This window comes from Anoplopoma fimbria, chromosome 10 (assembly GCF_027596085.1).
Source record: "Anoplopoma fimbria isolate UVic2021 breed Golden Eagle Sablefish chromosome 10, Afim_UVic_2022, whole genome shotgun sequence".
In the NCBI taxonomy this organism is placed as follows: Eukaryota; Metazoa; Chordata; class Actinopteri; order Perciformes; family Anoplopomatidae; genus Anoplopoma; species Anoplopoma fimbria.
Genome location: NC_072458.1, coordinates 18198574 through 18270662, shown reverse-complemented (window position 1 = coordinate 18270662; position 72089 = coordinate 18198574). Strand labels below are relative to the sequence as shown.

The following is a 72089-nucleotide window of genomic DNA, read 5'->3' as shown; positions in this document are numbered from 1 at the left end:
TGTTTTACTCTCTATTTCCATGATTTCATCTCTAATACTGGGTCCATACAATCTGGATTTACAGTCTTCAGTTTTCGAAACTAGCATTACCACCTCGCGGTTGTATTTCTCCACCAACCAGTCATGTTGCAGTTTACATGTATGTCCAACACGTTTTTGGATTTTGCATAATTAGCGTATGAAGTCTTTAACCTTTGACCACTAAAGTTCAGATTCAACATTTAAAGAAATTCCCTGCAGGCGTTGCTGAAGTCAGTCAACCGTAAAAATACAATTTCTACAGAAAATATAATTTCTTCGGGAAATAATCAGGGGATCAGACCACGGATCAGTTATCTTTTTTCTTACTTAAAAAAACCCCAATTTTAATCCGATGTATCCTGAATACTGCTGAAGATCATACCCTCGTACCCATAGCAACCACTGTCATATACAGTATATATAGTGATGAAAGCAAAGTAGAGTGCTAACACAGTTCATATGTGAGCCTAGAAATAGAAGACATTTACACTCGGGGGAGAGAGAGAGATGGAGAGAGAGAGATGGAGATGGTGAGTGGGTGGAGGGGTATTTGCATAACAGCAACACATTAAATAAATGACAAACACTGAGCAAGAGTTTCTGAGTACATTTCCCTGTGTGGTGAGTCATCACATTTAAAATGCTGCAACTCAAAAGCAGGCTTCAACACCTCCAGTATCAGTCCTCCTGTTTAAACAGTGTGACCCCCCCCCCGACAGAGAGCCGTAGGGTTCACAGCTCCACATTACCTTATCGAGAGCCTCCCGCTCCAGCAGGTCCTGAACCGCCAGTAACCTGATGCTGGAAACAGAAAGAGAGGATGGCTTTAACATTTACATATTCACATTTTTAACATTTTTGCACTTTGCAACTGACTCAACATGCCAACTGTTTCACTGGCTGAGACGTGTGCGACTACCATTCAGCCAGAGTCAAATTTGCCTCCTTGTAATTATAAAGTTTCATCTGTGTTCTTGGCATTTTTGAGATACTGAGCTTAAAAGTTTTTGCGTACCAAATAGAAAAAATAATATTGGAAACAAGTATCTTTCATACAGTAAAATGACAGAAATCGTATCATATTTATAAATCATGTCATTTTCTGCTTTGAACTTTAAGGTTGTATCTTGAAAAACACCAATTATTTACTCATAATGTGTTTTAAAACATAAAGAGAGTGTCTACAAGTATGAGAAAGTTTAATTTAATGCTTCTATTACATTTTTACGACATTCATTTATTGTTTTAGGTATTTCACGATTTGGGAGAACGGGTTGGCAAGACGGCCCTTTAGTGTACTGAAATGACCAAGGGTTTGTTTTGTTTCTAATGTGTTCAATATAGAAGACTGAGTTAATTCCTCTTTTAAAAGATACATACTGTTGTTGTACAGCTATTTTGGTTAAACTGATGGTGAAAAATTCTAGTTTTGGGTTTGTGTATACTTTAATGAATTCATTTATAACTCATTGTATTACCTAAATATAACCTTTTTAACAAACTGTAACCCTATCCTACAGCCTTTAGTTACGACCAAAACAGAGAACCATAAAAAAATCACAATACCCAAATAAAACCATAAAACTCCACTGCTACATACTCTGATTCATAGATGGTTTCTAGGAAATGCAGAGCTTAAACACAGCAACGAGTTAGTCATCAAAGATGCAGGCTAGTATAAATAGCCATGCTTCCACCCCAATACAATGGAGTTGAATATAATTTCATCTGTGGTGCTCACAGCAATAAAAAGTTACAAAGTGACACAGTGTTGAACATATACAGTAGTGTTTCGTAATGCTAAAACCCGGACATGTATTCTATTATCATGCACACAGAGGAATACTGATACTGTTGACACAACAGATAGAAGTGGCACTGGGCAAACTGGATCCTCCACATGATCAAAGGTACATTTCCTTCGGACAGCTGAGTGACTCTCTCTGACTTATCGAGGTAGTTTAGATTGTGGTCCTAAATTTTATCTGTCAACGCATTATTGCCGTGTGAGGCCCTTTACAGCCCAGTAAACATTTATCTGTTTACTTTCTAAATGGTTTTCCAGAACAACAGTCCGCGCAATAAAGTCTAGAGTGTTTCTGAGAGGCTCCAGCGCTCTGTCTCCTGTCTTCATTTGGCTCCGACGAGGAACTGTTTAGCAATGCAATTTGCGACAGAGGTTGAGAAAGCAATCCCCGGTATTTCATTTGGATTTGCATCATTTTTTTTAACAAATGGCCATCTGCACATGAAGAAAGTCTTATAAAGGGAATCAAATAAGTTCCCAAAATCCTGCTAGTTGACACCCACAAGCTTCCAGAGCTCAATCTGAGCCGTTTATTATATTAGAGCAAGAGGAAAGAAAAAGTGCTGCTGGAGTTACACAAGGCATTATTCTAATGCACACTCTCACACAGCTCAGCCTGCAGAACCATATGCTAAACTGATTCTGTGTGCAACACAATGAAGCGAAGTCCGTGGCAATGCTTTGCACTCATTCACCTCTAACCTACTAATCCACACAGAAAATCACATTGCGTAACAGTCTTTTCTATTAGTGAAGTGCTGGCTGCTGCTGCCGGGCATTACCGGAGCTCTGTTTCCACTCCGGACTCACATTCACTTCTCTGAGTGACCAGCACGGGCATCATATGTAACGTAATCAGTCGGCAAATTGTGAGGAAGAACAGAGAGGCGTTATGACACAAATCCTCTACAAGGTTGCTCACTTCGTGCTGCAAAGGCTGTGAAGCTGTGAAGGACAAAGTGGGCCAAGAGGAGAGGACTTTCTGGACTTATTTAGACTGACCTCCATGCTGTTACGCTGCATTCAGGTCCCACAGGAAAGATGGCAGAGAGACCTCCCTACCGGAGAATATCATTCACCTTGTGTTGCAGGTTTTACAGAAAGTGGAGAGAACTTCTTAAGTGCAACATCCTATCATTTCACTTAATGTGCATCATCGTAGCCATAGAAATAAATTAGAAATAGAATAGAAATAGAGTAGGAGTAGAACAGACTATTCCTGTTCAAATCTACTAAGCAGGACGGTCAGAGTGGGGGACAGACAGGGGACACTTCAGTCAAATGATACATGCAACCGTTTCTTTTCTATGCACAAATCTAGAATAAAATTACTATTTGGTTATTATGGTTATTATGGTTCTGTTTGCATCCCATCACCACAAGCCTTCTCTGATTTTATGCGAGGTAAAAGTGAAACACCAAAGTATGATTTACAATTGTACAAGTACTTGTAAATTGTAAAAATAAATGTTATTTTGACTTTAACTTAAGGTTGTGGTGTAAATGTCTGTATGTAGGGCAGGAAACAAGTTAAAGTGAGGTGTGAGGAGAGAGTCTGAATATCATCAAGATGCATTTTAAACACTTCCGTTGACCTCAATGATACAAACAACTGGTGTGTGCTAATACACTCTTAATCCAGCTGATGTGTTATTAATGCATGCTGACAGAAAAACAGTAAGAATTGCATAGTACCAGGACTTGGAAGTGAGTTTACTAAATCTTAATCCTTAACACATTCACTTCCCTCATTCACTGTGACTGGAATTAGAATCAATTAAAGCAGCTGCTGATGCATATTCATCAGGCCGCAGCTGGTCCAGTAGGTGAAGGATAAAGAGGCATGGAGGTGAAAACGGATCTAGATGAGTGGAAAGCTCAGGCCCTATAACTATTGCACTAAAGCTGGACAGGCTGAGCCATAAATATCCTGTACAAGGTTATACTGATATGCAGGTGTACGGTTGGAAAGAGGATTTAATGCTTTAGTCTCGTGCAAAAGGAAATGTCCAACAGAACAACGTTTGTTTGAATTTCTTATAAATGCTAGCTTTTCTTACTTAATACACATGTGCTTTGTAAACTACTTTTAAATTCATATTTTCGAGCAGATCACACAACAAATCATAGAAAAAGATAAAAGCCTGCTGGTCTGGAAGCTGCATTGTACATTACATTACGAGAGTGTTTGACAACATACTGACAATTTTGCAAGTTTGACAGTGTTAGTAGGGCTAAAAATGTAAAGTTTGTAAATCATTCAGGGTTCATTATTTCAGAAGCATGAGTCTAGAAATTTAAAGTCTGGTGAGATCAGTGGATATCTTTTAGGATGGCGCTGCAAGTTATGCCGTTAATTGTGCAAAAAGAAAGAGTTGATCCACAGCATCGGGCTCGTGGTTGACCATCCTGCATTTGTTGGATTAATCCAAACTCCTACCTCCGATATGTCACACCACGTCACCATCTCTGATCGTTGCATCGTCACAAGGGTGCGTTTAATTTGTGGGTCCAACACAAAAAAAGGACCCTTATTGACTTTTCATTGACATTGTTTTCGTTCTGAAAACACAAACAAACAGAATTTGTCTCCATGCGCATGAAACCAATACATTTCACATCTAGCTATGATACTGGGCTGTAACAGCACAGCCTTCCATGTTTGTTTAGTTAAAGTTCATAACGCCGGCATAGAATACATTCAGATCAGATTATCTACAGTATCCAATAACTGGAATAAAAAAAAAAGCCAAAGCCATGAAATGCAAATGGTACATCTAATCTTTCTTTACATAACAATACCATTGAAACCCTATTTACAAATGGATCAATAACCCTTGTTTCAGTTTTTTTACTGCCTGCTCCACCCGACTGAACAGCCTCGCATTACATAACCCTGAGAGTCGGAGCAGAAACTCCTGTCGCCTCCGTAATCAGCGAGTCCACAGATCCTGTTTTCAGAACAAACAGGCCTGCAGTCACAGACAATACCTCTTTCCTCTACTGAAGGTGTGATCACTCTGCACAATGAGAGAAAGTCTCACAGAAACCCTGCTTCACTCCCGCTGGCTAAGATCCTGATCCTCCCGTTTTCACTGGCCAGGATTCAATCCAAGCACAACCTGAGTTGACCCGAACTTTAGCCATGTCATGAAGGGACGTGAAGGAAAATGCTGAGTCGGTGATGCAGCGAGTGCTTTTTATTGTACTTCCAGGCCTTTAGAGGCCAATAAAATGTGCTGTGTCTGTAGGAGATAGCCCTGATGCAAACAACACTTAAGAAAGTGTAAGTGCAAAAAAATTACTAACAAAGCTTGCAGAAACACTCTGTGACATCGAGCCTAATCCATCAGTGTCACCGTGACAACAGAGCCTGTCGTCGATGCAGTGAATCTCTGGGCCCCCGTATCTAGTGCTGCTGTGCAGACACAACACGAGCGTCCGCTTCAGTATTTGTCGGATAAAGGCAAATCTGAGGACAGACACGAGGTTGCATAAGAAGTGACGAGCAGCGGTGGTGACCTTGAACATAAGTAATGCCTCTAAGGATTTTCTAGCCTTGAATGAGGAGAGGGCTCCAAGCTGCAGCTCACCACACATCTAAAGAGCACATCGCCTGATGGGCTGCTGACTAAATCAACTTGCGAAAATGAACTCCTACAAGAAAAAGAATAGTATTACCATGAGCTAGGAGACTCAGACCCCTGTCCTATATCATTATTAGAACAATAAAGGTTTAACACTTAAGCACCCCATCAATTACAAGAATGACAACTGCATTCATTTACATTGGTTGCAAACGACAAACACGAACAGCTAAATGCGCTATCGACAAACATAGCATGAAAACAGACAGTAGAGAAGAGGATTATACTTTCTTTACTTTTTTTTCACCATGAAACTCATCCTTAGAGTCACTTCCAATCAAAAGAAGGAAGCTACAAAAACCTTTTCCGGGCCGCCTTTCAAGCCTACACAGGCTGAGCGTTGGATACTCTAAAGATTTGTTTTAGGTGGAATATTCCTTTAACGTAGCGGTGTGTAGGATTTAGTGACATCTAGTGGGGAAGTTGCAGATTGCATCCAACTGAACACCCCTCCACTCGTACTTCCCTTTCCAAGCTTGACGGAGAACTATGGTGGCCTTTATAGGTAACGTAAAAACACAAAAAGGCTCTGGCTAAAGTTTGGTTTGTTCGTTCTGGGGTACGGTAGAAACCTCTTCAAAGAGGACCTGCGCAAATGTAGATACGAAAAGCTTCATTTAATGTAATGGAAACCAGAAAATGGTTGAAAAAGGTTGATGATACACTAATAAAAACATAGTTATCAATATTTAATTCCCTTTCAACCAATAAATCCCCCCAAAACCCCAAACACTGTTCCTTTAAGGTTTACTATTCCAACCAAGAGTCGGTTTTTACATGAACCCATATTCTTCCTCACTCTCTCCAGTGCCTGCAAGGCAATGTATCTATTGTTTCAATCCCACTGATTAAAGTGGAGATGCATTCATCTTACTAGTGACGATAGCAAGTCAGTTTGATTTGCTGCTGCAGGACACAAACAAGCCCTAATCAGCTTCTTTTTTTTTTTTTAAGCAGAGGAAATGGGGTTGGGAGCACTGTATTGGCCCGAGTGACTCCTGGCTGGCAGGGCTTGCTGGGCAATGCCCCTAACTCACTGTCCACCCACAATAAAATGCTGCGCCAATGGAAATTTCCACATGAGCACCCAACACCCTGCGTCAGCTCAGCACAGCCCTCCTTTGCAGCACCCCATCCTCATTGACCTCAGCACCAACACAGGCCTCAATCTCACAGGATTCCAAGAGCAACTCACTAACTTCACTGAAAATGTGAACACCCAGCGTGTTCTCGTGCGGGTCTCTGATAGTTCTGTCGGCCTGCGAAGGGATTAAAAGAGAGTGCGACGCTGCTGCCAAACTCCTGTGCCTGCCTATCTCATAATCCCGGCCTAATATACCGACCACAGATGTTGGGTACATCCTCTCGACAGCTGCGCTGGGCTTGCGTACGACGCAGTCAACAGATTTGCAAGCAGAGTTGTGTACAGTCTCTTACTAAGCCTGGGAGTGGCTCTGCTGTGGGTGAAAATGCATTTCCGTGGTATCAAAGAATGAAATGCATTTTGTGTAGAGTAGTAGACAGTAGCAAGAAAAGCATCTACTTTATGACAAATAACATATGACCTGACCTAAGATGATTAGATCATCTTGTTTTGCAGACAGAAATAATGTCAATATGATTATCAAATTTATCAGCACTATCTAATAAAGCATAAAAGTTATCTGGGGGTTTATTGGCAATGCTTCTTTTCTCTCAAGCCTCTGAATAGGATGTCAGTGTCCAAGGGAGATGCAAAGTGTAGCCCTGTGATGGTTCATAGAGGGACCGAAGTCCCTTTAACGCATGCAGTTCATCCCTGAAATGTTTAGTGACATTATATATATTCAGGGAAACCTGTAACGCCAATTTCTCACCTCAAAGTCTGTCTCACGAGTTTAAAAATCAGAGAAAATCAGCCGGATCTTGCAGCGCTCTCATCCATCCATGGGCCCAAACAGCGAGCGCTCTTGCGTTTCCTTTAACCCCGCCTCCAAGCTCGGTCTTGGGCTCATTCACATGAACGGATGATTGATTTACCTAATAAAAATATCTGCTGATTTACAGACGTCTCTCTCCCATCATGTGACGGACTGATAGAATTAAATGCTGTGTGTAAATACGTCCATTCACAGATTCTATCTAAGCTTGTAGTTCTCAGTAGATAACTGATCATCTAAACAAGGAGCAGAAGCAGATCTGATTAGAGTAATGTGATTAACAAAAGAGCGACGACAGCAGCAGTCCATCTACACGCCTGTCACTCAAAGACCAGACATATCACCAGAGACTCATTATCATATAATTGGCTTTAGTGGCTCCAGTGTAAACACAGCAGCTATCAACTGTTAGCCACCGCCGCCAACAACATGAAGGAATGGTGTTAATATGAAATGTAAAAAAGGCAGGATGGTAGGATTATCAAAGCCTCATTGAACCTGGATTTCAGTCGATGTAATAGATTCTGCCGGGTGTTAATGTTCATGATTTGATAGCCTGAGTTCTGTCAAAATCATAACTGATCTGTCAGATACACATCTGATTATCGAGAAAGGAACTTAACCTAACCCCAAATAAACGCCGCTATGACACTTCTTTGGCTCACTCGATGAGGATGTAAATCTCTTTGTCTGGTGTCTCTTCCTTTTTTTCCACTCTGACCTTCAGCTAACTACAGCTAGCTTTTAGTAGCAACTCTCCACTTCACGTGTGATCTCAGCCATCCATCCCCCTATCACCATCAGCCCTGTCAGCAAGGTCAAGGGTCGACTACAGACACAGCAGCACTGAAAACAAACAGCTGTGACTTGACATTGTGAAGTAAAAAGAAAAAAACAACCTTGAGTAACCTTATGTTCAGCTTGTTGAGGTCAGGAAAATGACGCTGACCTAAGCAGATTTCCCCTTGACGCATGTTTCAGTGACGACAAATCAGCTGTGTTCACAGTAGCGAGAGGGAACTTGACATTTTCATTTTTGTGTTGTCACAAGGCTTCAAGCTTTTTTTTGTAAATTACATAATCAAATCTTTCCAGGAGCTTCATTTTAACAATTTAACATGTTTGATCTCATATTATTGATTACTCACTGCAATTCATTTTTCTTACTTTCCAAATAACTAGTGAACATGCACAGGCTTTGCAAAAACGACTTTGAAATTGTTTTACAGAAATGATTTCAGATGCTTGTCTCTGAGTTCGACTGAGAGTAGAGACAGATTTTTTTTCCCCCCCCTGCAATAGCTGTTGTGTCAAACAGCGGAGGCGGCTTGTTGGCAACCAACAACACAATCAGAGGTTCAGACAGAAAGCGCAGCAAATTTTCGACCAAGCAGTCAGTGTACCAACTGAACAGACATTAGCCTGTAAAGCTAGTGACATATGCGCCGACTCTGTCTGTTTTCATTCAGCCTGTTTCTCTTATCTCTTTCTCTTTCCCTCTCCTCTCTGTGTTTATGAAGCAGATTCATAAAGCTGCAGGATGAATGGGAATACTTAGCTCACTAATTAAAATAAATATTTACTGCGCTGTGGTGGAACTATTTATTGATGAGGAAATCATTGATCCAATCGCCCAGTCCTTCAGTGCTGGGATGCTTTAACCAGTTGTAGATAACAGTCAGGGAGCCTTTATCCTCTGTACTGACTCACTGGTACCAAACCTGGCAACCTCACTGCACCAAGAATTTGGAATTTGGGAGACTTTGATGCGGCTGCGGGTTCCAGCACATACAACCACAAAATTGTTATTTTAATTTGTACAGATATGACAAACAAGATACAACATGTTAACAAGATATTTTGGTAAAGGTATGAGAGAGGAATGCTCGCTTGCCTTTAGTCTTTATGCTAAGCTAAGCTAAGCTAAGCTAACCATGTCCTGACTCGGTAGTTAACACTAAAAAATAGATCTTCTCATCTGACTCTTGAAGGAAGGAAATACATTTTCCCAAAATTATGAACTATTCCTTTAACAAAGCCATCGTGTCAGTAAACTGCACGCTGAATGCTCACGTTTACCGGCCTCGCTGGCCCACCATAAAGGAAATAAAAGAGATGACAGAATATCTACTGTCTAGGGAGCCAAGTGTTCTTCGGACAAATCTCTTCCTCAATGCCTTCCCGTAACTCAATTTAATATATTTTAATACTTCCTGTGTGTGGTAAGGTAGGTGGGATGCTAAACTGGATGAATATAAGCTGTCACAGCGTGCGGACGTTCTCTCTTGCAGCCCTGCTCTACAATTTGGACGGAGAGGATGGATGGTATTTGTTGCATAAAATTCTTGCTTCATGCAGCTTGGAAGACACATTAGACACCACGTGAAGGTTTCAAAACTGAGACAGACAAGTGATTCTCTGTGACACAAGATAAAGAACCACATCCACAGTCCAGAAACAGAAATGTCCTCCTACATGCTGTCACGTAGACAGGGACGATCCCTGGAGCTGATTTGACAGCAACACAGCTTTTCACCACAGTAGCCACATTGGCTCTGAATCAAGTGAGTCCCTGTCAGCTCACATCTTCACCTTAATCCATATTAGCTCCTGCTGTTAAGAGCTTGTGGCGGCTCTTTCACTTCCCTTCAGCCCGGTGTGTGTGTGTGTGTGAGCCTGACTGAAGGCTTGCTGATTACTAACATCGGCGGGGCTGTGGTGCGGCTGAGCGCAGTTCGCTGCGTAACCTTTGGTAAGCGGGAGTTCATTGAACTCTAGTAGCTCTCCGCTTGTGCCTGGAGGCGAGCCATGAAGTGTGTGTACACTCAGCCTGGATCTTGTGATTGCTCACGCAGCGAATCCGAGCACTGCGCAAACACACCGAAATCTCCTTTACAGCCTCCTCCTCCTCCTCCTCCTCCTCAATAACAATGATCCCTACAATATCACCGTCAGGGCTGCAGCCCATGGCTTGGAAACACAGGAAGTAGGAGGCATCAGTGAGGGAAGTGGTGGAGATTTACAAAGAGGATGGGTGGGTTTGTGGGAAGATGGAAGTGGAAGGAGACGTGGAGGAGGATCTAAGATGGTGCCAAAGGTAACTAGACAGTTCTTATGAAGAAAAAACAACACACAACACACACTCCTTGGTCAAACGGATGAGTCATGTGAGGCTCCAGACTTTACCGAGTTTGCACTGGGTGTGGTGAAGTTTATAGACGGCTTAATAAACATGGATGATTGCAATCTTCTAAAATGAGAGCAATCATACCACACCTTCCTTTCATGTAAATTGAACATTTTCTTTGGCTATCATTTTATGGTGTTCAGTCTATAGCTGGCCAGACGTGAGTGGCCTCTGTCTTCAGTGTAAAAACTGGTTTAATACTCATTGTTTCACCAATTGAATTAAGTTTAAATAAGATTAATAATTTAACTGACAGAGTGTTTACCCCCACAATACATGTTATCAGCAGGTCAAAAGTCAAAAACATGTTGTTTCTATTTAGCTTTCTAGTTGCATCGCTCTCTACACAACAGGTTTGTTGTAGTTTTCAGAGGTTAAGTTAAACCAAACTTATTTACTACTACTACTTATTTTGACCTAGACAATGATCTATTCTTTCCTAACCCTAATAAAGCAGTATTAGTCCCTTAACCTAAATTGTTTCCATGGTGGAAGCTCGTAAATTAACACGGTGAGGTTTTAAGAGGTTGTGGTCATTTCTTGAAGGCTATTACTCTGAGACAGCATTGCATCACACAGAAAGAAGTATTTGGGTGGAATGAAACAAGCGTCCTAGACCAGCGGTCATGAAACTGCAGTCTCCTCTGTTGCAGGAACATAATATTGACAAAGGCATGAAGGCCTGTGCTTCAAAGAAAGTGCGTGTTGACTTGTCAAAAAGCATGTGAGCATTTTTTGTAATTCTCAAAAAACAAATGACGCGTCAATCATGTCCACTAATGTGGAGGTGTGGAAGCAGGCAGGGCTCTTTTTTCGTTTCCCCCACACCATCACGTCCATCACATGGACAACCAAGTGCAACACTGTGAATGCAATTTGAGAGCAGATTGTCTGGTCTGCAATATCTCCAAAGAATGATAATAAAAACAGGCCGAAGAGCATCGAGATAATCCCGTAGTTCTGGTGGCGCTTCAACAGAAGGGATGTATGGTGAGGCAGCGTTTGAGAACAGCAAGAATGTCGTAATCACACAACGGACCGGTTACTTGTAGCTACCTAGCTCATTTGCTGCCTGTCTGGGATTTAATTACATGTTGCAGAATGAGTTCATCTCCAGAATCACCTTGCAGAACATGACCAATAATTATGATCTTAGATCCAGCACCATGTACTTCAATACTATCAGATTTTAGAGTTATTTGGCACAGATTTCTAGTCTTAAATTTGAAATCGCAATAAGGTTTACGTGGTGTCTTAAACATTTGAATTAATGACGAACAGATGAACAGAGGCAGATGATTTGGAAAAAGTCTTTAGTCACCACAGGAGGATACCGCACAGCTCCACGGCCTTCAACTGGCAACCCGACAGTGAGGTTGAGAAAGTCTGGTCACACCCTCCCTCAAGAGGTGCGTATTGATAACAAAGAATAATCGAAGAACATGGCGATCATGTGAGCAGTCATGTGCACAGAACAAAATAAATATATTGTGTGTCATATCATGCTGAGCATTCTCAGGCCTGAGCGAATAGAGCTTTTGGACGAGGTGAGCCAAGGTGACGGCTCGTTGTCAAGCAAACACAGGTGGAATCACACTGAAGTAATCTCATTATTCATTGACTGCTCTCCGGGTTTGTCAGGGCAGATTAACCCGGATTCACAGAGGCCTATTTTCCCGCTATCTGCATAAATGTGGCACTTTGGGAATACGAACACGGTCAACTGAAGGGGTCCTCGACAGATCGTGGTGCTCTCGAGAGGTGTTAATTATTCATTTTCTTCACAAGTGAGATTTTGTCCAACAAATGCTGTGAATCACAGAACCAAAGATGTTGCATCCAACCCAAAGCTTGTCCATATTTTAATGCTTTGATGGCGTTGGACTGTTGCCTTCTGGAGAGCTTGAAATACAAATTTGTTCTATAATATCATTGTGCCAAGTTTTTCTTGCTGTGAGTGTATTTGATTAAGTTAGACTGGCTTTATACACGGCCGCAGACTTTAATCTTGTCACGCAGATGGTTTTATCAAATTGAATATGTATCTATATTGTGTGTGTGTGTGTGTGTGTGTTTGTACAGCTTTCTTTTCTTTTCTTTCTTCCAAAAACTTTAATTTAGTTGTTTTTTTTTTATTTTTTAATATATTTTATCTTTTAAATACACTGCAAGGTAAATGTTTTGCCAAATAAACCTGTTGGTGGGTCACTTGCTAAAAATGTGTTTTTGTGTGTTCATCTGTCATTTGTGTGTGTGTGTGTGTGTGTGTGTGTGTGTGTGTGTGTGTGTGTGTGTGTGTGTGTGTGTGTGTGTGTGTGTGTGTGTGTGTGTGTGTGTGTGTGTGTGTGCGCGTGTGTGTGTGTACCCTGTCATGAGCGAGTTCTCATCAGGTACAGTACACACAAAGACAAACCAACCAGTACTGGTACATGCTGCAATGAAACTATCTGCTCACATGTTTTCTAAGTGTCAGATAGTTTGAGGTAATTAAATTAAACGCACCTTTATATGGTAGCAGGAACCCGGGAGCACAATATAAACTAATAAGGGTCTTAAAACTAAACACAGGCGCCACAAGATGAGGTAATAATACAGGACGTTTAGGTTATGTTGTACTTTAGTGGCGTTACATCCTCAACAAATTAGCAATTAATCAACTTAACAAAAACAACTGACAAGCAGTGAACATTTTGGGGAATCTGATGTTTCCAAAAACTATAGTAAAAAAGGCACAGCATATTTTGTGACAAAAGTGGCCCTATTAGAGATAAGCACAAAATGTTATGCAAGACTTTAAAAGACCTAAAAAAGACCAAGCTTGGCCTCACTTCTGACATCTGGGACTATGATTATTGATTATTGAATTAACACTCAAGCTTTAGATGGTCATGACTGAGTGCAGGTACAAGCACAGGATGTTTTGACTCACTTATTCTCCAGCAGGGTCATGCACACCACCTCCTTGACCCCCGGGTTGTTGGCCTTGTCGCAGGAGCAGCCCTGCAGGCTCCAGGTGGCCAGACGCACCACGGGCTTCCCTTCCCTCAGGCCCGATGGAGGCTCCACGTCGGGCCTCACAGAGATGATCTGGGTCGGTCCTCCTGGCGGGAGGTCCAGGTCGTCGCTCCTGAGACTGAACGAGGTCGGGCTCGGGTGGGACTTGGTGGTGCAGGTGAGCCCTCCGTTGGTGTTGGTGGACGGCGCCCTGGAGCGCTCCACGAACACCTGGAAGCGGATTTTGTCCAGCAGGGAGCTGTTGATGTGGTTGACCCTCACCAGGTCCTCGATGCTCCTGAACGGGCCATGATCAGCCCTGTAGGCCACTATGTTCTTGGAGATCTTCTCAGTGATGCCTCGGATGCTCATGAGCTGCGCCGGGGTGGCGGTGTTGATGTTCATCCCGGTGCAGGAGGACTGGTGATCCACATCTTTACGCAGCGACGACGGCGAGTGCTGGGACGAGCTGGTCCTACTGGAGACGCATATTTCCAGTTTGATCACCTCCAGTTTGGTGGCTCCGATCCCACTCACCAAAGCCAAGTCCTCCACCTTTTTAAACCCTCCTATACAGTCCCGGTACTCCACTATGTTCTGCGCAACAGTGCGGTTGACTCCCGGCAGAGTCATGAGCTCCTCCTCGGTGGCGGTGTTGATGTTGAGCCGCTCCTGGTTCACCAGGATGTGGCCGAAGTTGCAAGCGGCGCTGAACTTGCGTTTGCCGCAGCTGAAGTCCGTGGGGTCCCTGGGGATGGAGCGGTGGCAGCCCAGACTCCCACCCATGGTCACCGGGGCTCGGGTCGGGAGCTCACAGAGGGCCACGGCGGAGAGGGAACCGGCTGGAAAAGGCAACATTTACGCACAGAGATGTGGATCAACACACAGACATTCTTCCTTTTTCTATTAATCACACACTGCTTCATTAAACATTACGATAACCATACGCACCATAAAGCAGTAGTCTTCAGTCCCGGTTACATGAGACCCACCCTTGCTGTGAGTGTATTTGATTAAGTTAGACTGGTCGATATATTGTGTGTGTGTGTGTGTGTGTGTGTGTGTGTGTGTGTGTGTGTGTGTGTGTGTGTGTGTGTGTGTGTGTGTATTTGTACAGCTTTCTTTTCTTTTCTTTCTTCCAAAAACTTTAATTTAGTTGTTTTTTTTTTATTTTTTTTAATATATTTTATCTTTTAAATACACTGCAAGGTAAATGTTTTGCCAAATAAACCTGTTGGTGGGTCACTTGCTAAAAATGTGTTTTTGGACCCCTGCTGCCACCCTTCATCTGTCATTTGTGTGTGTGTGTGTGTGTGTGTGTGTGTGTGTGTGTGTGTGTGTGTGTGTGTGTGTGTGTGTGTGTGTGTGTGTGTGTGTGTGTGTGTGTGTGTGTGTACCCTGTCATGAGTTCTCATCAGGTACAGTACACACAAAGACATGCAAACCAACCAGTACCGGTACATGCTGCTCACATGTCTTCTAAAGTGTCAGATAGTTTGAGGTAATTAAATTAAACGCATTAATCACACACTGCTTCATTAAACATTACAATAACAATACGCACCATAAAGCAGTACTAGTCTTCAGTCCCGGTTACATGAGACCCACGCACACCGGCCGGTGAAACACCCTCCGTGCGGCTGAAGCCTGTCTGTGCCTGCGTCCTCGGATGGAGGAATGAGAGTTGGGTATGTAGGCTGCTGTGTACACTTTGCCCTCCGACAGACCGCTGGGTGACTGGCTACAGGTCGGCCCTTTGACGCACGCTGCTCTGACAGGAGACGCACATCAGTCCACACCTCTGGGGCCACCGTGCGTAAAGCCACACAGCGCCACACAGGCTCATACGGGAAGTCTTGGATTTAGACTTCAAAGTAAAGGTAGTTAAACTCAGTAGGAAGGTGAGGGAGGAGAATCAGTTAAGAAATATATATCTATGTTCACCTTTTGTATTAAATTACACATTACAGTGGGCAATAATAGTTAAAAAGTTAAAAATAGTTAAAATAGTTGTTTTTTTCTCTGTCTGTAAATATAATATTTCAGTTATTGTTGTTTTTTCTACTGTTTTTTTTATTGCTTTGTTACATTGTTGCATGAATTACATTGTTGCATGAATGTTTGTTAGTTAGAGTCTGATGGTGGCACCTTGCATGGTAGCCTGTCATCAGTGTGTGAATGGGTGAATGATATGTAATATACTACTGATTGTAAGTCGCTTTGGATAAAAGCATCTGCTAATGAATGATGTAATGTAATGTAATGTAATGTAATGCTTATTTATAATACTTGTTTTATTTTATTGTCTTCTTCTACTATGTCTCTTGTGTGCACTATACTCTACGCTGTTGTAAGCCTGCAAATTTCCCCGCTGCGGGACTAATAAAGGATTATCTTATCTTATCTTATCTTGTTGTATGGAATTCAATTGTTTTAGTCAATTATGGGAGCCAAAGATGGACACAGGACATAAATAAATATTAATTTATCAAATTAAATGTACATAATAATTAAAAACGTTTAAAAATTCCAATAGAAAAATGTTGGGAATTATTTAAAGATTATTTATTTTTGTCATTTTGTATTTAGGCCTGTTGAATGTTATTTATTTCCACATTTACGCATTTCTAAATTTAGATTTTGTCTCCAAATTCATTTCTACACTGACATTTTTTTCCCCCACACACTATGTATTTATTTATCTCCACATACACTAACTAATTTGTTTCTATACATTTAGTTTTATACTTGGATAAATACAATCATTATAATATTCCTAATTTACGTATGAATACATTTTGGTTACATTTCAATTAATAACTTTACGTATTATGTTTTCCTTCCAATAAAATGTATATTTGTATAATTTTGTTATTTTGGTTCACTGAGATCTTTAAAAAATAAATAAATAATGTTATTCAATCCAGCTTTTATTTTGAAATCAAACACTCTCTGCTACAGTCTTATGGTTTATTCTTCTAGCAGGAGGCGTGGCTCCAGGCATGACAACCAAATGTTTTCTGTTGCTGAGGAAGAGGAATTTATTAGACACACATGTTAATTTTTATAAAGCCTATAACTTAATTTAGGACCTTTGGTTAATAATTGATCATTCAATATTGATTCCCTGTCTTCTGATGTAGCAACACAAAGCTCTCCAGGATAACAAGGCTTAAAAAATATTCATCAACTGCATTTAACAAAAAAAAGTATCAAACGAATGTCAGTTTGCTTAGCAGTGTTTCTAAAAGCCTTTCACACTAAATATTAAGTGTTCTGAAGTGTTATTATATTATAGTCTACAGGAAGTTCTCCGTTCCAATGAGATAGGACTGACGGATGAGTTTCAACATGCAGTTTCTCCACAATCTGTTTGTGGTGGAGGTTAGGCAGAAAGGAATTCCTGCTAATATGTGGTGTGTATAAACTATATCTCAGATTTATTTTCTTGGATTAATGGCTTGTTAAGAACTTTCAAGAATGTTGTTTTATAATAAATACAGATGTTTATCATAATCTGAAGTGAATGCGGCAGAAGAAGGTAGGACTTTTATGCAGCAAAGGGGTCAAAGCATCCAGTGGCCTCCATCAATGGAAGGATGTAATTATCGCTGTGGCTCCTCCTGCTCTGATCCGGCCTGATTGAATTAGCATAGCATTATACTTTCAGATAAGACGCATGCTCTTGTTCCATTCTTTATAAACAGACCATGTGATTATCCATTGATCTTATACTTTCTCTCTTCTGTAAGGGGGTCGAAAAACTCGTCATTCATAAGACAAAATTAATCTTTTCCTGTGGTCACAAATCCAATGGCTTTAAATGTATTCTCTCCAAATGGAAATAAGAAACATGGTCACAATGGGACAGTTATAAATGCACCCAGAGGGATTTAGAGAGTTCATGGGGTGGGTTCAAATGGTTCTTTGGAGGGTTTCAGGTTTCTGTAAGAGTATTTTAGGCCCAGCAAGAAGATTGAAAGAGTTCCATGGGTTCTTGAAACAGTTCCACAAGTTCCTAAACGGGTTTAAGGGGTCCTTGAAATCACTGGGATACTTGATGGGAGTCCTGTGGGATCTTATATGGAGCTCCCTAGGGTTCTTCAATGGTTCTTGAGGAGATCCAACAATGAGTGGTTTTGGGAGAAAATTTAAAAGGAGTTCTAGGAATTATTACTGAGGGGTTGCCAGGGGTTTTAATATCCCAAATATTAAAGGGTAACTGAAGGAGGTCCCGTGTTTTTGTTTGGTTCTGCAGTTTCTTGAGGACTTTAAGCGTTCTTGAAAGCATTCCATATGTTCTAAAAGGGTTCCAGGGGTTCTTGAGGGGGTTTCATGGTAACGTGTGAAGACCTCAGGAGTAACTGAAGGAAAAGGAGCCCAGAGAGGTCTTGATGGAGGTCAAAGGGATTTTAAACAATTTAGAGGTTCTACAGTGGGTCCATGAGCTCTTGGGGGGTTCCAGCTTGGTTTTGGAAGGTACTAAAGGACTTCACAGTGTCTTAGAGGGAGAGTATTAAAAGGGGTTCTAATGATTCTTGTGGGGGTCTAAGGAGTTAATATTAGGGTTACATGAGTTCTTGAAAAGATTAGAGGAGGACGATAGGGGTTCCTACAGGGATCCTTGAGGTGCCTCTTAGGGTTCTTAGTGTGTTTGCGCTGGGGTCGTAAACATTTTTTTCTGAGTCCTAAGGGCTCTGACGCATTAGGTAAATATCCAGCGGTTGTTGATACACTCATGTGAGTTCTTGAGAGTTTCCAAGAAATCCAAACCCAAAAGAGGACTAGAGGTAGTTCTATTTGACAACTAGCTTTTTCCACAGCGAGAGAAAGTCTGATCATCATTTTGACCTAAGGTTTCATGGTGAGCATGCAACTTCTCCACGGACAGTTGTGTATGAAAATGATATCAAACAGATGCAAATTCCGTCACAAGGCTCTGTTTACTTTGTCAAATGGGTCTAATGTGCATTTAGTAACCACTGACATGGATCTCTGGCACGCAAGGATCCTGTGGATGTGAAAGGATTAGCCTTTGTTCACATCACAGCTACACCTTCAGCCCCATTGCATAAATACTGGACAGTGCAACCTCTGCTTGACCCTAAAGCTCTTATGCAACATGGATAAGGCAGACGATTGCAAGCACAGATAAAAAATTTTTAAAAAGGAAAGAGAGTACTGGAAATCTACCTTATGATGTAATATCATGCATGCAGCAGGACTTATATGTTTTAAAGAAGATATTTAATGTTCCATGATATTCTATATTGTAACGAGAGGCTTTTACACTCTAACTAAAAGTGATATAATTGTATTGTAACATAAAAATGGTAAAAACTATTATTTTCATACAAGTATAAAAGGTTTAAATATTGGTGGGAAATGCTGTAAAAAAAAAAAAGTATCTGCATTGTTTTGTTATTATTCTCCTGTTCCTCTTGCTGTTTCCTTACTTCCTGAATAACATGCTTTCTCTGGAGTGGATAAAAAAACATATTCAGACAGCGAGAGTGTTGTCGGCCTCAGTGGCACAGTTCCTACAGTCTTATCATTTTGCCCAGAGCTGCAGCTAACCCAGAAGCACTGCAGCTTTTTAGTGAACCAGGTCAATGTCATAGCAGCAATTAGAACCGAACAAGAACCGACTCCGGTCCACCTGATAAAGGGGAGAATTTGGCAGCGATTTGTGGAGGCAAGTCCCAATGATCGAACAGGGAGGTATGCGACGTTCTCCACTCCACAGAACATAGAGATCATTGTAATGCAATCAGAGCTGGCCCCTATCTAATTTTTTTTCGGGGCCCCTTTAGGCAGAATGAGATAAGTGACCGGTTCTCGTCTTGTTTGTATGGGCTGACACATGAGGTTTCAGTGAGCACCTCTGTAATTGGCTGAAAGTGTCTTCACCTGGGTGAACCGAGGGCACAGCGGGCCAATCGGAGAGATGAGGTGGCTGAAGAGGACATGAGAGACCGTGGCGTGATGCTGCAGTACAGTACACTGTGTGTGTGTGTGTGTGTGTGTGTGTGTGTGTGTGTGTGTGTGTGTGTGTGTGTGTGTGTGTGTGTGTGTGTGTGTGTTGTGTGTTTCGCAAAACAGCTGGGAGTCCAAAGGGTCCAGCTTTTGTTTGAATAAGTCGGAGGCAGAGACAATTTAAGGTGACATCAATAAATGAAACCATCAATTTTTTTATTCTTAAATAAAATTCTGTTGGCCATGTTTAATACGGATATGATGCAGGTTTATTGATGACTGTGTTGTTGATCTGATCCATATATTGGCTTTCTGTGGGTGAGACCTCGCTAAATGGGCACAAAACTGATCATCTGTTTGCTTAAGTTAGGAATTAAACCTGGACACAAGCCGTTTCCTAGCAACACAGTTCCTGCGAAATAGGTTTCAGCAGGGATTTTTCCATCCATACAATGACAACATACTGGGGGGGGGGTAAAAGCTAATAACTCAAATCTTTTCACGAGAATGGAAAGATACTGATGATAAGCAATATCAATCACTCTTTAATGAGGTTTTGTATGGTGACATTTAAGATATTATGCAATTATTTTGGTTTTGTCCTCGCTAATCATCCCTTCGATCGTTGAAATACGACCTGAACGCCAGTTGGCACAACACTATGTTGGTGTTAGAGTAGTGTGGCTCATTTGGAGAAGAGCAGAAACAGTACTGCAGTGTGTGTGTGTGTGTGTGTGTGTGTGTGTGTGTGTGTGTGTGTGTGTGTGTGTGTGTGTGTCAGTAAAGAGGTTAAGTTTATCATTGGCGGTATCAAGTGAATGTTCAGTAGTTTTCAGTTTGTTCACTAATAAATGCTGCAGCTCTGGAAGACCAACAGAAGTTTGCAGTGTCTTTTCCCGACCCGTTAAGTAGAGAGACGCAGGGGGCATAGAGGCGACACTGGGCAGAAGCTTGCATGCAATGCACCCTGGTATATGTAGGCAGTGCCTGCACAGCTTCGAGAGCAGGAGAACTCAGCTTTCTGGATCAGTACAGCACGCACTGAGGAATGTATTACTCAGGTGGACTACATTTACAATCAAAGCCGAGTTGGCAGCCACATAAAAAGTGCAATGTTTTCCCTTTGAATTCCAGGAAATTCTTAAGGAGACCCCTGAAAGTACTTAAATCCGCTTCAACACCACCTTTGACCCCCTTAATGACCTCAGGATGAACTCAAGGAGCCCCTTTAAAGGATCCAGGTACCCTTTTTACCCTCACAAGGTCCACCTCAATATCTCTTAAAGTGCAAGGACCCTCGCAATAGGCCTCCCCTTAACAATCCATTAAATTATCCAAATAAAACAAGCTTACTTTGCACTAAATTCTTCAGTGTCATCAGTGCCAGGTTGGCAGCTATCACCTCAGGGACTGAGGTGCACTGTGCTCCTGATAAAGTCTAATCTGACTTGTTTCTGCAGAATGGCAGAAGATCGTTCTAGTAGGTGAGAGGCTATGACAACACAACCCGAGGGTAAACCCTTTACTAAGGGCAAATTAGGGTTTTATGTACATTAAGAGGAAAAACAGCCTGGTCATGGTTAGAGTCCAGAAGGACATCGATAAGGCTGATCAAAGGCTTGGAAAGTCCCCAAACTTATCAGCTGGAGGCAGGTCAGTACTGTGTCATGCTGCCACCTGCTGGACAGTGTTGGAAAAAAATATCGTTGGGCTGATTTTGTTAACATTTGAAAGAGTTTTGAATGATTTAATATTCATTCTGTTCACTGAATCATAATATTGACTTATTCATTTTGAGAAAAATATGATTGACATGAGTTGTTTGCAATCATTGTTGGGGATAAAGAAGGACCAACATTTTCTTCTGCTGCTGTAATCCTGGAAATGTTCCCGCTGTTGGACTAATAAAGGATTATCTTATTTGATCTCATCTTTTCTTTAGTTCATCATCATTTCTAACTGCACTCTTTGTGTGTTGCATAGCCTATTGATCTAACATTATATATTTGGTTATTTGACACAGATATGTAGATTTGTATGCTTATGATGTGTTCTCTATTGTGGATTTATTAGTTTACAGTTTACATAGATGTCTGGCAAGGTCATGATTCGGGCTTGAAACTGACTAATCTGATTTAGTAAAACTGCTGCTGGACATCATTAAAAAATGCTGAACTCGATATTCAGAGCATTAATATAGCAGCAAACAACTATTTGCTATGTAAAGATAAAGAGGAGTAATGTCTACCTGTTCTGACCTCAACAACTTCTAACAGCTTTGGGATGAACTGGAACGCTGACTGGGAACCAGACTTTATCGCCTGACATCAGTGTGGGACATCACTATTGGCTGAATGGGGACAAATCTATGCAGCGCATCAGCTGGAAAGCCTGAAACCAGAGCAGTGAAGGCTGTTACGTAGTGGAGAGCAAGGTAGTTCTCCAATCAGAGGGTCGGTGGTTCGATACCCGGCTTCGGCAGTCGATGTGTCCTTGGGCAAGACACTTAACCCCAAGTTGCTCCCGAAGGCTTGCCATCGGTGTGGACTGGATGTTGCATGAATGTTAGTTAGAGTCTGATGGTGGCACCTTGCATGGTAGCCTGTCATCAGTGTGTGAATGGGTGAATGATATGTAATATACTACTGATTGTAAGTCGCTTTGGATAAAAGCGTCTGCTAAATGACTGTAATGTAAATGTAATGTAATAGCAGAACATTAGTGCCCATTGGTTAATAATATCACTTGGGTGTAATATTTAGGTTTCCATAAACCTGTAATGTATATTTAAAAAAAAAATGTTTAGCCAAGTGAATCTGTTTTTTTTCCCCATCACAGTTTTATTATGTGACTTTTTACAATAAAAACAAGACATTACAAAATACAGATGCAGTACACAAACGGTGCTATATGTGGTGTAAAGAAAGCCAGCTTGGTTCAGTTGTTTAGTTGACCGCTGTTTGTTCTGAAGCATCTCAGCTCCAGCTTTCCCCATCCACGGACATCCAACGCAAGCTTTCCATAATCCCGCCCCTGGAGAGATTTCATTCTGTTCGTAAATTACTTTTAAAATAGAATCTGCACAAGAAGTTCAAATAAATTCACGTTAAAGCACTTCGAGAGCAGTTTCTAGACGTTGTTACACTCAGCATGAGTGAAGTCAGGAATATATGTTTGGTTTCCAAAAGCGAGGCTGGAAAACAACGGAAACAAAAATGAACAAAATGTCTATACCAGGCTCATACAAAATGGAAAAAAAACTAAAAAAGTAAGAACATGTTACACACAGTTGAAGTTAAACACTGCAGTTCATGGTTATACAATTTACAAAACAGGAGATGGAAGAGCATACCGCTTGGGAGGATACCTAAATATGTGAACTGAAGATACAAATATATATAAAAAACAGTGCCTGAGGTGAGCCTCAGCCTGACGCTGTCTGCCAAGGTGCAGGAAGTGAAAGGCCGACCTCTTTTGTTTTGGTTTTTGGCATTTAAAAAGATGCAGCACAGATCAGTGCAGCATCGAACATTCCCAAAGTAGAAGAAGAAAAGAGGAAAGAAAGACTGAACTTTGTCGTGTTTGTCGTTAAGGAAGAACACCAGTTGTTTTTAGATTGTGAGATTATAACAGTTCTTTAAAAGGAGGAACTCGAGGACGAGGAGAGAACGATTGTTGAAGCTCAGAGTCCAGACAACACTGCCCCCTGGCTTTCACATGGTTATTACACAGTAATATGGTCAAACAGCGGATGTAGTTGATTGACAGATGCTCTGACAATCAAGGCTGGTAGGTTGGCAAAAAAAAAAATCAGAAAGGTCCTCCAGAGTTATTAAAATATCTTCTTCTTTTTGTTCTTTTCCAAGGTCCTGTTAAAAAAAAAAAAAAAAAAAAAAAAAAAAGGACAAAAGATCAGTCAAACACACAACAGTCTAAAAATACAATGTTCATCTTTCATTTAAAAACACCTTTGGGGATGAGTCAGTCATTAATAAGCATCTATTGCTTCCCAAATCAGATTCTGACACAGTCAATTAATAACTGGGCGTTCAAGTCCCTGATACAGCATCTTTTAAATCCTCCAAAAGCCTCTTTTAGGAAAGAAAAGAGGCTTTTGGAGGAGGTACATTCTGGAGGAGGACTCTGATTTGACTCCTACTTGTTGAAGTGCTCTGTAGAGCGTTTTGCTGCATAGTCATACATTCATCCATGCAGTTTAAATGAATGAAACCTGTAAATAGACAGTGGACATCCTGCCCACCACACAACAATGTACAGAAACACTGCTTTACATGCTAACAGAAGTTTTAATTGTGTAAATGATTGTTTCTTTACAAACTAGATCAAAAATGTCAGTTCTTAAAATTTACATTTTGAGCCGTTTTCTGGTTCTTGATGCACAGCTGGTCGTTAAGGTAATAGTAAGCTGTGTTCTTACTGGAGTTAAACTTAAGAGACATCTTCAGTCTACGGTTTGGTTTAGCCAATATGACCTTTATATTCACTTCCTTTCAACCATTATTGATCTTCATGTGTGAAGGTGTGTTTACCTGGAGGCGTCTAGTTTCTGCTGCTCCAGGATCCTCTGCTGGGCCTCCCAGCTGCCCTTCTCCTCCTCGTAATGGCGACGTTTCTCCTCCAGTTCTCTGTGCTGGGCCTCCAGGTTCTTTTTCATTTGCTCATGACGCCTCTGGAGCTGCAGGGACACGGACGGACAGTCAAGAGGTTAACCAAGCATGAACAAAAAGGAAAACAAACTAATAAAACATACAAACAAAGAATGATTATTTTTACCTCAGCCTCAGAGTCTCGGAGCTTCTGCAGCTTCTCTTTGACCTTCATCTCAAACACTTGTTCCATTTCTTGCTCCATCTTCTTCATCTTGGACACGTGGTCCCGTCGCTCCTCCTCCATCTGGGCTAGAGGACTCCTGGAGACACAAGCCAGTCATCAAACAGACAGCACACAGTGACAGGTGGATGGACACACAGCTGTGGCATCCCAGCTGGACATTGTGACCCATCCTCCCCACTCATGAAGGCCTGTTCTGATTGCAGAGTGATGAACAGTAAAGAGGAAGAATCAGGGAAGGAGGAGAAGGCCGGCTTGCTTACCTCGTTTGTTTATGTAAAACTTATCTAATATGTCAATAGAGGCTAGTGAAAGTATCTTTTTCAATGACTAAACATGCATAAAAATACACACAGTCTTTTGCCCTTATTCCGAAAAAGACAATATTCCTAAACTGTTCACACGGCTAATTAAATGAAAATTCCACTAATATTCCCATTTACATACAGCCACATATAATCTGATTAATGTTAAATGCCCCCGTTAGGTTTTTCCTTTGGTAACACCCTTTAAATACCTTAAGTCTTAAGTATTTCATAATGTTTAAAAGTAGGCGTGTTTCTCCTTAAGACCAGAAATATGGGCTTTTATCTTTTGGGAATTAATCTCTACCACAACCTTATAAGAGGTCATGAGTGGCAAAATGTATACATATCCAAAGGATGCTCCTAAAGCCTGAATATTATCGGCATATCATAGTTTCTATGTTTGCATATAAATGTTAGCATTAAGTTCAAAGCCAATGTGCCTTTTTTCTAGAGGGTTAACTCCATTGATGGCCCTGATTGATTGTGGTGAACTTCCAAAATCTGGATAATAGTGAATATCCTCATTAGTGACTTGAAAAAGCTGTCTTGCTTAGTATTGAGTAGAGAAGTGAAAAATAAAGCCTGATTAAAAAAAATACATGAATTATTATGTTAGAAAGAACAGACAAATTATGCTTTATTATTTTTGCAGGGGAACCCAAGGATTTAGGATTACCTTGTTTAAGATTGTTTGATTGAGTGTTTTTCACTAACAAGGATGTTAACTTAATAAAAGATGTGTGTCCTTCATGTGATGAAATAAAAATATTGTTTCTTAAAATGTAAGAGAGTGATTCTAGGACGTTTTAAGAATATTTTCATTGGGATAATATTGTGTAATTGGAATAATTTTTGCCGAGATAATCATGACATGAAATTTTCTACGTCGTCCCATTCCTACCTTCGCTCATAATTACCTGAAGATTAATTTGCCATTGGTTGTTAAATCAGATATTAGTTGCACAGTAAATTCTTCAACATTGGTCAATTAGAAGTGAGTAAGGAAACGGCAAAGCAAGAAGACAAGCCAGATGACTGATGCTTCAGAGCATGACAACGATTGGATATATTAGATGTCATGTAGAAGTTTATAAGGTCTTACTGTTTCATTCAAATAGAGGGAAGCATTTCAAAGCGGAGCAGGAAATCAGGGGAAAATGTAAGATCGGTCAGAGAGAGAAATGCAAATGCATTCTTTGGAGAGTTTATGAAGAAGTCCGGTAACACTTACATGCCGTCAGTCGTCTCAGGTCTAAAAACAAACAGATGCACAGACACTTAGCATGCTGCAGTGAACCATGCATTAGCTTGTGAGTGTGTGCTGGTGGTTACTGACAGCTGCAGCCGGTGGATTAGGAGTCAGACGGTGCTTCAGTTAGTACAGTCAAACCAAACACAACTGATATACTGGTGGACAGTTAGTGGGGGGTGGGGGGTTAGTGCTGGCTTGTTCGGGCCAGGAATGGGTTTAAAGGTTTTGCCTGCTTCAGTGACAGCTTGCCAACTTTAATCCGTAGGTCAGTCGCTGCAGACTTTGACCTCAGAACTGTAGTTTCCTCCATGTTTACACTGTAAATGAGCTGCTCAGAGCGTCCCGATAGAACCAGCAGCCAAAATCAGCAACGTTATCCCATTAGTTCACACCATTAAATGTGCCTTTTCAGTGAAACCAAACACCACAGTTCTGGTGCATACTGTGCGGATGGACTTACTTGGTTAGCTGTCCCTTGTTCTTGTTGTTGTCCACTCCGTTGTAGGTGACCGCAGCGAGTTTCCTGCTACGGTAGTTTTCGTAGTGGACGTTGTTTGTCACATCCTTCAGGTCCTGCATGTGGGTCCTGGAAAACAACAAGAAAAGGGAAGTAAATAAGCAGAAGTACTCTAACTAGAAGAAGCAGATAACTCTCTTTTTTTATAGCAATGCTTTTGCTTAAATATGTTTAATAATTGTACTATGCTGAACTCCTTAATAACTGTATTGGAAATTGCACAACTTAAACTGTATCTCCATCAAACTTGCATAGTTGAAGGTAAGTTTTCTGAAAGTATAACTAAAGAAGAACACCCTAATTCTAGCAAGGTGCTGGCTCGTAGTTAGACTCATGATGTAGACTTTTTTCTTTTTTTTTTAACAACTAAGGGCATAAGGTCACTGATTCTTAGCATTGACTGTCCTGTGCTGAAGATGTTTTTGCTCACCTGATGAGCATGTTCCGGAGGATTGTAAAGTCACAGTGCTCTCCGTTCTCCACTGTAAGAAAAGACAGACAGAGTTGAGATTATTACACGGACAAAGGTCCAATGGGGTAACAAATACAGCAGTCTGATGAAAATACAAACCAACTATTTTTAGGTAAACCTTTAAATCAAAGTTACAGTTGCTCTTTACACAGGAACAGCGTACAATCACATATATTGATACTTGTTTGGAAGAGCCCCAAAATGACGATGAATTAACTTAAACATTACATTATCATGGCATATGAGAAAATCATTAAATATAAATACATAAAGGTTAGAAATCAATAAGTTGTTTTATTGCCAATTAAGCCTATTCAGACATTTCAAATCAAATATATCCGCATACAAGGGTTCGTATGATATCTTACAAAAAGTTACTCCTCATTTTTCGTCTGTTTTCCTACGAAAGTCCAACAACACATTTAATTTCCCCTCGATAAATTCAGACTTTTCAAAGTAATAATTGACATGGATTATATCGATAATAATAATAAAAAATAAAAGAAGATAATGTGGCAAGAGTGTCTCGAAAAACACTTAAAATATGGCAAAAAAGGCAGCATGCAAAATATCAAGCTAAAAAGGCATGGATATAAATAATTGACAAAATGAGAATATAAAGAAAACTAATTGGAACCATGCGTAATGTGGATACTGTGCCTCATGGTGGGGATAATAAATTCTAAAGTTATTTAAATTAAGCATGCAAAGAAATATTACACTTAATACTTTCCCCGAGCTCCAATTAGTTGGTAATAATAATTATATAAAGTCGTAATTTATAATTTAAATTACTAAAACAAAACTTATTTTATTCTCCCATTTTATATTTTTACAAGCCCATTCTAGTTAGTCTTCCTATTTTGGTCTCAACACACATTAAATAATGTATCTATTCCCTTATTTTTCCCATGCAACATTACTTCATATCTTCTTGTTTCCACGCTCTTCATGCTTAAGGTTTTTATTTATTTGACTATCAGGATTATTTATTGATGTGTCCCGTTATATCTTTTACTCACGGATATCCTTTTACTGCCTTTTGTTGGTTTACAAGGCTAATTTGTCTCAAGACTTGATCAGGCTTTTCAGGGCCTTGTAGTTGCACTAACACAGATGGCTGTAGTACCAGAAACCATCAGCAGGTGGCATCACACATGCAGCCGTTTGTGTCCCTCCTACAGTAAAACTAACCACAGTCCTCTGGGGTTTCTCTGGACTGCTGCGGTGGAGTGACTTGCATAGCTTCTCAGGGACCTTGCCCTCTTTCTCTCTCTCTCTCTCTCTCTCCCCCACCCTCTCAAAAACATTTTTGGTATTCCAAAACTCCCTCCCCGTGGACGGCATCACTGGCGGCAAACCAGTTTCATAGTAGCACTCCTACATGTCATCCACTAGGCTGTACTGTACTGAGACGACAACAATGTCCCCCTCGTCTGCCTCTGATCCACTACAGCTACAGTAGATACCCCTGTGACATTCACACTGCGGCTGTGTGTACTCATCACTTCAAACTGAAGATGTAGTCATGCTTCATAAGTCTCACCACAATGTGACAGCTACTTCCTGTGTCAGGTCAAGCAGGACTCTCATATCCTGTGCTAAAGAGGAAAAAGAACATCTAGACTCCCCACTGGTGGGAAAAAAACATTTTCTTTTCATATAATACACCGATGAAGATTGAGAGTGATAAAGTTTGTTTGAACACTTTTCCACAGAAAGGGGTCGCCCACAGAGGGGCTAAATAAATCCGCTATTTTGGTTCTTAATCGGAAGGAAGTCGTCAGAAAATTAAATTGCAGAGACAGTTTTCTTCTTTTGAGAATACAGGAAGGTATGCAGACAATTTTGTAAATTTTATCTTTAAAACGTAGATAAAATAAATGTAAAGTTTCTCCTCCTTTAACATCATGTTAAATATTATTAATAATTATTCAACCTATTTAATATGTAGCAATTTAAAAAATAATAATTTTAACCTCTTTTTATTGCAATTCTCTTGTCTTTTTTTTATTCATATGAAGCTTAAACAAATGCAAAAACATGCTAACAAAAATATTTGTTAGAACAAAATATATATATATTTTATATATATATGATTTGGTCCAGCGCTCCTGTGTGTGTGTGTGTGTGTGTGTGTGTGTGTGTGTGTGTGTGTGTGTGTGTGTGTGTGTATACTGGAATGAGATCAAAAAGGAGCGTATGGATTGTGTTACCACTTTGCAAACCACCTAAACATAATGGCTCCATAATGGAATGGAAATATTGGTGAGTTTCCATTTACGTGCGAGAGAGAAAGGAAGAAACTCCACTTAGTTGATCAATTTATAGGTTGGGATCAGTTGACCTTCGACCTCTCACCTTCAGCCACACCCCAGGGGTACTGCCTCCCGCGCACTCGCTTTCCATTGACCTCGATAATGGTGTTGCTGCCGACTACGGCCAAGGGTAAACGATCCTGCATGAGAGGAGGGAGGAGGCACAACTGTTGCATAGCTCACGCACAATGACTAAAAATACACTGCAGGCTGCACGCTTACACGCACAGACACAAAGTGTGTATGACATAAAAGAAAATACGCTGCATTTAAAACAGTTCAATGCAACTTTAAGACACACGCAGTTCTATTTAAAGATTCACGGAGGGGTTTCTTTAGAAGAACATACCTTGATTCTCCTGACTATCTTCATCTCCTCCTCGTCATCCGTCTCTGGGAACTCGTAGATTTTGATTTTGTGCTCCTGGATTTCTTTCATGATCTGCACACAGCGGAGAGGAAACAGAGAGAGGCCGTGTGAAATGGAAAAACAGTGATGGTTGAGCGAGCTGTATGTGGGACAAACAGGCCGAGAAACATCAATAGTCACACTGGAGGTTTGTCAATACGCACACGAGGAGGAACCTACCTGTTTTAAATAGCACACAAAACACATGAACACTACATAACATGTACACAGAAAGTGACAGTGTATGAATAAAGTGTGATGTACACTTGCACCGTTTCCTGAAACTACTGGTGAGTATTCACCAGTAGTGGTAAAGAGTGACTTGTACTTCCTGTATTCTGTTTATGGGGCTTGTGATGTATAATTATAGAATTTATTATTATTATAATATAATTATTATTTTATTAATTATAAAATACATAAACAGGACTTGTTGGGGGGTTAAAAACCCCAAATGTCTACATTGACAACAAACTTAATTTAGCCACAAACAATAACATTTCAAAAAGATATACATTCAGTCAGAAGTGACACACACACACACACCTGTTTCTTGAACTGTTGACACTCTTCTGGGGTCATTGTGTCGGCTTTGGCGATGAGGGGGATGATGTTCACCTTTTCATGTAACCTTTTCATGAATTCAATATCGAGGGGCTTCAGTCTGAGGAAGGAGCAAAAAGAAAAGAGACATTTTAATGGTTAGAGGGTCACTGAAGCTGCAGGGCTGGGTGAAGTACACATACAGGTCTGAAGGTCATGTTTCAGGGCCTGGCTGACGTCAAACTGCACATCTGGATTTACCAGACAGCATCGTAAATCTGAGCGTTGGACTCAACGGCTGTAACAAATGTTTGTTTTTTTAGATTCAAATTCTTATTGAAGTTTTCAAATGAAGCTTTAAATGTCTGTCTGTATTTTTTTTTTAATGGCATCACTCTTAAAAAATGTAAACAAAAGAAGTTGTGTTATTGTGCTTATATAAAAATGTAATTAATGGCGATGAGATCTGGAGCCAGATCTGTCCGGCAGAAAATTTAATATTATTTAGTGCGTTTAAAAATGTCATGACTCTACAGATCCCATGATCAGTGAGATCCCTGCAGCACCTACCCGTGTCCAGACGGAGCGATGAAGTACAGGCAGCACTGCACTCTGCTGTCGGGCATCTGCCGTCTGTTGACCCGGGACTCTGCGTTGAGGTAATCCTCGAACTTACTGTCGATGTAATCGATGACTGGCTGCCAGCTGAGGACAACACATCATTCACATCAATGTCAGGTACAGTGATACAGTTATGGTTACTTAAATTAGCCAATCACAGACGGCTGAGCTCACCAGTTACTGTTGTCGACTGCGTCACCGAAGCCGGGGGTGTCAACGATGGTGAGCAGGAGCTGCACTCCTCCTTCCTTTACCAGAACCTTAGACTGTTCAACCTGCAGAGACCAAGAATGTCGACACAAAACAGTCAAGAGTTTTGCATATAACTACAAAATTATTGTATAATTCTGGTGTGCAAACCAGATGGTCGATTACTTTTTATTTACCCGTTTACAATACTTAATTATTTCACAATAAAGTCAAATCCTATGAGTTCTTTAAACCCATTTATCTCCAACCTCGATTTCTTGGTGGCAAAAAAAGAAAGCAAAGAACAGTTTCACATGTTGGCAGCCTGATGGCAACATGAGTTTTTAAATCTAACCACTGCACACAGCATTCTGCAGCCTATGATACTTCATGCCAAATACTAGTTCATATGTTGCTCATCTTCACATTAATTCCTGTTTGCAGAGACGTTCATTTTCTACGAGCGACCAGAAACAACACGTTTGCACAGGCACGTCGTGTCTTCAATTATTATCGGACCGAAGGGACCTGAAGGTCAACAACTATAAAGTTTCTTGTTAGTAACATTAGCTCTGGGAGCCAACGTGATTTCCATCTGGGCATTAACTGGACTTTAACTCTTCCAAGTTACTCAAGCCATGAGTCATTTGATTTACAGGGACAGCATTAATACAATTACTGAATTCAGAAGGATGACGCTGATCCTGGAACAGTGGTAAACACGGCCCAGTCAGCAGACTTTTGGTTAAAAATGCCACTACCTTAGCAACTGGTGAACCACCAACAGGAACTGGTTAACTGGTGTGGCAGAACACACCATTTGGAGCATTTCTTGTTCAGCATTTGAAATAATTCATGTCTTCATAATTGTGTAAAACCAACCAACATACACATAATGGTTGATTCAGCTGTAAAAAATGATTTACTTAGTAAAGTCACACCAGTCAGTATCTCCTACATTTCTTTGCCATGGCTCTCACTAGTGACACGATTAAGAAGCGAAAATGTATGTGCTGAAATAAGGTTCAAAACATTTTAATTTGTGAAATAATGTTGAGGAATAATTGCAAAGACACCTTATGTTTTCCTGTGAAATTAACTTTGTGAGTTATAAAGATATAAAGAGTGTTGGACACTAAAGATGCAGTGTGGGGCGTCTTTTCAGGAAAATAATGTTTAGTTGGAAGTAAAAACTGCTCAAGCTCAACTGCTCAAGCTCTTGAAGATCAATGATCTTATATGAGAAATCATTAATGACAGTTTAATTTCTTGAAATGACTCTAAACACCCAATTTAAAGTACCTAAAATATCAAATATCGTTTCACAGGAAACATGACCATCGACCTCAGCTGGCTTGTTCTTTACTTATTTGATGTACTAAAACAAATGCACAGAGAAGAGACCCGAGAACAAAAACAGCCCTGCAAAACTATTAGCCACAGTGAACCTCAACTATTTTGCAACCACTAAGCACGCGATCCGTGCAGAGCATTGGACAGAGGGAAGCAGGGAAAGAAAAGACGAGATCTGCGGTTGATGATCTCGGTGAACAAAGCTGCCTCTGAACACATCAGGAGGGCCAGAAGGGCTTTGATCAGCGTGGGGTCAAGGCAGAGCTCGTGATCAGCAGATGAACTTTGATCTAAATTAGCAGATCCCAAACCAGATCACGTCTCATATCATAGACGCCGAGCTTTTTCACAGACTGCGAGTGGCCGATGAGAAAAACGCTCAGTGTGGCTGAGGTCAAGCAGAGACCACGCAGCAGTCAGCAAACAAACATTGACATTACGACGCTCCCTAAAATACATATGGCGCTATGTATAACCTTTGATTTCAGCTCAATCTGAACGTAGCTTCTCTTGAGCTAACGACTTGAGACACAAATGATGAGTGCTGCTGTAGTGGAGTTGTAGAATACTTGCCACATTTGGGTTTAACGGAGCTGCTACCTTACACTTAAGTAGCACCGCAGAATACCAGCGGTACGCTCAACCACTGGGGCTGGGCTGCACCATCACAACACCACATGGTGGTTACAGTGAAGCCAGGTTCTCACAACAAACCTCCTCAAACAGAGGAAAGTCAAAGAGCAAGTTGTACAAAAAGGAAACGGCTCTGATTCTTCTTTCTCCACCTCCATCCTTTCTAAACCTGGTTGGCTGCAGATTTGCGGTCCTTTTAGCGTTTGGTCCAAATGTTTTCCTTCACAATCCATCACGCAGACTATTACAGCATCCGAGCCCAGCTTTTATAGCGGACCCTTACCCCCTTGACCCCCCCATCCACAGTTTACCGGCAGCATCCGTCACGTACTGGAATCTGTCACAGTCTGGCTGTCTTTAACCTGACCTCTGACCTCTTGAGCTGCTACTGGGAGGCTTTGGCGACCCAGACAGACATTACTCAACAGACAATTAAACTTTTAAAAGACCTTCTGAATGCCATTCAACGATAAATATACATTATTTTAGTTACAAGCTAGGTTGAAAATGAAAGCTACTGCAAGAATCTAGATTGTTCTGGGTCTACATGGCTCATTAAGAAAAGAAGATTCTGTCAAGGAGATTTTTGCAATACCTTAATAACCACTTAGTTGTGAAAGAATGTCGTCACACTTGCATAATAGGTAGGTGAAACACTACTGTGTCTGAGATGATGATATGCAACAAGCTCCAAGTCAAAAGTGAAGGGCTGCTGAGTGGACAACATTGAAAAAAGCCTGCAGTGTCTCTTTTCTACAACATAACAGGATGAGTCATGGCGATTAACCCGACAGGCTGCCCACAGACACTGAGCTCATGGGGTAAAAGCAACAACCACACTAGGATACGTCATATCACACGAGGACCGTAAGGGTATGGGAAGACATACATCAGTACTGTGACTGCATCACAGGACTGCAGGCATATTTACATCTAAATTACTGTGACAGCGCAGTGGGAAAAACACACTACACATGACGGGATCTGGGTGCACTTATAGTCTAGACTCTCAGTCCTGTGACTATTTGCACCGTTTCTTATTCACTTGAACCCCAAGTTCAAGAATATATCGATTGAAAAAATGTGACATTTAACTACAAAGAGCATAAAAATCCCTAGGACTAAATATAAAAATACATTGGTTAATATCAAAATCTTCCTAAATACTGCATAAGTGGGTTTTAAGGGGAAATGTATTCTCAAGAAAGGTTGGTGAATAAATCCCAGTGTCATTACTACGGTAACGGTGAGGCTGAAACTACAATTCGTGGGAAAATCTATTAATCTTCATGAAGTAATACACAATGTTTGCTGAAAGTAAGAGAGTCCTTTATGTAAAACATTTACTTCATCAGATTATCTTGTTATTTTAATCTCTAAAATTCCCCCTGAGGAATTCTCTGTAATAAAAAAAAACAAAAAAACAGGGCATGTCTGTGCATTGGCGGGACAAGACTGAGCTCAGTGCCTAATGCAGTTTGTTGGCTAATCACCAAGTCCCTGCCCTTGTTTGCTCTCCAGCCTCATTGAGCCTTATTAACCAGGAACAACAGATTAATCCGCCCGGGTCCATCACCTCCAACAGTTAACACTCACTCTATCCATCCGCCTGGTCATGATGCTCTTTTTTTTCCGTTTAATAATGAATTTGACTCCATTACATACACACATCATTCCTTCTGGGTTTAATAGCATTCTTTGGCATGACTTTGGAAAAAAGAGAGTGGCCACAGTTATTTGAAATGTAATTAGTTTGTGGTTCCCAGAGAGAGAGAGAGGAAGAAGAGCGTGCTATTCTCCATATTTATCGTCTTGGTTCTTGCGAGTATAAACAACAGGCAATACAGATTTAACTTTGAGCATACATGTTAAACTGACTTCCTTTGGCACTGGAAACCTTGACGAAATCCTAAAGCATTCAGCCAACCGAAGCACACACCGACTTAATCTCATTTAAACTTTTAAGAAGAACCGAGGAGGAGTAATGGGCAGGTAAACAAATTGGAAGCAGCAGTGAGGCGAGAGCAGACAGAGCCCCTTAGTGTGTTGCCAGGGATTAGCAGGTTTAGAGCAAAGCAGTAGATCAAAGGGAACAGGTGAAGGGGAGATCCTCATCACACAGCTGATCTACTGTACACCAACCCACACTGAAGACTTGTAAATCCCTACTACAGGCAGAGGACCGGAGAGAGAAGCCTGCTGGAGCCCCTTCACACCAACAGTATCAACTTTCACTCTTCAAAAGGAAGCTCAAGGAAAGCTATGCGGCTCTGAGCTCTGTTTGAGGGAACTGCCAAACCCCTTATCCTTATGCAGAGTCAGAGAAGCAAAGGGCCACAAAGATTGAGGATTTTGGGGCATAAACCACATGCCTCACACATTCAGTATCGGTCCTGGTGGCGACTGCATTGTTGGCACGCCTGCCAGCTTCAATGTCTGTTGCTCGGTTTAACATTAATTCATCCTGAAGTGAGCTCATGAAATCGTTAACATTTGCTATTTTCTGGTAGGGAAAAAAGTCCTCCCAGGCAGTGATGTGTTTTACATTGTCAATTTTTTTTTGGGGGGGGCAGGACTGGAACACTAAATGTACAGATATCAAAAATACCTTTAGAATTAGGGATGTCACAAGAACTGATACTTCGGGTACCAAGTCAATAGCAAAATTTTAAAAAATATGAAGGTACAGGTTTTTTTACAGGACCGCAGGCGGGGGATCGGGGTTAGAGGTTAACAGATTTGCGTCGTCCCTGGACGAGAGGAAAATTTCTACATTGTGACCCAAAAAAAAGAATAAATCTGTGATGAAATGGGCAGGAGAAGAGCTAATAACGTTAGCTGTTAGCAGACGGTTGGCGGCACGGCCCTGCCTGGCAAAAATCAGTGGTTCCCAAAGTGGGGTCCGGGGACTCCCAGGGGCCCTAGAGGGGGTTCCAGGGGGCACAATGAAAAACAAAAATTGCTTCAATCAGGTTTGATTAGTTAATGGACTGCACTTATACATCGGTTTTCTACCTTAACAGAGAAAGAACTTTGCCTCTCATTCAGCCATTCACACACACTCTGCTAGACACCTAATGTCAGGACAAGGACACTTCAAAATGTGAACAGGAGGAGGAGCCGCCTGGGATCGAACCTCCAACCCTGTGATTAGTGGGCTCTACAGTGGATTGGCAACATAAGCAAACAACCTCCCAACTGTTATTATATATTGCTAAATCCTGATTGATGAACAGGAAATCAACAACTGTTACAGAAAATCTCTCATTACAAATAGCCAAGACAGCTGAGACTTTGGCAGACAAATCCATGTTCTTCTCTATCAGGAAGAAGCTGATTGAGAAACTTGGATTTCTGGGCTTTTAATGACTTTTTTTTATGTGCGCAATTAATCAAATTACCACATTTAACATGAATCGAAAGAAGCTGTTTTCACAGAAAAAGCTAAGATAAACCCACTGTACACAACCTGCCCAACACCAAACAGCACACAAAGTGACTAGTTGGTTAAAATGGTGGAGCATTTAGCAGCCAAGAGATATTTTTTTTCCCCCCCAGGGCTTGGAGAAGAACAAAAACGGAGCTAAAAGAGAGTGAATATTGCACTTACATTCAACTATAAGGGGTTGGTGAATCAAAGCGTTTCAGCTTGTGGTGACTCTTGTATGGGTCATTTGTATCAAGAGACAAATGTTAAGCTTCATCCAAAATGAATCTTTTAAAACACTATACCAATACTTTAGCCAGAGTATCACAAAATGGTGACACATCTTTCAGAGGAGCTCTATAACACACACATGGATCCAACTAGGCCCTTGTGATGTAATAATCAATCACTGGTGAGTCATGCTGCAGGCATGACTTTTGTCTATCGCAGACGTTGCATTTGCATTTATCATCTTCCAGTATGAACATACATCTATATAATAAAAATTCTTTAGGATTATGGTTTTAAATCCACCAATATATGAACAACTAGGAGATGCCGACTCTTCAGGAAAAAGAGACAACCCCCTTTTCTTTTAGCAATATGTTGAAATTGAAATGTATGTCAATAATATATCTTCCATCAATAATAGCAGTGACAAGACAAGAAACTATACAACAAATATTAAAGCAATTACTCAAATGCCACAGTTGAAAACGACACAACATAGTTGTACAATATAAAGATTTCTGCAGTCTGAAACAGATGCAGGCTGAAGCTACAGCTAATTATTCTTACCCTTTTTACAAAACACATTGCCTTTGACATGAAGAGCTCACATCAGTGTTTACACTCAAACCTTGTGGAGCAGAGAGAAGTAAATATATTGTGTTTACAGAGTTTGTGTCCAATCAAGTCTAGCCACTGGCCATCTACGCTAAACTCTATGCTGTCTATGTCTTTCCATTAAGCTGTTTACACATGACACACGCACTGCATTCCCTCACTCCGAATGTATACACATAGTATATACCAGCTGTCCCGATCACAGTATACTGTTTCAGGTCAATCAAAGTGCAAAAACTAAACATCCTCTAATACTTCCACTTGCATTTCACAGCACTTATCATTCCCATGATGCAGCCTGACTGAAGCACAACCTCATTCATTCAAATGTAGCAGAGAGAAGCACACACGCATTCAGAAACCATCAATCAATAAGGTAGCTTTCTTTTTCATAATCGCTTTACATTCATCTGTTTTTACTCCACAAAGTCCACGTGCTTCATCCAAACTCCGGTGCACAAAAAGAGCTTCTGTGGGGGCTCACAAGCAAAGCTTTGCCTTCTTTCTCTAAAAACACACACAGCCAGAACCAGTCTGGTCTGGTCTGGCCACAGTTCTGGTCCTATAACTGTACTATGTCATTTTCATATCGATAGAAATCCAGTTTTTAAATCATACAATTTGTTTTCATATCAGTAACACTGATTTTCAGCTTTCATTTGCACTAATCAATAATGCACCTTGGTTCAATAGGGTTCAAAAAAAAGAAAAAAAAAACAACGAAAATCATGAAATTCAAACAAAATATGTAATAGAGCCAAGAAATTAAATTCAGCTAATTATGATGGAATGCCATTTTTCACATATGCACAAAACTATTTGAGTATTTTTATTTATTTTTCTCCAGCTGTTTCATTTCAGAATGTGCTTTTTTTTTCAAAAGCACAGACTTTTTGACATTGCCTTGTTGCTGATACGAAGAATCAAAACATTGAAGAATATTAAGATGATTTTTTTTAAAAGTTTATTAGACTATTTAATCATTTCATGTTAAAGGACTGTTTTGTCTCCATTTATTTATTTATAAGATGATTGATTTCATAATGTCACATTTATATATTTATCTAATGTTGACTACTTCTTAGCATTTTGGCCATCCCTTTCTTTGTAAACATGGGCTTTTTGTGTTAGTGTTAACATCTTAATAATTCTGGGTTGTACATTTTTACCACGCGAGGTTATTTTCTTTTTGCTGTCAAAGGATTAGCTCGAGGAATTCCAGTGAGATGAAATCATCTTAAGTTTCACCAAATATTTTGAGTAATGTAATACATTTTCAAATAGGTAAACATTTAAAAAACAACTGAATATAGGGAAGTTTCACATTTCCCAATTTGAAATTACAACACATTTTAGCCTTTGGCAAACATAGTCTCTCCTTGTTGAAGCAGATAAACCGGTTTCACTGTCTAACACAAACACATGGGTGGCAACAGCTAAAGCATCAACTCATTCAGAAACTATTTAGTTGACGGCTGCAACGCAGAGAGACACTGAAAGAGTAAAAGGTGGTGTCAGGGTGAAGGTGGACTATCATGTTTCAATTAATGGACAAACCTTTGGCCCTTTGTGGGATTGAATTTCCATTAGTGGCTGAGTCATGTCAACAGAAAGGGTGAATCCTCAATGAACAAAGAAGAGTACCAATTTGTCAACTGAATTCACTGCAGTGTTAAAACCTAGAGATGAAAGGTGTGGACTGTTCCTGGGAAAAGAAAAAAAGGATTACCTGTACAGTTTTTTTAATTCTATGCGATGGACCCGGGTATTCAGGGGAGTACAGGTCTGTCAGAAAGAGTGAGTTGATCAGCGTCGACTTCCCCAGCCCAGATTCCCCTGAAAGACAAAGAGAGCCAGAGTGAGTGGGGGTGGGAGGGAACTCCAGAGATGCGTTTCACACCAGACTTGTTTTCTTATCCCCGATTTTGTCATGCAAGGCTGAGGCACAACATGACACAATCTCCAGATGTTTATCAGCTCCATTTCCTATGCAGTCATTCACCGTTAAACATTCTTTACATGTTTCAGATTCAAAACTTTTTTTTCAGCACAGGAAATGGCTCCTTTTTTCTTTTCTTTTTTTGAACAGGCAAGCGTTAACACAAGACGAAGGAAGAGACAGACAGGGTGGAAGTTCTGTCCTCCCAAATTCTTTTCCTGTCTGCATTTCAGGAATCTAATCAGAGAATCATGGGAAGGGAGGAGAGGGGAAGGAGGATTTCAAACCCCCACAGTCATCATGAATGTTCACTCTAACAAAAGGAGTAAAAACAGAAAACAAAAGCCCAGATACCATTGTACTCAAAGAGATCCTAGATACAAGAAGCAAAACAGACAACTGACAACTTCTTCCAACTCTATTAGTCTATAAAAAATGACTTTTAAATGTTTAATGGTGGCTACAAATCTTCTCATACAGGTCCGATCTTTAATGCTAATATAGGCTTTGATCATTTGAGTTACAGCTTAAAGTATCTTTAACATAGGTGACAGATCATTTACTTTCTTGAAGGAAATGTTGATTTTTTTTCCCACCTTATTTTCCATTTACTCATTCATATAAGCTACAAAAACATTTTACCCAAAAGCTCTATTACAAAGATTTATAAGACAAGGATTCTGAACCCTAAACAGAGCTTTACAGCAGCTTAAACTGTTCCTTCAACAACAAAACACAACATCTAGAGCCTCAGTTGGGTAGTGCTGGGTATCAACTCTCAATACTTTGTTATCATCATACGAACTGTGAATAGACCATGAAATGTCTGCCCAAATGTATAATGCTGTTTGCTTATTCTATGTTTATATCTCACAAAGTAAGATATCAAAAATGATTCCTTTAGTATTTGTATCAAACGTGTATTGTATCGCATCAGTATTTAATTTTTAGAATATAATCAGCCCTGCACTCTGGATGTATAGTTAAGTAAAATATACGTTTGGCTTTGGAAGTGATGCTAGCGATAGGTAGCTACTATAGGTAGGACGATAGTTAGCCAGGCATGCCAACTTTGGTAGCTGAGTTTAGAGCAAATAATCGGTCCAAAAATCTTGTGTTTTTGGTAGAGCCAAGACTTGAATAATTAATCAACAGAAGAAATAAATCTGGACGTATTGCGATGTCCTTTTTTAAGTAAATATGTCATTTGCTGGCTCCAGCATCTCAAATGTGATTACTTGCTGCCTTTTCCTGTTTCATATCACTTTAAATACAATATTATTGGGGTTGAAAACTTAGTCATACTAAACAAGCAATTTGACGAAGTCAACTTAAGACTCTGAAAAGTGAAAAAGTTTTTTGGAGCTGTAATAATCACAAAAAACTGTCTGCAAGAACCTAGTGGAGCGGACTGTTGTAATCCAATACCATCGGCAGTGTGGCTGTTAAGATTGGGGTGAGAGGAGGGTAACAAGGAGCTGCTGAACAAAAGCTTCAGTGTGTGAGAGGAGGCAGTCATACGGCGGCCCTGGCAACGCAGCCAAAAGAGCTGCTCCTGACCTTTAAAAGTGGTCGGGGCCAACGCGGGCCACTGCTGCCAACAACTCACCCACTCCACGCTTCATGAATAGGGGAGGACGGCGAGATGAAGAGAGTGCCACACAAAAGGATCCTTCACTAGACACGCTCTCAGGGTAATAAATATTTTCCTAAGAGGGCAGAGTCTCATTTATCTTGCAATCTCACCAGAAATGTTTCAGCAATGATAGATGGTCAGTGATGAAACATGCAGGATCGCTGTAAACATGTATTTGAGGCTAAAAAGGGAAAGGAGAACTCTTATGAGTTGAAGGCTGATGGGTACCAGGGGGGAGGTTGAGGTTCTTGTGAAAACTGTGGGAGAAATACATGCGATAAAAATGTCAGCTTGAATTAGAGAAGCAAGGAGCTGACAAGAACAGCAGGACAAAAAGGAGACACAGCGAGATCCAGGTTCAAGTCTCGGCCCCAGTGTGTGGAGAGGGAGGATGAGGAGCTCCGGTTACAAGAGAACCAGACTCATCAAACCCAGAGTTATGGTGGTGGTGGTGGTGGGTTTAGTGGAGATGCTGATCATGGTTGGTCAGAGCTGTGGCTTCTTGTTTTGATGGGATGGGGGTCATGATTCTGTCTCAAAAACCGAACCATTAAACAGAAATGTGATCGGATGATGATTGGCTTTGACTGGCGGAAAAATATTCGCCACCCCTGCTGCTCTGTGAGTCAGACTAAACCAATATTTGAAATTTGACCCTTTGCCCACAATTTAACGCTGGTTTATAATAACCGGCCTGAGGGAGAGAACTGAAAAATGTCATTAAAAAAGCAAAAAGCCAGATGTTCCATTGGAGAAAACAGAGTGAACTAAGTTCCTTGAGCCTTACATTTCGGGCATATCTTGTCCATTTCAGCAGTTTTTTTTCAAACTGTGGCTATTTGTTAATTTTGGTTTGTCAAATTTTAAAGTAGGGCAAGGAAATTTAAATAATACAGCATTAAATGATAAATACCTTAGTCTTGGCCTGATTTATGGGAGCAAATCTCATTTTATTTTGGAGATAAACATTGTAGCGTTCAAACATAATTTACTCATATTCAAAAAACAACAACATATGTGCTGTGATACAAATTGTAGGTTTACTGCCGTTTAGTTTGTACTTTGTGGCTTGCAGAATTATAGGATGTCACAGTGGCTTAGGGGAGAATATGCAAACCATCAGGTTAAATATCCCCAGAACTAAAAAATGATCTTGCAGAAAGATAAAGAGTTATGCTGCATAATAAGTGTGATTGTCCAGTGCGTTGTTCAAGAAAAAAAAAATGGTTAAATCAATTATTTCCCCCAGCTTGGACCGATCATTTAAACATTTGGGTGAAAGGAGGGTCTTCGGTTTCCCCTCCACTTTAGTTATTTCTGGCGTTTAACGTGATCTTCAACAGCGATGTGAAAACATAAGATTTCCAAAATGGAAATAATTGAAAAATGTGCCTTCAAAATCATAATTCAGCAATGAAACCTCAACCAGCTGTGGAGCGCCTCACTTGCTTTGCTAAATGCACCGTCAGCAAAATAGCGATCACACTGCTGGACAGCAGGAGAGGAAACGGTGCCAGACATTCAGGAGTAGGTCAGCTGACAGGGCGTGTATCGCTCTGCGCTCCTTTTCCATCAGTGTTTCCATTACAGTTGGGTTTTCCAGTGCAGTCACTTTGAGACAAGATGTCCATTGAAAAAAAAACTGTATAGCCTGCAAATCTATTATCCCGTGTTGTTCAGTGTACAATGACAAAATGCACTTCCGATTTCCATGTCTCGATTGTCAAAGTTTTTTTGTTTAATGGGTTTTGGTATGATGCTTTAAATAAGGTCTGCAGTTAACACATGCTATAGAGATTTTAACAGAGATATTTTGTTCTACAATATCAAAAATGTATCAGAATACAAGATGTCATCACGCCAACTAGATTATCTTGCTGATCAGAAGGTGTAAGTATCACAAACGTTTGTTTGCCACAGAGGGTTATATTGGGTTATACCAAAAGAAAAATCCCATTGGTTGATTTGTCGGGTGAAACAGTGAGATGCCAACTTCTGAGTTTGCCTACAAAAATACGTCATTCCTGCAGCACTCTATTAGGTTTTTGGACTTTTTTTAAAATTAAAATATGAATTTATGTTAGTTTTCTACAAATAACATAAGGACACAGCAAATTCATTCATGTAGTGTCGACCAATGGGCTGAATGGATGAGGGTTTCCTGCTACTACATGGTTTCATTCAAATCCGTCATACCATCATATTAGACAGGAATAAATAAAGAAGCCTCTCGCTGTCGTTACAGCCAGGCTTCCCGCCTGCAGAACCAGAGGAAGACCACTCTCACTGAGCCAGCCCGCCAAGCCGAGGCCCTCGCTCAGCAGCCAACACACTTCCTTTAAAGGAAATTTCCAGCAGCTGTGTAAACCATGGGGGTTTATTCAAAAGGCACTTAGCACTGCATACAAGAGGCTGGTGCAGGGAAAGCAGGAAACATTTTGCGCTTGTGAGAGGCCGCCCACGTTAGGTTAATTCATTTGATAGGGCTTCCAAGACACTGGGCTAATAATAAAGCAGGTAAAATGACCCAAAGTGCTCTGTTGGTCGGTGAAAGGGAAATTCTGAACGCTCAACATCATCCCCTTGAAAGCCTTCATCGTCTCTCCACCACTGTGTTTATGAACGGGACTTTCCCCATCAAAAGGGGCAGGAGAACAGTAAAAGTTTAACAAGTCTAGAGCGTTACAAAAGTGCTGCACATATATCTGCTGGCAAAGCCGTCAATTTCCTCCTGCTTGTGTCAGATTCTGTCTCTTCTTCCTAAAAGCCCCTGTTCTTGTTCATGCGAGGGGCAGTCTTTCCAAAAAAGGGGATAAAACAGAGCTCATTTCACTCTCTGTCAACCAAGACCAAACACAGCGAGCTCCGGCGGCAGTGGCTAACATCAAGGTCAGATCCTGCAAACGGGCAAATCACTGCCAAATATTGACTTTGACCAACAAATGGCTCTGGCCCACTTTCACCAGTCACGTGTAACATTAGCTACCATACCACTACATACACATTCCAAAACACATAGACTGGGTCATTAACAGGGTTCCCACCATGGCTCGGACATTTGTTTCCCCACTGCATTTCCCAAAAAGATAATGTGAATTCTGCTACTCTGCAACTTATTTATGCGACCTTATCTCATTTACCTTGATATGTTTAAATAATACGTCTGATTAACTCTACTCAAGGCGCTCTTAAAGAGCCATCGTCTTCAAATTTTCTATTTTTAACAATGGAGAACATTAAAAAATGTACATGCGTTTATGACATCAGAAAATACAAACGATGCTAGGGTTAAATGCCAGGATGCTGAATAATTTCTTTTGCAAAGAGGACTTTAAACAGCAATTACTTTATACATTAAGCATGTACACATTTACAGATTCCCTTTGTCAGACCTTTTACCCTGTAGTTTGTGATGTGATGGGTTGGCACTAAGTGTGTACTAGTTGTGTAAGTGGTAATAATAATAATAATAATTAAGCCTTTATTTGTCCCACAATGGGGAAATTCAGTTCTCTGCATTTGACCCATCCCGGAGGAGCAGTGGGCTGCAATGAAGCGCCCGGGGAGCAATTTTGGGGTTAGGTGTCTCGCTCAAGGACACCTCGGCATGTTGCCTGTAGAGGGGTTCGAACCACCGACCTTGTGGTTGCGGGTCAAGCGCTCTACCTCATGTGCCACAGCCGCCCAAACGCGTGGTAAACGCACATATTAAAAAACAGCCCCCAAAAAAAGGATTCATTCCTAGTGTGTTCATACTTTCCAGAGGGTGTGGGCAGCATGGTTTCTTACCCATTAATGTTAAATGTCCTTTTAATGCTGTAATGTGTAATAAGCACTAAAATAAAGTGAAAACAAGAAACCTCTTTGTAACATATATTTATATTCTCTTATTACACGACTGTCTCTCTCTGAAATATAGGTGTAGAAACTCCATCATATCTCATAAACTCCATAACCGGTGGGTTCCCCCCCGTCAGTAAATGTGTTTTGTAACACCTCAACCCCCCCAAATAATAATAAGTAGAAACACACACTATCTGACGCCTCATCTACTCCAGCATGACAAGCACTTGACTTTGCCAATTACATTGCTATTCTAATTATACGCTGCACACAAAATTGCCACATAACAGCCCCTTTCCTGAGAATGCACAGCGGGGGGGAACTCCATGACTACAACAACGGAGCCAGGAAGGAGAAGGAGGGTGATCTGGTTGCCATAGAGACGGGCTCTTTGGCCCAGGGGAGGCAGGTAGGCGCTGAAAGCAATGAACCCGGGGGAGCAGGATGTGACATCACGCAAGGCATTCAGAGCGAACTTCCTGCTCAGGTACCTCTGGGTAATGCGTAGCAGAGAGAGGAAGGGTGTTATGGGTGTGTCATCCCTCGAATCAGCTGTTCGGGCTTTGACTTTGGCCGCATGAATGGAATGACAGGAAGCCTCCTCCCTCCACACAATCCAAAAGACACACGCCCCACACACACACACACACGCATACATGAAGCAGCAGTATTGGGCTGCCTGTACTGCTGAATGGCGAGCATTTGTTTTAAATATGTTTCCCTGGACTCGTGTTTAACATGCAACTTATCCTCCTCAACCATCGCTAACGCGTTCGGGCAGCCAGCTGCTATCGCTTTCAGCTCTGACGTTTCTGTGAAACTCAATACTGCTCAACACATGAATATGTACAGTAGGGAAATACAAGTTCCAACACAGACACAGATTTACTGTATGTAGACGTATCAACATCGTTTAAGACCTTCACACTTGATTGAGCAAACAGAATGAGAAACCATAACCCTCCCAAGTGTTTGTTCATCATACAATTAATACACGATTGTGTCAAAGACCGAGGAGAAAAGAAAAGAAAACGTGCTACAAGAGAATGACTTACCCACAACCATGAGTGTGAACTCGAAACCTCTCTTCACAGATTTTCTGTAGACTTGGTTGGGTAGATTTGCAAAGCCCACGTAGCCCTCCAGGTTCTTCGGTAGCTGTGGACCAAAAAAATAAATAAACATAGTTGATCATTTACTCCAATGGTCACAAGATTATACTGGAAAATGAGCACAGATTGTGGTAGATTGTACCATTTGCTAGCTCAGATTTTTCTACCACACTTGCAAAACCACCTACTACTACTGTGATGCCACAAAAACAACATGAATACACCGCGCTTGCATAACCAGCGGATATCTTTTCAAGCAAGTAAAGACAGAACTAATCTAACTTTGAGTGGATGCACAAAAAAAACTAGTATTTATCTAATGGGGGTGTAACACATCTTTAAGCATGACATAAGGGATGGAGTTTGCCCAGTTTGGAAGACTGTGCGATGCGGTTGAAAGCTCCAGAATAATCTAGGAAGTGGACTTTGAGTTACCTTGTTTTGTTTTTTTCAAAGTACTGCTACTTTTTTTACTGAAGAGTGAACTTTTACGCTCTAATGGATAACAATACGCAACGGGTCACATTATCATTAGAGTATTATAAACTGGTTATGGCAGTGGTGCTCAATGGTAACAGTTGCTATAAAGTGTTTTTATATTAATTAATAGAAAAAAATGCAACCTCTAATATCAGTGTTGAACACCTTTTAATAATTATTATTATCAAATCACTTCTCAATGGTGACAGAAAAAAATATGCAAAAAAAAGCTACTTGATGACCAATACAATCTAATATGAGCTATTTTATAAATGTACACTCTATATAACCAAGAGGCAATGCAGGCTGATGATAGATAAATAGAGTACTCACAGCTGGGTTGAAGACAGGGTTCAAAGACAGGTCCACGAGGAGGCAGGAACAAAACCAGAGAGAACAGAAACAGAGAAAAAAAAATGAGTAAAATAACACAGCAATGATCTTTTAGACATCAACTTAGCTCATTGAGTTACTGTAGGAACAATGGAAACACTTAGAAAAGGCCTGGATATGCTTTTTGAAATAACATCAGACATAAAAAACACAAATGTATAATGAATCTGGAGAACGGGTCTGTCTTTATTTGCCAGTTAACGGACGTGAAACATCCAACAATACAGGACTTTTAATAAATATCATAGCAGAAACTATAGAGGCTCAGCCATGCAATGATATGTGGAGTCATTCTTCAATTTTTTGGGGGCTGTAAACAACTATTTTATACATTACTTTGCTATATTTTTAATGTAATTATAATATTAATAAACTTTTCTTGTAAAAACACTGGATTGTTTACCTCTTAGGGATGCTTCAAAGATATTAAAATGTGAAAGGGGACAATCATTCATTTGTATAGCAATTAGCAACCAGTAATAATGGATCACAACGAGATATTTCTAAGATTTAATGGCTAAAAAAAAAGTTGTTTATAGTCCAAAAGGTTTTCACAGTCTGATACTGTTGTCTCCCCCCTTATTGTGATGTTCATACTAAGAGCGACGGAGCAACAGGCTGCCGAGTATTTTATCCAGTTGGGATATGTTAGAAGCAAAGAGTTAAATCAGTAACAAATAGCGTATGTGTGAGGAATAATTTACAGGCGTTGAGCGGGGGAAGTTTTAAGTTTTGCATTCACCAGCTGGACATGCATTTCTCATGGTGGAAACCCTGAAAAACACAGTGTAGGAGTCTGATTTAAAGGCTTCAGTGAGAGAAAATCAATTAAACTGACATAACTGCTGTGCTATGGGTCAACACAGTCAGAGCTACAGTAGAGAGACTGTACAGTTTCAACAAGCTGTCATTTCCTGTGTGTTTATAGGAGCAGTCACCAGTTAAAGTGAGCGTTTAAGACAATGCAGCCTCCACTTGTCGCACTGTTCTCACTGCAACTACACACAAAAAAAGACATTTCTGACAGATTACTAATGGTTACATCGCTGGCCGCTCTCCCAACTGCTTCCTGTGTTGGAGACAGTTGACGAACAGCAGAGCAGTCAAACATTCGGTCTAAAACGATGTGCAAATGGCTGCAAACATAACCTCATCTCTAGAAATACCACGTGCACATGCTCGGTAGTGCACATAGATATCAGTTACCAGGTGCTATCCACAACTTTTGCAAATGGAAAAACAAAAAAAATAACGGTTCTGGTTGAGCTCTTGCTGTACCATGCATTAGAAAAACAAGGCTTTACTGTTTTACTTCCATCACAGAAACAAGAATTGAGGCAATTTATTTGCGGTAATTACAGTTGTTTAACATAAAAGCCAATTTAAAAAAAAAGATTCAGATTATATTGTCAAATGCGGAACAAGCTCCACACTCTAAAAAGAGCAGCAACATCTGTGTCTGCAGCTGAAGCTCCAAAGCAGAGTCAAGCGACAAATGAAATCACTGCAGGAAAACAACGCACCGGTAACTGAGAGCAAAAATGCATGGTGCATTTTTTGCTGTATTCTAAACTACCGGAAACAATGCAGCGAGTCTCCAGGAAGCTTGGGGTTACTAGGAGGTCCAACCAGCTCAGAGGCAGAGCTCCGAGCACCGTGAACGTGAATTCAACAGCAGAGAGAGGATACGGATGCTTTCTGTCAAACCACTTCCCACGACCTTAGGAGAGCTCAGACATTTGGTGCATCATCCCACAATATTATTCCTACAAAACTTCTCTGTTGATACTACTGGGCTCTGTTTTCACTGCCTTTTGAAAAAAGTCCCAAATTAGATTTTTTTGCCTCTCAATTGAGTTTAACAGAATATCCTAATAAAGTTTAAGCTTAGCTATATCCCCCCCCCCTTTTCAGCACAAAATGTTAAATGGGTATTTTAGTGTCATATTCTGATTCATAGTTTGCCACTTTGACTAGTTGTATGTCCCTTCTGTTCTTCTGTTCAACTGGCATATGACACATGGAAATATGATTAACTGGTGTTCTTTTGGCAGCTAAATTGCATATGACATATTCTTACTGACAATGATACGTCACTGCTTCTCATCAGCAGGAACTGTGTTAAACTGTTGGCTCGGTGACAGATGTGATGAATGTTACCTTTCTGGTAGCTGAACTAGTAGGACTAGTTGTGGCTAACAAATCAGCTCTGAGTGGAAAGAATAGAGAGTGTAGCCTTGGACAAAGCAATCTGTATGCTGAGAGGGATTATTAAAAATGTGTATTCAACGCAACAAGTATCTGCTGGTAGAGCAAGAGCCACAATCCTCGAAAGATTGATTTATGGCCGTAAAAGAAGAGTGAAACTATTAGTACTTTGGTGAAAAGTCAAAAAACAAGTGACAATTTGGACAATATTCAACAGTGATAAGTATTAGATCGTGACAAATATTGATTAAAACATTCACATTCACTGAGAGTTCAATCCTGCACTGTCCATGTTTCTGTCTCATGTGCTGCTTCACGGTAACTCAGTAGCATCAAACCCTGCACGCAATACGCATTCCCCAGGAGGTTAAATATGCAGGGCACATGTCAACTGAACAAATGTTTATCAGAATCTCACACACCTTGGGGCTATGGGGACCACACCACGACTGCATTAATTCAGCAATGTTTTATTATATCACAATTCAATAAAGAGGTTAAAAACAAATCTAAATTTGTATTTTAATAAGATAAGGCAAGCGGTCTGTATTTTACGTAATAAATAACACAACATGCAAGAAATAATCATCTTAATAACCATTTTATCATTGTTTAACTCATATAATAAGTTGATGAAATTATTCATATTATAATTTCTACAAATTCAAAAACACAGCCTTAAATAGATCTAATTTTGTGATTTCAAAGTCTTTGGTATAGACTCATATGTGAAGGCACGGCACCTGAGTCTAAATACAACTTTCTACCTATTTCAATACACAGATTGAAGCTGCCAGAAATGAATCGTCATTAATTTATTCTCTGCAAGAGAGCAAACAATGCAAATCTGGAACGTCATCCATATTCATAGAGAGAGATCACCAAATTTAGTCAAAGTAAGATTACAAAGCGTAACAAACAAACATCCAAAACAGATTTGTCTTTGCTGTGCATGCATCTTTTCTTTCTTTTTTTAAACATCGCTGTCAAGATGAGAACCGATTGAACTTAGATCTGCGGTGTGATTGCAGACACACAAACCTGCAAAAGGCCACGTACGAGCCTCTCACTGCGTATAGAGAAAGGATGACAACGTGTCCCTATTGATGCACCTAGAAAGAATTAGGCGAAACTATATTACACCATCACCAGAACAAACTTGGAGCAGACTCAAACACACACACACAGCTATGTCATCACAGACTTTCCACCTGGTATTTGCCTGCCACGCCATCTGACACTCTCTCTCGCTGTGTGTGTGTCTGGCTGAATGCCGGACCTGCCCATCTGTGCTATGTCACTGCCACTATACCTCTTCAAGAAGTACTACCCTGAGCCTTCCTCGTAGCACTTATTGCATTCGTATTAGTTGTTGCACTCACTGTATTCGTATCAGTTCGCTGCACTTATTGAATTCGTATTCGTTTACTGCACTTATCCTATTCGTAGTAGTTTGTAGCACTTATTATATTCGTATTAGTCTGTTGCAATTATTGTTTTCGTAGTAATTTGCCTCTGCACTATACTTTTGCTCTGGTTTATGCTCCTAGATGCTTGTTTAAGAAAGGAGATGCACTTATGACTTCTGGTGACTAGTAGTTCTCTTGAATACCTATGTTGAATACACTTCCTGTAAGTCGCTTTGGATAAAAGCGTCTGCTAAATGACTGTAATGTAATGCAAACAGCACAAACAATCTGCCACTTGGCTATGACTGCATGACACAAACTATTTTATTCCCATGCATGTACTTGTACTTGTGAATGGCAAGGTAAACTACTGTGTGGCTTTATTATCAGACTGCAATGTGCTTTACTTTGATTAAATATTGAATAAAACGACATTATGATCACCCAGAAAGTGCAAAATAAAGGATTACTCATGATCTAGTAATGCACGTGCCACCTGGGAGGATAACAGTGACCTTTGTGTCTTAATTCACCCCTTACAGTCTTGACATTTTTCAGATGTTTGTGGTGTTTTTTGTTTTTTATTGCAGCTGCAGAAAGCGTACACCTCCCTAGTAATGAGCAGGCTTCTTTATATAGCTACTGACGACAATGACAGAAACAGGAAATGCCAATCTAACATATAAAGAGGTTCAGAATGTAAGCTTTTTTTAAGAGAGAGAGCTCCCAGCAAAACCCCCATTCATAAATATGCAAATTTACTAGTTAACACTAACTAGTTAACGAGTTTCTCAGCAAAAAAACATAATTATAGACACTTTTCAGGTCTGCATATGTTGGAAATCACCATGCATCACTTTAATGTTACATATACAGAAATATTAATAAGATGTATGTATAATTTGACGTATTTTTATGATTTTAACAAGAAATTTAAGTTACACCATAACACAGCGTGGTGGCGGCGGCGACTAGTATAAAAACGGTTGAGGACGCTTGTTAGAGGGAGCGTTTTGTTTGAACTAACGTTTAGAACGTTCGCCACAGATTCAAAAAACAGCCGTTAAAGTCGGTTTAACTTCACACACACACACACAGACACACACACACATGAACTGAGAGGTCCAACGTACCCATTATCCCGCCGCTCCCGTCGGTCTCACCAACCATTGTTTCTCTGCCTGACATCGCTGCTATCAAACTCACTCAACTCTCTAACTAGAGTAGTAGTAGTAGTAGTTGGACCCAGAGCCGTTTAAAGAGAGTCACGTCATATCCGTCCTCACAGCAATGGCGGCTCATGGAGCGTCTTCCCGGAAGTGGGCGGCGTATCCTAGCAGCGCCGTTATAGAGTAGACTTTAAAAATATAAAACTTTTAAATAAATATATTGTATATTATCAATATAACTGATTTAAAAAAAAGAACATTCACATTAAAACATGTTATTGTATTTTTTTAATTATAAATTAATATATAAAAGTTTAAGTTTAAGATAAAGGTGTATGAATTTAAAATTCTTTAATATTGGATTTTTGTGCTTTTTTTTTTTTTTACATTAAAAGAGAGGATTAGTGAATCAGTGCAGTTGACGCGACTCTCTCTGTATATGGCTCTGGTTGCTAGTGGGATACGCACGTTATTGGACGTAACGGCATGTGCTTGACGTAAGAACGTTTAAGGAAAATGCGTAAGCTCCTCTCGGAGACTAAGGAGTGCGAAATCTCGCGAGATTTGCATAGAACCTTATTTAACAGTACATTAAAGGCCTAATACCATAGTAATAGTATTAACTAGGAAAACAACCAACTTCATTTAGGAATAAAGACCTCCAAATGTCTACACTTTTGCCTCTGATGATACTCTCTCTGTTTCTTGGGAAATAAGATAGTTAACGGGGCCATCTAGTGGATATTTACATTGGATACAATTTAATTTAGTAGTTAATCTGGTTCATTCTAATCACAGTGATTTGAGGAGTCATAAAGAAGGCCATCATTTTTTACATGTTGTTACATTAAAATGGGTTTTATGTAAATGGTTGGATTTAAGAGAGGTGATGGCAGTCTGATTATGGCTCTGCTCGGGAAGTGGAAAGGGTTTTCATATTCTCTACTGTTCTTCACTGTTTTTTTATTGTTTTTTTATTGCTCATTTGCTTATTTATAATACTTATTTTGATCTTGTGTTTTTTTATTAAATTTTATTTACTATGTCTCTTGTTTGCACTATCCTCTTTGCTGCTGTAATCCTGTAAATTTCCCCGCTGCGGGACTAATAAAGGATTATCTTAAATCTTAAATCTTAAATCTTAAATCTTAAATATCAACTCTCTGTGTGATTCCCTTTGTACAAAGAACCAACTGTGCAGAGCAGCTTTCTTGGATGAAAGCAAGACTTGATGCATTGTCCCACACCTGTGTACTTATTTCATATCTGGTTTTGGGAAATTACAAACGTTTTCAGAAAACAAAAACCTCCCAGTTCTGGTTTGGGAATTTTTGGACATCTCATTGACAAAAGAAATTTAAGCTTAGATGCGGACACCTAAAAAAAACACCTGAGGCTGACGGGAACTGAACCATTAATAATGGTAGTAGGTATCTTATTATGAACAAGTTGGACAAGTGAACCTGTTGGTGTTCAGAGGATAGAGTCATTCTTCTTTTGTGATTATGAATATCTGTTACACCTTCAAGTTCAAGTCATCTGAATAGGAACCGCAGGAATCTATATAGAGAAATTATTGTAACAAGGCATCTCAATACAAAACACAAAAACATACATTATAAATATAAAATGTAGAATATAATTAGAAATATTAACAATGTAGACATATAGTGCCTATGCAAAAAAAAAAAGGTAACTCAGATTAGCACAGTGTTTCATTCAGTTAATCTACAATGACAGTTTGTGAGGGAGAGTGTGTGCTAATGGATATCCATCAATCCCTTGTATAGTAGTTGAGATATTTCACTTTGGGCTAAATGTCAGAAACAAGGAGAGACAGGGTATACAGTGTGCTGCAAGGGATTCTGGGTGTTTGGTTTCTATGAAAGAGCAACGCAGACATGAACCTTCCTACGCATGGCAGCAGTAAAAAAAAATCAATGCTCAGAGCCTGAGCTGCTTCACCGAAGCTGCACATACGTCCACGACGACGACAACCTCTGGCTGAGAAATCAAATGAAATGGAGTGTGACAAAGAGGGAAGATGAGCATGTCGCATCCATTTATATGAAGCTGGCAGCTGATGTACACAAAGCTTTACATGCACCATCTGTGTCCTTTTCGTTGTTGTGTTGCTCTTCCAGATGCCGGAGCTGTTGAAGATGCTCAAAGACTGTAAATTATTTAATTACACTTAGACAAAACAGCAATTTTTAGTTTTTGCCTGATTAATTAATGGGAACATTTGCCTCCCTTTTGTTTATAGAGCATTTTATCTCCTACAAATAGACTTTTTTTTACAACAGATAAATATGGAATGTGTTCCCATAAAAATACTACAAAATACAGTGTGTTATTCATGATTCATTATTATTCATTATTCATGTTATTTTATGAAAATATGTATTATGTGTTTGACAAATACTTGTTCCCACCAATTGCTAATATAGTGTGTTCACATGTTTGATGTTACTTTAGTACTTCTTATCTATACTTTGTTCTATTGTATTGCCTTTTTTTTTTTTTTTTATTCTAATTTGAAATATCTTTTATTATTTGTGTTTTTGCTGGTTTCCAGCAGATTTTTCTTCATGACTTGGCCCCAGATTATATGTTACCTTCTCTTAATCAACCGGTCTGATTTCCATTTTTATTGGTCAATCAAAACAGGATCTTTATTATTACATCTCTGTGATGGTACTATAGAACTTGTCTATTGCATTGTAATGCATTTGATTTCACACTTACAACTAATAAAGTGGCTGCTAAGTCTATCATGCAAGATACATTATAAGTCCCTTTTCCTTCATTTTGGTCTTGCAGTTAATTAAAAAATGTTCACAGTTCACTTAATTCATTTTATTGCTTTATGTTTGGCTTTTGTAAATAACACAGTGATCGCTTATTTCAATAATATTTGCAAAACAATGCACTTAAAGTACTCCTTATGTGGCAGAATGCCCTTGTTATTGGATTTTTATGAGGTTGCTGATGCATTAATGTGTAAGCAGCATTTTAATGATGCTGTCTGAGAGGGAACTACTTAATATACTGTTGGGGAATTAATCTATGATATATGTGTGTGTTGAATTTTATTAGATGATCATATATTTTGTAGGTAAAATCTTCAAAGTAGCTTTTAACTACAGATAAATGAAGGGGTGTAAAGGTATAAGGCACAAATAAATCAAGGCACTCAAGTAAAGTGGAAGTACCTTTAAATTTGAGTTAAGTACAGTACTTGAGTAAATGCATTGTGTATGTCCTCAGGTGATGGCATGATGCACACACAAGGTGTCAGTGTGTGTAGCATAATAACAACGAGCCTGAGCCCGGTACGTTTTGTGAATAATGATGTCGTTATACAAGAAAACCCTCACCTCACGCTTGATTGTTTTGCCGAGACGCCCACAATCTGAGTGCCGAGGAATCACAATGAATGGAGATGTCTGGTGAATGGAACAACCCGCCATGATGGCGCCGCGTGAGACGAAATGACTGCACTTAACGAAGCCATCTGTGATCCAAATTGTCCCTTTTTCATGAATCTAATTTCAAATTTGAAGGGATGTAATTATTATACAGCGTGTGTGCACAATTCTCGTTTCATCATGGAGGTAATTTGCTTCCTCACGTGTTTGGGATCTCATTGGCTGAGATGGAAGGGCATCATGTACCTGGTTTCCTATTGTCAAATGACTCAACTTGTGCAAAAAAATGCTCTATTTATTTCCCCCTGGTAAATAATTTAGCAGTGGCAGAAAAACAAATAGCAACTTCCCCTCATCAGCGTTCATTAAACACAGTTTGTCTCCGTTCAGCGACAAACAAACTGTCCATCTGCCAACTCGGTGTGGGTTTGCTCACTGCTCATTTCATTCACTGTAGCTATTTACTGTCCTTTTTCGTAGCAGGGGGGGGTTACATATGCGCTCATACATGAGCAGCATGGGCACGCAGTGTAGTGTCGGCGTGTGGAAGAGAGATAATGACTGGAGCTGGTGGAGGAGCTGCCTGTCATCTCGAGCAGCAGCTCATTAGGAAAGGAGAAGAAAGGGGGCTCTTCCTCCTAAAGCAGACCAAGGAGAGCTGGAGGCCCTGCAGCAGCTCGACGGTCCTCTCACTTTAAATAATATTTAAATATACATAATCTCAAGAGAAAGGCAGCAGGACTTCATATTCAAGAAGTACTACCCTGAGCCTTCCTCGTAGCACTTATTGTATTTGTATTGTTGCAGTATTCGTATTAGTTGTTGCACTTATTGAATTCGTATTTGTTTACTGCACTTATCCTATTCGTAGTAGTTTGTAGCACTTATTGTATTCGTATATTCGTATTAGTCTGTTGCAATTATTGTTTTCGTAGTAATTTGCCTCTGCACTATACTTTTGCTCTGGTTTATGCTTTAAGATGCTTGTTTAAGAAAGGAGATGCACTTATGACTTCTGGTGACTAGTAGTTCTCTTGAATACCTATGTTGAATACACTTCCTGTAAGTTGCTTTGGATAAAAGCGTCTGCTGAATGACTGTAATGTAATGTAATGTAATGTAAATATTCCATTCATTTATTTGCCACACGGTCTGCAGGCCATGTTATGTTATTTATGCCAAAAGAAAAGGCTGAGAATTGAGTGCCTATTATTGTGAATCTTTCAGATAATTAATTTCATTTCTTTGGTTGATTTGATGCACATAAAAGTTCTAATTTGTCAAACAATGGCGAGCAGAGATGATGAGGGAATGGTCATAACATTTTTTGAAAATATCTAAAAAAGAAATTGCATCAGTGGATCACTGTGAGCTAAAGTTATACAATTCAGTTCAGGTAATATACTGTACAACAGTGAGTGCATTACAGTGCAATACCATGTTTCAGAGTTTTCCCACCATTAAACATCACTGTTAAATTATGCAAACAGGCTACAGGAGATCATTCATATATTTTCAATACATCATTGGTTTTAGTGCCCTATGCTAACAAATTAGCATCACTGAGCTTTAATCAAGGAAATCCCAAGTGTAACTAATAACATGAACAAATGCTCTGTTACATTAAGCTTTAGAATGAGCACACACAAGCAGAAATCATTAATGTTACGCTAACTCGGAAAGTTAGCATCACTGCTATGAGAAAAGTCTATTGGCCGTGCTCAGGTGGGAAGCCAGTGAGGGATTGCGTCTTTGTCAAACACTGATGTTTGTTTCTTTTGTTCAAGAAATGGTCCTTGCTGCCTTTTAGCTCCTGGTTTGTTTTCTGGCTGCTAGCATTAAAAAAATAAGCCGATCTGAACTAGAAACCCCGATCTCAGTGCTACGACAAACGTCAGAGTGAAACAGAGCCTTCATTTACTCCAGAGTTTGTCACCGGATGGCAGACAGAGATGCATAGTGAAAGCGAGGCTATAGGGAACCAATCTAAAGGCGGATCATTATCCTAAAGCCATTCCATTGTGCATCAACATTTCCTACATAATGATAAGTTGAAGCAAAAATGCATTTATTGCCCCTTTAATCTTACATTCCATACAGCCCGATTCCTACATGTGTGGATCATAGAGCGTGTGGTGTGAATACATTTGTTGCCGGCTCCTTCTTGCTCTCTCTTTGATGTTCCTGCGACTTTGACATAAAAGCCTCATTGTCGTCATTTATTTCCATCTGAGAAGTACGTTTCTGTTTCATCTCCCATCTACAGCAACACAAAGCCATGAGCCGTGTTAACCGCTGTTACAGTCACAACCTTTTTCCCATCGACATGGAGATTCAGTTCATCTTAAACTTACATAGAAAAGTATAGACACACAACAAAAACTCACAGGGTTTTCCTTGACTTACTACTACGCTATTCCAGAGTTCTTTAAGAAATAATGGAACACATCCATTATTCGGCAAGATTTATAGTCTTGTCTTCCTCCTCACTTTTATCTCCAGGCTGATTTCCTTCAGTGTGGGAAGTCCAATTACTGAAAAGTGAAAATTTTCAGCCCCCCGAGGTTGGAATTATACTTCTTTCACTAGATGTCACCATCAAGAGAAGTAAGCAAGAGCTACTGATTGGCTTCTCCATTTATCAGCCTCCACAAAGAACTTGGAAAATCACGTATGAACAGACGCAACGCCTGCATGTGGTGAATGTGTGTGTGTGTGTGTGTGTGTGTGTGTGTGAACAGCCTTTTCTCCTGTTTGTTCATATGTGATAACCAGAGCTCAGAGTTACCCCATCTGTTGTCACATGGTGTCGATTCCAACAGCAATGTGAGCAACGTTCTAGTGAGAGCGTTCATTCTTATTATGCTTGTTTTTCTTATTGTTGGAGGAAAGAATCAACCAAATGGGCGACACAGGCAGCAAGACACACAGACAGCTGAGAAGTACATGAGGAGAACATGGGATATGTATTGATTTGAAAGGAGTATGTGCTCTATTTACTGACTGAACGATTAGGAGGGAGTCGAGGTGGATAGTAGGAGAATGGAGGGAAGGAAAAATGAGAGGCAGCTTTGGCTAGAGGGAAGTAACAGTAGAGCACAGGTGGGAGAACAAGGTACAAATTATTTAACTTTCTCTAAGCTCCATTTTTATCATATATGTTGAGTTTCGCCTGCATATATTGACATATATAATAAATTATATCATACGTAATGTGAGAAGTGGCCATTTTTGTCACTGAAATTCATTAAAAAGTAAAAAGAAAACAACCTCCTACAACATACAGGTTTTGACTGAAACAAGCTCACTGTCACACTCTGCTGATTGGGTAGCCCTGAAAGCTCTCGGCTAACAAGCTTCCCAAGTTACATTCACAAATATCAAGCACAAGTAATTACCTCTGCAGGATTACGGAACAAAACTACTGGCCCAATTTTCATGGTGGAAGGGTGAAGCATGCACCAAGGAAGAACCCATTAAAGTGAATCACAGGGCCGATACTGGCATTATCTTTTTAACTAAAGGAAGCGGCCTTGGTGGAGGCCCGTCCTCTCCTGCTGCTTGGTTATCTGTGTTCTTCTGTTTGCATTCAGAGGTGTAGTCTAAAGTGTACAATGCATACTTTAGTCTAAATAACGCTGTGAAATGTTATGTTTAGTCAGAGATGGGAACCATGGATGTATAAAGAGATCTTTAGAAACACCGTTGGAGGCAGCGTCCTGCTCATTGGTGCATGTAGCAAAATAAAATGTGACTTCTGAGTAGAAGATTTCAGATGAAAATACCCGGATCTTCGGCTGATCGGTTTACTTTAACCCCACCTCCTAGTCCTCCATTCAGCCTTGTTCTTGGGCTCATTAACATGAACAGAAGAAGGAAAATAACTCTGGATTCAGCCATAACTGCATTCTGCAACTTTTAGGACCTAATGATTTAAAATTAGGGCTATTGAAGTGTTCGCAATGGAAAGTTAATTCATCTAAAAAAATGTATATATTTTGGGTTTTTTTATGTGATATACCCAGAAGTTGGTATTCCACCGCTTCACCAACATGTAAAATTTGCTTCAAAGTTCAGCGCTCTTGCTCTTTTCTTTATGGGAACAGGAAAGACCTCTTCAAGAATAATTCTAACTTCTAGGGTTGGAAAAGAAAACGGGATCACATGATCACAAATCTATCTTGTCAGGCTCCAAGTAAAGCCTAGTTTTATTTTTACTTCTGCCGATAAAAATGTTCTACATTTGTGAAGATAACCTTGCTGAACAAAAGGTGTAAGTATAATAAACTTTTGTTTGCCAAGTAGCTTATGTTCCGCAACAATCCAAAATCCAATGGAAACTGGCTGCAGATGGTAAATGTCACAACAACTGTAAAAACCGTGTCCTTCACAAAGTCCTGCTTGTATTTTTTATTTTGTTTATGCATTTGAGAGAAACTGAATTTTTTTCCATGACTCCTTTCACTCTCATAACTAAAGAAAAACAACCAGAGCTCAGCCGGTTCTGCTGAAAAAGGTGGGATTTCTTTGAAACCACCTACTCAATCCTACACGAGAGGAGGCGGCTACAGAGATTTTGTGAGATGGTAGCAAGTAAAAAAAAAAAAAAAAAAAAAACTGACTTTCAGGATAATAGAATGAGGTATCCAGTTTCCCACAAAGCACAACCTAAACAAAGAGGTCTTTAGTGGAAAGTCTGCTTTATAACTCGGTCCATGAATCAACTGGAGACTCACAGATAGAGAAAAACATCTTTAAAAGGCTTCAAAGATCCAGATTCTGAAACTTTGCTGCATATTTTCCAATTTTCTCCGTCCCCACTTATGTGCCTTCATTAGCTGTGTTTTTTGTTGTTGGGAGAAATGGAAAATGTTTGATCAGATTTCAATGCTGGAATGCCAAAGCTGTATTGGGTGTGTGGTGTTAGATTACTTTGATTACTGTGGAAACTTAAAAAAAGGAGCAAGAGTGCGTTTCTTCATTCTGACTCATCTGTGAGCACAAACACACACACGCAAGTTTTTATTCCTCAAGGGTCAGGAGGTGAATCATTCCCTGAATGGTGACATCCGCGGCCGCACATCCTGTGAACGTTCCCTCATTAATACAATACAGTAACATCGTGGATTTACACAAAATGTCTGTCTGCTGTCACGTTTCTGTCTGTCTGACTTGATTTTCTCCGTCGACACTCATCTACCTGCTTGCATGTCTTTTATTGTTGTTTAGCCCTGTCAGACTGAATTGACACTATTTTACATACTCTGCATGCTTTTTTTTAATGTTTTCTGCTTCTGACATATATGTTTTTAATGTATTACAATGCAACATAATCTTGTTTCTAATCCATGTTCTATCTAGAATAATTTTCCCTGATTTATTTACTTCGTATGTGTTGTTTAACGAGCCTCTGTGTGGCATGTCTTAATAATACTTAAGGGGTGTCCTGAATTAGTTAATACTTATATTAATATTCTCTCTTCTTCTATTGTTTCTGTAATCTTTGTAAAGGGTAAATAATGCGTAACTTTGTAATTTTGTTCCTATATCATGTTTTTAGGGTGACTTAGCACTCTGGTGTATTTGCAGAAATGTTTTATTAATGTGCACTGTCCCTACCAAATAAACCAATAAAATAAAAACAAAATGTTTTCCTTTGCAAAGTGCATCAAATTAATACAACAGCAGTGCTTTCAATTTATTTTTGTTTAACTTAATGAGGTTTCGCACTTCCCAGTTTACATGCAGCCTGCAGGGGAGCAGAGGAAACAAATGTTAAAGGAGTGAGAGATACAAGTGAGTGTCGACACTCATCAGGTGTGAAAGTGACTAAAAACAGATTGTCTTCACAGGAGCCGGCTCCTCCTCCGGGGTCAACCCACATGCTGTACAGCAAAAACAAGAACAAGAGCCGTGACCTCATATGCAGTGAGAACGCATGTTTGTAGTGTTAAAAACAACTACAGCAGCAGCGGAGGTAAAAGCAGAAGCATTGTGGGAGTCGTTTGTGGCCTCAACTCCTCAGACTTGACACAGATGTTTGAAGGCATCACCTGGATTTTACATAATGCTGACACTGACTGTAAGAGAAATATGTGTGTGTGAGAATTCTTTTTTTTGATAGACGTTAGGTATCCTATGTGCTCCTTAATGTTCAATTAGTGCTGTCATTATTGTTCAAAATACCAAAACTGACCATTCTAATAAAGCAGTATTTATTCTTTTCAATGGATGCTCACCAAAATTGGACTGGCATTGGATTTTTATTTATTATTTTTATTTTTGTAACAACCAGGTTAATGTGACAATTAAAGCTGCAGCAGTTGAAAATGTTATATCAACACACGATCAATTGATATGTATGTGTACTAACTTTTACTTCTTCAAAAATGTGTCCCAGCCATTCAAACAAATTAGGAAACTTTAAACACTGAAATAAAACCATTATCAGAATCAGTTTTTGAGGTTCGATTATCAGAATAAATATTCCAACCATGGATTCAAGTAAGACAGAGTAACAAGATTTTCCATCAGTTTGCTGCATAGTCTTTATAAGGGTGGTGTTGCATGTAGTGGTGTTACAGGCCACAGAAACTCACACATCCTGTGAAGCAGTCGTCCACCACAAGAGGAAAGTGGATGCCACTGACCTCCAGAGTCTGGAGGAGCTCCATCTTCAAAGTGCTGTCTGGGTTACTCTTATAAAGAAGCCTGCAGACCACACTGCCATCACTGCCTTCACCTCACTGCCATTATGTGTCAGCTATTGTGCCATTACAGAAAGTAGTTACAAGCCCTTTCTGAAGAAGGTTCTCACACATAACTATATGGACCTTCAGCATCAAAACTTCAGGTTGAATGACATTCTTATTTTCTGCTCTAATCTGGACAGGATCCTGACCGTTTCAAATCCACACGTGTTTCAATTTGAAGTTTACTGGTGACTTTCAGCCAAATGCGTCCGCGCTTGTTAGGTGTAAGTTACAAAAATGGTTGGCGAAGATTAGAAACACAGATGAGTGCATATTTAAAATTGACCAAAGTCTTTTATGAGGAAACCATCATGTTCTGTTGATGTTTTCCAAAAGCTGCCGTCACTACAAGCAACCATGGACGCTCTGTGGTTGTAACAAATAAACGTGTTAACTACCACAGGACTGATCAAAAATGTATGAGTGTGTAGCTCCAATTTTAAAGCTAAATAAACTCAAAACGCTTTTCTATATGTCATGATATCTGACCTTGTATTTGACTACAGATGATTCAGTTGTATGACTTAATGTTACATGCTGGGCTTCTCCAACACATTTGTGTACATTAGCTATCTGGCCACTAAGTATTGAGCCACGTCCTTATGTATTCTACCCACTCACTAATAACACACAGATCTGGAAAGTCAATTAGTTTGCATTCATGATCTTTAATGGTTAATGTCCTCGCATAGCTTGACAATGCATTGCCAAACTACGTGCACACTTACGTACGTCATTTATGTTTACAAACTGTAAAAGGGTCTGTGTTAAAGAAGTGATGAACCCACAGATTATTATCACTAACTCTGCAGTTCCCCTCAGGTATATGTGGCGTTTTGGCCTCTTTCAGCTTATTGTTTCGCAAAACTTAACAAACTGACTTCAAACTACCTTCCCTGCACCAAACAATAGACAGACATCATGGGCAGATACATTTGTCATCCCAATTAACAGCAGCAGATTAAAAGCACTTTTTTTTTTTTTTTTATCAAACTGCTTGTGTATTTTGTTATTCACACAAATGAGCGCATAGTTTTCTGGGATCCATCCTATATTTAGAAACCCCTTATGAAGGGATCATTGTCAGAGCTGAGTAATCTGTCCAGGGAGTAATGATTTGTGTGAGAAGAAAATTGCGTGCTTCATTACATCATCAACATATAAATATTTCCAGATGGTCCATATTGTCCCTTTGTGAGTCTCTCCTCTGAGCTCTGCTGAATTTATTACCGCCGACGGTGCAGAAAGGCAGACTGCAGCAGAGGCAATGAATTGATAATAATCATGTCAAAACACAATACTCTCAGACAAAACGCAGTCAGATGGAGGCAGCGCCGGCAGAGCCAGAAGCCATTCCGAAAAATCCAAGCAGCATATTTTCAATGTGGCGATGACGGTGTTCAAAGCTTTAAGACTCTTTTGAATGGGTCCACTGAATCAAGGCTGCCAGACCAAAAGCAATAAAAATCCCTCTGAATTCAGTACATCTATATCTGTTCTGTGATATTGGCAGCTTTTGGTGTGAATGTAGTAGAAAACATCAGGTCAATACTGTCATCTCTTGAGTTATTTCATTGTTTCAAGTGTATTTGCTTTTTCACCCTGAACATGTCCTGACTGTCCTCTTCAGAAAAACAACACAGCGGTCGGGATTGAGGTTTCATTTTTGGAATCCACTTAATAGATTTCTTCTAGCACTTTCAGCAACATCTCACCTTGGCCTTCATCATGCATTATATCATAACTATGTGCCTACTAGTGAGGGGAATAGTGCAACTAAGTACCTCTGATTAAGTAGTCTTTTTTATTATACATTTTGCATTTTGAGAGGCTTGTAATGTGCAAAGTTTCTCCAGTAATCACTGTAGCGTTATGACGGAAATAAACCTTCAGCAGAATCAGTCCAGTTTAATAAGATAAGATAATCTTTTATTAGTCCCGCAGCGGGGAAATATCTAAGACTAAATTATAATGTGCTATGGTACTTTAATGTTTGAAAAGCCTAGCTCTTCTGCAAATAAAAAATGATAATAAAGATCTTTAAAGAGTGTTGTAATTGTTGTTCGTAGTCATTTTGCAGCTCTTTGTTGTTATCTTGTGTCTCTTCGTAGTCAGTTGTGGTTGTCAGTGCGTCTTTGTAATGTTCTGCTTTTCTATGTGGTCGCTTTGTGTGTCTGTGTAGTCAATTGTTGTTATTTTGTTTGTCCTTGTAGTGGTTGTGCGTCACTTTATTGCCTTCTTTTGTCTCTTTGTAATCACCTTGTGTCTCTTTGTAGTTCTTTTGTGTGTCTCTTTGTGGTAATTTGTGTCTCTTGACCCTTAGGGCCCCTGACACCTCAGTCTGCGTAATATCATATAATTCAGAATGCTTTGCAATTGATAAGATGAAAATTGTGCGCATGAAAGTAAGTCATAACATGTGAGGTTTTAATAATATAAAATTTGTGAAAACTCTGATATTGTTACGGAAAAAGATTTCACATCAGCTTGCTACATAGTCTTTATAAGGGTGGTGTAGCAGGTGTTGCATGTAGTGGTGTTACAGGCCACAGACACTCACATCCTGTGAAGCAGTCGTCTACCACAGGAGGAAAGTGGATGCCACTGAGAGTCTGGAGGAGCTCCATCTTCAAAGTGCTGTCTGGGTTACTCTTATAAAGAAGCCTGCAGACCACACTGCCATCACTGCCTTCACCTCACTGCCATTATGTGTCAGCTATTGTGCCATTACAGAAAGTAGTAACCAGAAGGTTCTTACCCATAACTATATGGACCTTCAGCATCAAAACTGCAAGAATGACATCCTTATTTCATGGTCTAATCTGTGAATGCTTCATATTATTTGGTATATTCATTTATTTCTTTTGAATGCTTCACCTACTCTGTTAGGGGTAACATGCTTTGAATGCATTTGCTATCATTATATTTTATACTGCAATGTACCATGTCATGCACATATTATGTTGAATTGTATACTTTGTTGTTTCTTGTAGGTTTTATATTGTTTTATTTTATTAGTTCTGCACTTAAAATTCCTATGTGTCTCACTACAGTTGGAAAATACACAGACTCAGACTCATCCTGACTGTCTGGTTTTATTGACCATAGAGTCGAGATAAAATCAGCAGCAGAGTGTTTTTTCCCACCGAGCTGATGTTTCTTTGGAGGCTCATTCTGTGGAAACTACCCCATCTAGTTTGGCGGTGCATTCGCTTCTTTATTTGTGATTAAGACAGCATTAAAAGGAATATTGATCATGAACTTCAGCCGTAATAAATGAACTGACATCGGCTGTGAGGTAATTATCTTACAGGACATTCATAATCAGTCTCATTCTGTCAGTGGACAGTTTTGCCCCCTCTGTGAAATCACTGGAGGGCAGCTCATGTCATCCACCAAACTGATGGATGGAGGCTGAAACTGTTTATCATCACCTGACGGATGAAAGACCTCAACATCACATCACAGAGTCGGTGAGTCACAGTGGTTTAATATGCATCCTGTGCGTCTATATATACAGTTTATATGCAATACATTTAAACTTTGTACATCATTGACTCTCAACTTGATTTATGTTAAGCTATTACAATTTATCCTGAGTGGAACATTAATGTATGCTCCCAAATGAATGACAATACATCTTATAGTTGTTGAGACATTTCACACAAAATCTCAAGTGTCTTCTTTTTTTATTATTATTTATGGTAGTTTTATGTTTTATTTAGTTTATTCTTTTATTTACCAATTATACAAATGAATGTCACAGATAATTCAAACAATACAAAATGACACAACCATTAACAAAGAAAATGATTAAATAAATAAAAAACAATTGATACATTTTTTAAATAGAATAGAATAGAATGTAATAGCTAATCATTTGGGAAAGTGGGGGTGTCAGTCTCTACGGATCATAAACTCACTACCTTACAGTAGCAAGTGCATAGATGCGCATTAGTCTAACTACGTGCTTTGTTAAAATTTAAAACACCTAAAATTTGGTAACTATTCCATCTTTTATTTTAAGGACATGGTTGCCAAGAACCACACTGAGTAAAAAAAATCACAAAAATCAAAATCATGATGGGGCAAAAGTGGCTTCATCCTCTGGGGACCATGAATGTCTGTATAAAAGTTAAAGGCAATCCATGCAATAGTTATATTTAAATACAATAGTTATTTCATTCTGGGTTTCCTGACACAACATAGTTACAAATGTAATCCTTTATATTGTGACGGCCCATGCCTAATTTACAAGTGTATAAATACCTTTAATTAACCTTCATCCATTGTGTACTTTCTGTATTTGTCATGGCATATGAGCCGGGTTATGATGGTATTTATATTCTGTTGCATCCCTATGTTAAATCATGACTTATGGTAAGTGGCTTATATCTGATTAAGAATAAGACAATATAATAAAGAGGGCAACATCAGCCTCAGCAAACCAAAATTGTAATAAATGGCACTGACATTAAAGCTCTCTACAACTGTATTGCTACGTGTAGTCATTACACTCTGCCCCACACGTTTGTATGAATCACAAGAGTCAATCAGCGTGATTGAGATCGACTCTACATCTTGGTGACAGATCTGATTGATCAATGTTGGCTCACATGGCTGCCAAGAGCTAGAGCGCTCCTTTTATTCAATATTAATCTCTGCGTCGTTGCAGTGAAATTCAAAACACAGGGCCAGCTGCCTCAAAGCAAATGAATGGAAGTGATAGGATAAAAAAATAATGTAAATATGCATAAAAAAAAACGTGTTATAAAATGACATATTTTCTCTTTTGGAGGATAATAACATAAACTTCAAGAGTCCGTACATAGTCACGCTGTACTTTTTCTCAGTCTGTCTGAAAATGATTGATAATTAACTTTTTAATAACTGTCAGACAAAGCTTTAAAAGTCTACGTTAGGGTTTGCATGAGGATAAGCAAATCCCTGTGGACCAGCAGAAAATGACAAGTGAAATTATCAAGTTCCTGCCTCAGCTTCATACAAGATAATACTTTGAAGGGCTGTTAAGAAAGTATAGACGAGCATATTCGGTTTCCTCTGATGAGGCAAAAGAAAATGAAAACACAGGAGTGAAATTTCTCTTGAGAGTTGTATGGAAGCCTTTATCTTGTTGGCTGAGAATAGACGCTGATGTGTTTCATTTCAGAGGGAATTAAAGGTAAAGTAAGGACTAAATATTTTTTTCCTTTCATGAAAAACTGAATACCACAGAAGGTTAATTGTTCTGTACTTCCTGTTATATTCGGTTTCCTGTATAAGGTCACCATTTCTAACACCTGTCGACTGAATAAGTTTTGTTCAAATATTTCAGCTTTGATGATTCTACAACAGGGTGACTTCTACAAAACATTCATTTTTGATTTTATTTCATACTGAAGCTTTGTGTTTCAGACAGCCTTCAGGGAAACAAGACACATTGTATGAAGATGTTTTGTTTTCTCCCTCTTGGAGGGCATTTCAATTACAAGTCAGGTTGTTATATAAACTGTGTGATGTACACAGAGGCTCAAATATTTTTTTGTAAAACATAATTTTCTTACATACGATTTAATGATATTGTAACAGCAGTGAAACTTTCTGCGATGCTAACTCAAAAGAAATAGAAACGATAACAACTTGAGATCATTTTAATTAAAGATAAACCAAAATATGAGTACACAGAAGTAAACTTAATGTGTGCATTACCAATATAACTAATGCACTGCAAAGAATACTAACTAAACTGTGAGTAAGATGAGGCAAAGTCTATGTATTATCTTTTATTTGTGCACTGTGATAGCGTGCACAGGTCAACAATCTAAATGAGTTTGTGTGGCTGCAGGTGCGGCCATCACATCAGAAGTGTCCTCACTTCCAACGCGGTAATCAGCATTGTCACTTTCAAACACATGCTTTATTCATGATGTGATACGTTAGAGGCTTCTTTCATGTGCAAGTGACAAGAACAGTATCTGGAATGCAGTCTCATTCCTCCTTAAAGGAAAATGAATGTGTGATTAAAATACAATTGCATCGAGGCTTGAAATAACAAGACAAATATGTGTTGTTTGTTTTTTAACCACATGCTTTTCCAGTGTTGATGCATTGCTTGTTATTTACCAAAAACAATAACTATCAAATACTAGACTTGTTACAAAGCAGAGAATAATGGTCACATTATTAATAAATTCTTACTTTCTGTCACTCAGCCTGGTTCGTCAAAAGGGCCTTTAAACAATCCCAAAGCCTTCACACCCACATGACACATCATCTGTATTTAATAAGTAGGGGAAGTTGTACTTTCTTAACTGCCAGGTAGCCAACAGTGTAGAGATATTAATGAACATCTTACAAAATGTTGGCAGAGCGATAGGAACCCTTTTAGTCGCGCCACTTCCAAATAAAATCACATTAAGTCGATCCTTCTTGTAGTTAAAAATAAATTCAACATGTTGGGTTTTTTTTTTTTTAAATGTATTGTTAATAGTTTTTTATTATTTTAAAAGGAAGTTTTAAAGATACTTTGGGAAATATAAGAAATGGTCATTTTTATCTCAGCTGGCTGGAAGGGCATGTCGGTGTTTGTAGAGTTGAGTGTGGATGGTCGCCATCTTGGCTCAAAAGAACAACATTAATGGGAGACAATAGCCTGAAAACTTTTTGTTTTGATGCTTGTTCAACAGGTTAAGGTGTGAGACACCACATGTGTTTTTGTTAGATAAGAAGGAGACTTGAGCAGGAAGCCTGTGTGGCTCTTTTGTTGGTGACTCAGCGTGACCGTGATCCCATTCAGCTGGAACGCCGACCTTCATCACTGAAATGTGATCGCAGACTGTTTCACATTTAATTGAAATGGTGTTGTAATAGAATTCAGCTCAATGCAATCCCGTCCCTCTATTACCACTTTGTATCTTTGTGCAAAGTATCATTGCCCTACAGTTAACCTTTAACTACTGCACAATGCATCTTCTCATCTCAACAGAGAGGCCTTTTAGATGGCAGTTGACCTCAGGTGCTTCCTAACTTTACCATTGATAAGAGCTTCATGATTTTATAGTATTTCTTGAACAATATTCAAGGTTAAATATTGTATGCAGACAGAAAGGTCCCCTACGTTTGATGCCTTCTGTGGTGTTACACTACTTATTCCTGAAAGCTATCACATTCCTGTAATGCATTACTCATTTACTGCCTAAAGCTTTTTATTTTTAAATCAACAGAGAGAGAAAATAAACCATAAACCAATGCATACCTCCTTTATTTCATTTTCTGTATGTCATGCTATTACAACACAACCATGATAGTCAGTGCTAACATTTTCACCCTCGACTGTGAGTTTGTCTATCACATCCTGTCTGTGCACGGAAAAACTGTGATATGGTACATTGTAGTTTAGTTGAACAGCTCTTTTACATCAGCATGGTTGAGTCCGTTTTTTTAATTAACTTTTTTGTTCTTCTAATTTGCAAAATAAAACCTAAATCGACATAATCCACTAAACAGAGAGAATCCTAAACTAAGAGAGGCTTCGGAACAAAGACCAGAGTTGGAGAAAGGAGACGTTAAATAAAAAAATAAAATGGTGAGAGAAGTATTCAGGCACTTAGAAATACTCTCGGGTCCTTGGCTACACTGTGCTTCTTTACATCGTACATGCATTTTGTATCCTATCCTGATCCCGTCATGAGGAGAATGAGGTTGCCTCTACAAGACAAGGCTTTAGCACATTCAAGAACAACTAATTAAAGGGATTTCAAGTATTTCACACAACATCAACGTTCCTATTTACATGTGATCCTAGTGTTCTCTACTTACGTATTCTCATTGCATATCCCCTAAGACGTCATTTAAACAACCATTATTGTACAAAAAATCAGTGACGAACAAAACATTAAGCGAGAGGAAGTTTCACAAGATATCAGCAACACCCAGTATCCAACATGTCACCAATCATGTGCAGGAAATTCTTTTAGGTTACTATTTAAAGTAGTTAGTATTTATAAAATGAGCTCTTTTTTTATGTGAAAATCTAATTTCAGGTACTTTAAGTGCCAATCTTGTCTTTCATGTGGCGTTTATTGGATTTCTCTGGGCCTATGTTCCAGCATTTTGCCGTGATGGAAAGAAGCCATTTGAGAAAATGACAACATCAATTTTCTCTTCACCCACCGCCGGGGAACATTACTGTACACAGTGTTATTAAAGGGAAATGATGCATGCACTGGCTGCTTGGCTTGAATAGGGAAGGTTGTGTTGATTTGTCATGACTGAGAAGATCGTAAAGTCTGCCATCCCCGAACATTGAGAAATCTGTCCTCCCCCCTTGAAAGGGACCCGGTATGAATGAAAGAAGAATGAGTGAAGGCAAACGGTAACAATTAACAGTAAACAGCATCGACTCTGAAAGACTGAAGAAGAGACAAAACATCAACAAGAGGAGTCCACTGAAACTGACATTTAGCCTTGTGCTTACCTCTGATCAGTACAGATATACAAAGAACTGACTGACAACAGCTAACTAAAGACAACAGGAGCATACACTTCACAAACTGAGGGAGTACAACACAGAAACAGCATGTTCACCATCCACCAAAAACTTTGAAAACATCAAATAAGACACTCGTAAATTCTTTGACAAAATAATCTCAACTCACCTACCAGCTAGTTTACATCTCGCGGTCTTCATCTGCAGAGGGAGTGTGCTCAGTTGTCACATAGAGAGTTTAGATTTTAAGGAACTCAGGGACTTTTTAATGTCTTGTGCCAACGTTCTCGCATTTAACTAAATCACTATATGGCACTTACGGTACAGTTAAGGTTTGGGAAAGTTTGTGGTTATGGCAAATAAACTATGGTTAACGACAGGGGGGAATTGTGGTTACAGTTAATAAAAAAGAGAATGTGACCTCCACACCTTTAGCTTTCCAACTCGCACCCTAAAGGGCACACTAAGTGCTGACTCTAATTGACTTGAATACTTTGGCTGGATCCCAGTGTGATGCTTCTGGTGGTAATTTGGGAGTGTCCATCTTGGTCTTAAATTTAGAATCTCATTATCCCCTCCTTGTAAGTGCCAAAATAACCACAAGTTTGAAGTTTCTGTTCAATTTGGCCATGTCAACTGAGCACACTCCATCTGCTGATGAAGACAAGAGATTACGTAAAAGCAAAAAAGACAACAAAAAAAAGATTAAAATTGTAGAGTGATTCAAGATTATTTTGTGTAAAATACTAATCCCAAAGTCAAGAACAAACTGTCTGACTCATTCAAGTTCAATTTTTAAAATGCCATTTGGATATTTACTGTTCAATATCCCTTAACATTCAGGGTCTTTATCAATTAATCAATTAGATATATTGGATATCAATTGCTTTCAGCTAACTGTACCAAGTTTGTTAATGTTTAAAGGCATAAACACACAGAGAAATACAGTTTAAATGCATGTGTTCATACAATCAGGATGCAATTGATGGGATTGTGTGGCTTCAAGCATACACTGGTTGTTTCATTCTGAAAAAAAATAAAGCTGTAATGGCCAAGAAATCTCTTCGCAAAGTCTTCAGGAACCTTTGGAATAGGACATGCCTTGTTGACCTGCATAACGTATTTGTTCTTATGAGACTGGTGCTAAAATGATGTATCCTTTTGTTTTTCACTGCTTTAACTGGTTGAAAATGTCAAACCGGCTTCACCTTTGACCTCACTGTTGGGTCTGGTCAGAAAAGATCTTTGTTGCACCTGAAGCCACACCCAACAGTGATGTCACGCTGCACTGACACACCCGGGTGTGCACTTGTACATCACTGCAGCAAGGTGAGAATTTAAGCCACTGAAGTTCAGCAAGTTTTTCAGAGTTTGTGCAGTTCAGCTGTGATTTGAAATAATTATAGATTGTGCGACAATGACTTCAGACTATCTGTCTTTGTTTCTATGCAACTGTGAAGCGAGAAGGGAGATTCTGAAATACTGCACCGACAATAAACTGATGATTGCTACACATAGAACCAGAAACCAAAGTAGTATGACATGTACTGTTGTGATTCCAACACAAGGTCACACACACACTTCAAACGTCAAGATTTCTGCATCGTATTAGCATATTTTGTGGAATTTAAGCACTAAAATAAGATTAAACAACAACTCTGTACGGATGCTTTTGTGGGATGAGGTCTCTGGGGATATTTTTTAAATAATTACATAGTGTGATATACTGTTCGGTTGATAAATGTAACGTTCATTTTGATAATAGTAATGAGGTTATTTAAAGAGTATATCATTGCAAGGCAGATTAATTAATCTAATATAAATAAACATTCAAATTGAAGAATTTTCTTTAACATATTTGACATATGTCCATTCAAATATGTCAGATTTTTCTATGTTGTTAGTTGTTATTTTTGCTTGCCAGGACAACCTTTCAGGG

At 39.6% G+C, this 72089-nt stretch overlaps 2 protein-coding genes across 3 annotated transcripts in view; both read right to left on the bottom strand.

Annotated features, from left to right (window-relative positions):
- The window catches only part of eepd1 (endonuclease/exonuclease/phosphatase family domain containing 1), a 24500-nt gene extending 9149 nt beyond the window's left edge, over nucleotides 1-15351 (bottom strand). Inside the window, exons 1-3 of one of the 2 annotated variants that reach the window (XM_054606095.1) lie at nucleotides 15140-15351; nucleotides 13511-14417; nucleotides 771-822 (exon numbers count right to left, since the gene is read on the bottom strand). In XM_054606095.1, the coding sequence (XP_054462070.1) occupies nucleotides 771-822; nucleotides 13511-14361 (903 nt within the window). In that variant the 5' untranslated portion in view covers nucleotides 14362-14417; nucleotides 15140-15351. Of the gene's footprint in view, nucleotides 1-770; nucleotides 823-13510; nucleotides 14418-14526; nucleotides 14569-15139 lie in introns of those variants that run through there. The other variant, XM_054606094.1, reaches the window with a different exon arrangement.
- Nucleotides 15352-22366: 7015 nt separating this feature from the next.
- On the bottom strand, nucleotides 22367-61584 carry septin7a (septin 7a). Its single transcript, XM_054606599.1, has 14 exons — nucleotides 61510-61584; nucleotides 45764-45866; nucleotides 39020-39126; nucleotides 31017-31117; nucleotides 30792-30926; nucleotides 30225-30342; nucleotides 29619-29711; nucleotides 29313-29409; nucleotides 26910-26961; nucleotides 26423-26548; nucleotides 25942-25962; nucleotides 24346-24481; nucleotides 24102-24247; nucleotides 22367-23420 (listed from the first exon to the last, which is right to left on the bottom strand). The coding sequence occupies exons 1-14, from the start codon at nucleotides 61582-61584 to the stop codon at nucleotides 23384-23386; spliced, it is 1347 nt and encodes a 448-aa protein (XP_054462574.1). The 3' UTR covers nucleotides 22367-23383.
- Nucleotides 61585-72089: the final 10505 nt, after the last annotated feature.

Excerpts from the sequence above, each read along its gene's own strand:
- septin7a (XM_054606599.1), bottom strand. The coding sequence starts at position 61,584 with ATGGAGCTCCTCCAGACTCTGGAGGTCAGTGGCATCCACTTTCCTCTT. Across the intron at positions 26,549-26,909 it reads CTCCGGAACATGCTCATCAG|GACCCACATGCAGGACCTGA; the intron begins GTGAGCAAAAAC and ends GTTGTTTTCCAG. Across the intron at positions 24,482-25,941 it reads CCTGAGACGACTGACGGCAT|GAGTCCTCTAGCCCAGATGG; the intron begins GTAAGTGTTACC and ends TTGTGTCTCCAG.